Source organism: Sphaeramia orbicularis, chromosome 1 (genome assembly GCF_902148855.1).
Source record: "Sphaeramia orbicularis chromosome 1, fSphaOr1.1, whole genome shotgun sequence".
Taxonomy (NCBI): Eukaryota; Metazoa; Chordata; class Actinopteri; order Kurtiformes; family Apogonidae; genus Sphaeramia; species Sphaeramia orbicularis.
Window position 1 is genome coordinate 46029305 of NC_043957.1, and position 55431 is coordinate 46084735.

The window sequence follows — 55431 nt, forward strand, 5'->3', positions numbered from 1 at the left end:
ATAAATCCACAGTGATCTGTAAATTGTGCACATGTTTAAATGATAAACTGAGAATAATGTTAAAATTGTTATTTTTCTTAAGACATTTCAGGTTGTTCATGTAATTCAGATTTTTAAGGAAACTTTGTAGATGTGAATATTTTCATGTTGTCATTTTACTTTTTTCACTGTTTTTATTTTACTGGCCCACTTGAGTTCATATTGGACTGAAAAGGAGCTCGACACCCCAAAATCGTGCTTTACTTTGAAGGTGAACTCCGACCGGAAGTACCATTGCAGGAGTCTTCAGTCTTCCACAATTTGGTCAAATCTTCACTTTTGCAGGCATCGCCATGGCTTCCTCTGTGCTCGTCAAGGTAATACCCTGAAGTTTAATGTCCATAATGTCGTACTTACAAGAGTAGAGTCGTAGTCACAGTAGTATTTGCTAAATGACTATAAAAGTAAACGAATAATGAAGTGAGCAGCTTGAATAGAGATCTTAAGTGGGTCAGATGAGTAAAATACTATAATAACCCATAAATAATGACAATTGCTCATTTTTCCTCTTTGTTCTAAGTTAAACAAAAGTAAAATTTTATGAAAATGTTTTTACATTAAACAATTTTTGTTAAAAATGTGAATAATCTGAATAAATAAGCACAACCTGAGATGTCTCAAAGGAAGTACAATTTTAACAATATTCTGTATGTTACTAAATGTTTGGTGTCTATAAATCCACAGTGATCTGTAAATTGTGCACATGTTTAAATGATAAACTGAGAATAATGTTAAAATTGTTATTTTTCTTAAGACATTTCAGGTTGTTCATGTAATTCAGATTTTTAAGGAAACTTTGTAGATGTGAATATTTTCATGTTGTCATTTTACTTTTTTCACTGTTTTTATTTTACTGGCCCACTTGAGTTCATATTGGAGTGAAAATGAGCTCGACACCCCAAAATCGTGCTTTTACTTTGAAGGTGACTCCGACCGGAAGTACCATTGCAGGAGTCTTCAGTCTTCCACAATTTGGTCAAATCTTCACTTTTGCAGGCATCGCCATGGCTTCCTCTGTGCTCGTCAAGGTAATACCCTGAAGTTTAATGTCCATAATGTCGTACTTACAAGAGTAGAGTCGTAGTCACAGTAGTATTTGCTAAATGACTATAAAAGTAAACGAATAATGAAATGAGCAGCTTGAATAGACCTGGCAGTTAACGGGTAAAGCTGTTAGCTGTTAGCATCATGTTGGACTGGTTAACTGTGCTGCAGAGGCTCTTACATGTGTGTGCAGCTGCAGGGTGTGAGTCATATGAGCTTAGATGTGAACCAGAGCAGGAAGTACCAGAAAGCTGCAGCAGTTGGCTTTAGCACCACGTGGCCTGCTATAATGCACCCACCGTGAGCACCCCCCCCCCCGTTTCAAAAAAACAAAAAAAAAAAACAAAACAAAAACAGACACATAATAAGACTAAAGAACGGAAACTACTCACTAAACAAACAAGCTCTGCACTTTAAAACTATTTCACTGTAATTCTCCAAGCAGCTGCACTAAAGGCCCAAGCATACAGATCTCTAAAGAGGAGGCAGTTTCTCATGGACTGGGTTTAATAATTTTCTATCTCACCAAGTACACACTTACAGCAAAGTTTTCACAGTAATTCTAGTGATATTCAGACATGCTTGCCCGATGGTCTGAAGAAATCTCTTATGACGTGTTGAAGTGAACTGTTCTAACTGTAATGACAATATAAACTTGTCATTTTGCAGACAGAAAATTGTCAGTGTTATATGGACATGTCCTAACAGTGTACAGGGTGGGGAAGCAAAATTTACAATGAACATTTAGTTGTTTTTTCTCAGCAGGCACTGCGTCAATTGTTTTGAAACCAAATATATATTGATGTCATAATCATACCTAACACTATTATCCATACCTTTTCAGAAACTTTTGCCCATATGAGTAATCAGGAAAGCAAATGTCAAAGAGTGTGTGATTTGCTGAATGCACTCGTCACACCAAAGGACATTTCAAAAATAGTTGGAGTGTCCATAAAGACTGTTTATAATGTAAAGAAGAGAATGACTATGAGCAAAACTATTACGAGAAAGTCTGGAAGATACTATTAAAGAAGAATGGGAGAAGTTGTCACCCGAATATTTGAGGACCACTTGCGCAAGTTTCAGGAAGCGTGTGAGGGCAGTTATTGAGAAAGAAGGAGGACACATAGAATAAAAACATTTTCTATTATGTCAATTTTCTTGTGGCAAATAAATTCTCATGACTTTCAATAAACTAATTGGTCATACACTGTCTTTCAATCCTTGCCTCAAAATATTGTAAATTTTGCTTCCCCACCCTGTATAATAGAGGGTACGCACGTGACGTCACCGCGGTTCCGCCCACTGAGTGGCAGAAAGAGGGAGATGAGTAGCGGCTTTGGCTTGAATACTGCGAAAACTTTAGAACAATCTAAAAAATGGGGAAGGGCTGTTGTGTCATTAATTGCACAAATAGGTTTAAAAAGCACTCGGAGCTATCGTTTTAGCGGCGACTTAAAGCCAAAGACAGAAGAAGCAGATGGATCGCTGCAATTCGTAGAAATAACTGGAATCCAGGCAACGAAACCTGGATTTGTGGTTGACATTTCGTGTCAGGTAACGTTAATTTATGCTGTATTCTTGCGTAAAGTCATACCTTAAATTACATATCATTTTGGCTAACGTTACTTCTTAGTAAAGCTCTTAATGTTAGCATCTGTCATTTAGTTCTATATTTCATAACTGAAACGTTTTTGTCTTCAGTTGTGTGATTCTGAACCTTGTGTTCTACATAATTTGTAAACTAGCTTAAACTGAGGCTAACCTAGTTTTCCAAATAAGGGGGTACTCTAGCACAAAGCTGTTGTAGCTGTGTTGGATCAAGAATGTGATGTTAACTCTACTTAAATATCCACAGTACCAGTAGATCATCCACTCACTTGGGTCAATACTAAAGGTCAAACTCCAGTAAATCAGTAGTGAACTGTGAGCACTACTGCTGGGCCTTTACCTTGGCAATCACCGCCAAGAAAATACGTCTGCACTGACAGAAAACCTCCAAAACAATAGTATGTTGAACTGAAAGCACTCACCAGCTGTAATCCTCTAATTAACGATGATGAGGATGTCAACAACTCTTTGTCTTTTGTATGCTTTCAGCCTTTGCATTGGGTATTTTCCCAGCGTTGAAATCAGGTTCATATAAATGTCAGGATAGGTGATTTCCGGCCACATATCAATGTTCGTAGACCACTTGTTGTTTGGTAGCTTGTATGGATCTGTGTCAAGTCCAATTGTCTTTAATTTCATGTTATATTCCACATTTTTCCCAGTCCTGCTGTAGTTACTGCTATGCTCTGCCATGTTGAGCCGGTTTGTTTTTGCCACTCAGTCTGACTTAGAGGGGCGTGGCCCAGAGGGGAAGTGACGTATGTGCATTCCCTCTATATTAGTAATGTGACATTCACGAATGAATCAAATCTTTTGAATGGCTCTTTGAAATGAACGATGGGAACCAAGTCTTTGTAAAGAGCCGTTCATTTAAATTTTTTTTTTTTTTTTAAGGAGGGAGTGTCCGATTGCCCGTCAATTTACCAACATATTTGTTCTTGTTCTGAGAATTGCACTGTAGTTCAGGTATTTAAGTAATTGCAGTGATAAATCACCGTTGTGTTTTGTGCAATTTTTTCCGTATGTTTACACACATTTATTGTTCTTGTTTTGAGGAGAATAAAATGTTATTTCATAAGAAAATGTTTTATTTCTTTTTCATTTTTAGGCTACGGACTAGTCCACATAATGTACCGTGATGTTTTTGGTCAAATTCCAGCATTTGCCTAATGTCACCTCTCATGTCATGTATTTAGCCCACACATTTGAACTAACTATTCTTTTTTATGGTAAGGTAATATTTACTGCCTCGCCAATTAAACACTTTTAAAATGTAATGTCAATCATCACATGTAGCCTGTTTAGTCATTAAAACATTGGTGTTTCAAAATAATGCAAAAAACATGAAAGAGCCAGTCTTTTGAACGGCTCTTTTCAGTGAACGGCTCCTGATTGAACAGCTCCCTTCAAAGAGCCAAAAGTCCAAATCACTATATAATATCATTGCCCATGAAGTTGTAATGATTCTGTTTTTAGACACATCCCTCTTTTTATTGTTATTTTTACACAGCAGTAATGACCTTTGACCTGGTGTAATGATTACATACTGAGTCCCAGTTGCACTATATTAATTCAGAATGAATCACATTGTGATAGTGGTTTCAAATCAACTTGTTCATTGTTTAAGAACGGCCAAACTCTGTGAACCGCTCCAGTCGGCTTTTAGACCCAATCATTCAACCGAAACAGCCTTGGAGTCATGTTCGGTCTTATTATTGTTAGACCTGAGCACTGCTTTTGTTACTGTGGATCATCGCATTCTGTTGGACAGACCAGAGGCCCTTTTTGGCATCTCAGCTGAGGTCCCTAGGTGGTTAGACTCATACTTGGCAGAGAGATCTCAGTGTTCTATTTAATAACACCGTCTCTGAGTCATCTGTGGTCAGGCATGGGGTCCCACAGGGCTCTGTTTTAGGCCCATTGTTGTTTTCATTGTTCCTGGCACCACTTGGTCTAATTCTCCGTTCCTTTGACCTGAACTTTCATAGTTTATATATATATATATATATATATATATATATATATATATATATATGTATATATATATATACATACACACACACACACACACACACACACACATTATTTTGCAGTTTTCAGTTATGTAAAAATGCAACAACAAAGGCTCAGATGTGTGTAATAACTAATTAATTAACTAGCCAGTCCCTACGTAAAGACAGAGAGCCAGAGGACACTCACTGGTATTCAGATATAATCCTTAGTCCAATCTAACTTCCTCCAGGTATGTGGGCAACAGAGTCCAAGCACTTAGAGTGTTCACAGAACATTTCCTCAAAGACCTGAGTTTTTCCAGCTGTATCAATGACATATCATTGACCCACATTTGAAAAGAAGGAGGAGGAAGCACATTTCCTGCTCCTAAACTCAGCAAAGACACAAATGCTTGTTATCTGACCAGCAAGGCAGAGTCATCTATCCGACACTGTTACTCTTTCTCTGGATGATTGTGTCATTCATTGCAGAGACAGAGCTAAGAATTTTGGTGTTCTTTTTTTATAAGACACCCTTATTTGATCTCCATATCTAAGAGGTCACCAAAGTTGAATTTTTTCGTCTAAGGAACAATGGTAAACTCAGACCTGCCTTGTCCTTTAAGGATGCTGAGACTCTAAAACACTGTTTTGTTACATTGCGTTTAGATTATTGTAATGCCCTTCTCTCTGGTTTGCTAAGGAAGCACACACATCTGCAAATGGTCCAGAATGCAGCAGCTCGCCTCCTGATTGGACCAAGTAAATATGAACATATTACTCTGTTGCTTCCCATTCATGTCAGAACAGACTTCAGGGTGCTCCTCCTGACCTACAAAATAGTCAATGGCACAGGACCACTGTACTCATCAAACTTGGTGAAATTGCATGTGCCAGCACGTTCACTGTGTTCCCAGGACTCTGATCTTTTGTGTGTTCCCAAGTTCTGAAAAAACACCCTTAGTGAGCGGGCTTTTACTTTTCGTGCACCAACTCTGTGGAACAGTTTGCCCCTTGCCATCAGACAGGCATGTTCTGTTGAGGTATTTAAAGCAAAGCAAAAGACCCACTTGTTTACTGCTGTGTATGAGATCTGAGTTGTGTTGTTTTAGTCTTATGATGTTACTCTGATCTTAAACTGCTCTTAATTGCTTTTCCTGGAATTGCTTTTATTTATTTTATTGAATTTGTTTTTACTGTCCTCTTTTATTGTTGTTGTGTTGTAAAGCACTTTGATTGAAAGCACCTTATAAATAAAATGTATTATTATTATTGTCACAATCATTAAAAATATTTTATTCCAACTTTATGAAATATAGTGTGGATATTACTAAAGCATTGATAAGCAAGCTTCATATGACTTGCTGTAATGTTATTAATTTTACACAAATTACTTGATTTGTGTTTGTCAAGTGAAAGGTTCATTCTTGACATGAATATTTAAAGGCTGAGACGAGAGGAGGTTCTATTTATTTGTGTTTTTCAAGGTTTCGTTTATGTATTATGATGCAGATTGGAATAATTGGTGGTTCGGGGCTTGATGATCCTGATATCTTGGAGGGACGGACTGAGCGCTACGTAGACACACCATATGGAAAAGTGAGTTCCTTCAGTTTTTGGTCTCAAAATGTTTGTCGGATAAGCTCCTTTGGAATCCATTTTGCATGTAATTAATGCATTGTGGTGGTGTTCTAACATTTTGTGACTTTTTGTGTTATTTTCCAACAGCCGTCAGATGCACTGATACTGGGGAAGATCAAGAATGTTGAATGTGTTCTCCTAGCAAGGTAACAAGATGGATCAGCTCATCCAGTAGGCGTTTGGGGCAGGGGTTTAGGATGTCTAAGCTGTGTGTATTTCACAACACCACACAGTCAGGTCCATAAGTATTTGGACAGCGATACAATTGTTGTCATGTTGCCTCTATACACCATCACAGTGGATCTGAAATGATGGGATTGAAGTGTTGACTTAGCATGGATTTAACAATGATATTGCATCAATCATGAAGAAATTACAACCATTTTAAACAGAGGCCATTTCTCAATACGCATTCTTGTCTGTTCTTCCATTCTCGCGTTCTCATAAAACGTCATCAGTCGCGGCCCTAGTGCTGTTCCAATTGCAAGTTCGCATAAACCAAGAACGCATGGAATACCCGGATGTTGTTCTTGTCTGCTAGCTTAAACCAAGGATGCACTGGTTGGTGACTCGTGTAGACTTGGCTGGCATAATATCCCAAGATGCACTTCATACTACTCTCGAATGCTACGGCGGCTTCTGATAACCTAATTCAGACATGTTTTTTGACTAGATGACCTTAACAAAATGATATGATATAAGGTTAGAACACGAGTGAGAGGCAGAATAGCAAGAAATACGTCTTTATTATCATGATATGGGATTCAACGAAATGTATTACAGTTTAGAAAAATATACACAATGTATAAATGACATGTACATACAAGTACAAATGTACTGAAATCAAATCAAGTGACATTGTGATGATTTGAGGGAAATACATTAGGGAGCAGATGACAGAAATACAGCACAGACAGGGAGGAAAGTTGTTGAAAGTACCTTGCTGTTCCAATTACAGATAGACTTGTGTTCTAAGGAAGTCCCTTCTCTGGGACTGTTCTTACCAAGACCGTACCCACCGAGTTCACAAAATTGTACTCTGCATTCTTGATATTGAGAAATGGCTATAGTCTGTCCTTTTTCAGAGGCTCAAAATTAACTGGATTGTTGATTTTTTTTTCCCACCAATTAAATAAGTCGCCAATCATCATTACCTAAACTGTCTTCTATGTTCCTTTTGGTGTTGCTGAGCTCACCAGTAGATTCTTTCTTTTTGAGAATGTGCCAAATTGTTGGTTTTGCCACTCCTAGACTTTTTGCTCTCTCTGTGGTTGGTTTATTTAATATTTCGTCCAAATGACAGCCTCATTCACGTTGACCTCTCTTTAGGTTTCATATCGACAAGTGCACTGAACAGCTACCAAATGCAAATTCAACATTTGCAATCAACTCAAGACCTTTTATCTGCTTCGTTTGTCATAGAATAACCAGGGACTGGAGGGACTTAAAATGGTTGTAATTCCTAAACGGTAATGTGATTTTTTTTTTTTTTTTGTTAAACTCCTTGAAGTAAAGCTAAAACTCCACACTTTTAACCACACTTCGATTGTTTAATTTCAGGTCCACTGTGGTAGTGTACAGAGGTGAATTTACAGAATTCATGGCACTGTCCAAATACTTATGGACCTGACTGTATAGACCCAAGAAAATCATTATGTATGTGTATTTGTAACCTAAACAGAATAACTTAGTCGGTTAATAGCAGCAGTACTGTTGTCTGTGCATTTCACACCGCTTCCCTGTTCACCTATGCTTGTTAATTCCCAAACAGTGCTTTGAAAATAAATGAAACAAACAATAGTGAGTGAATTAACTAAAGATAACAGAAATGGGAAGCATCGTTATTAGTCAGCAGTGTTGTGCAAGTTACTTCCAAACTGTAATGCATTACAGATTACTTGTTACTTTTATTTAAATATAATTCCTTACCTTACACTATTACTGTCTCACAATTGTAATGTGTTACGTACAGACTCTCCACATAAATGGCGTGTGCGCAGTAGAACCCAACGTTAGCTTACCTTGTCATTGCTGATCACAGGGATCATGCTAACTAACTATTGTAAAGCAGGGTTAGGGTTAGTAATGAGCATACGACCATGTGGACAATGTACTGTCTTCTGCCGTCTTCACCCACTGGCTGAACACCAACAGGAAATAGAACTTTCCTGCCGTATTTTTGAGTCCTTAAGGTCTCACGGTCTTGCTGTTTTTTTTTTTTTTCTTTTTGTTTGCTTGTTTTTTCATTTGAGCAATTAAATTATGGCCGAAAAGTGTGTTGTAAATGCTGAACATGTACCGAGTAAAATATTACCGAAAACTGATTGACACTACTGCGTTACAGCAAAAAGTAATCAGTGACTGTAATGCATTACTTTTGTAACACACTACTCCTAACACTGTTAGCCAGTTAATCAATTGGTCACATTTCTCATTGACCAAACTCTTTATCTGAAAGTTTGCATTTTAAGCAGCACAACTGGAGAGAACAGAAACAGAGAAAAGAGTGTAGTGGCATTTCATTTAATATAGTTTAAAGGGGTCATATTTTGCTAAACCCACTTTTATTAGTCTTTGGTACATTTATTTGTGTATTCGGACCCTAATAGTTCGAAAAGTTTGAATTTGAACCCTCTAGGTGCTGCAAAGCTATCTTTATATTCATTACGGCAAAAATCAAGTGATTTTTTACAATCCGTTTCAATTCCGTTTTAATTTGTTACGTTTTATAACTAGTTACGTCACAATATTTGCTCATATAAGGTCAAGACTTCGGACGAATATTTCTCTGAGTACGACATAATTGTTTGTCAGCAGCAGCGGTTGTCGTCCATACTGAAAATATGTCCAAACTTTGAGCCGATTCCTTAAAATGTTCAGTTTTTGGATGTATTAACAAACACAAGTTGCTAAACAGGACAGAGCAGCACAGTCAACAACCTGGAGGGGGTGGGGTGTGAAGTGGCTCATTTGCATTTAAAGCTATACCGTATGATGTGGCATTTTTACACTTTTCTTTTGTCATCTTAAAATGCTCCTAATAAGCGTGTGTTAAACTAAAATGTAAAAGAAATCCACCAGGTATTGAAACTCAAAAATATTTAATTCTGGTATATTTCTGATAAAAGTCTGACCAATCATTTTATTCGGTCCGAATAAAATAATTGGCCGAACCTGGCTGAGCCTCCTGTCAATCATCCATTACGGCCGTCCAGCATCCGATCCATTATCGCCGTATCCACATCCTATACGGGTACCTCTGAATCTGACGCATCACTCGCGCTGCTCTTCCTGTCACTGACCACAGTCTTTCTAGGATGTGTATGGATAGAACTCAAATGCACATGTGGAAGGGAATAAACGGATTTATGAACAGAAACAACAACTAAGGAGAACAAACGGGAGTCTGATGAATGAAGGATGGAGATAAAAGTCCGGAAGTCAGCTGTACTGGACTGAACAGGTCTGCATAAAGCTCAGCTTTTATGACGGTGGGACTCATACAGGTACATGTACATAGCGTCACACAGTGTAGGATTATGTAGGATGATAAATATATGGACTATGAAACCTCAAATGTCCACGGAAAAATTTGCGGAGGCCACGCGTTCACAGTGCGCGCGCCCGTCGCCTGGGCATCTCATCTCCGTGGTGCAGTGAAGACACTGACCCAGTCCTGCACAGACCACACCCTTAAATACAGAGTCTACTGATGGAACAGGGGCCGCGGGCCGCGGCAGGTGGATGATGCATCTGATTACTGAGGGAGGGGTCCGCGGACACACCGAAGTGGACCGGACCTGCCCCTCTGCTTCCTCCGCGCGCATCAGGTGAGAGGAGGCGAGCATCAGGGCTCAGGCAAGGGGAAGTGGGCGGGGCTTTGGAGGGAGGCGGGTTGTTCATGTTCAAACTTTTACTAAGTGCTGTGAGAAATGCCACATCGGTAGGTATAGCTTTAAAGGGCCAGCGCTCAAAACGACCTTTCTGGTGTCATTACTCAGAAACAGGGTTGAAGATGGACCTGTGGAGTTGAATTAATGAAGAATTCAGACCCAAGCATAGCATTTACGGTTTATGTAGACCACAGGGAAATGTTTTAAAATACATAATTCCATTTAAAAAAGCAAAATATCCCTCCTTTGAAGGCTTTTATAAAAGATGAAATGGTCACTTTCATGGTCCAATGTGGAACATTGGTGTGTATAATGTATTATAATTATCCTCATAAGCCATGTGTTTTAACTCAATATCTATGTCAGCTTTATTAAAGAATTAAAAAAAAATAATGCTGACGTCCATCACATATTTGTGCCCAGGGGTTTGTAAGGTGGTTTAGATTGGCCTTCTGTGATATTCCTTTTACATTAGCACCATCTAGTGGATAAAAGCTTGCATGTGTCAAACCTTCGAGTCAAGCAACAGGCATTCTTGGAATCAGAAAATGGTTTCCCCTGAAATATTTCAATCCCGCTTTTGTTATAAATTGTTGTTGCACATTTTTGTCTGTGTCCGTTTCCTGTTTTTAGACATGGCAGACAACACACTATAATGCCGTCCAATGTCAACTACCAGGCCAACATCTGGGCGATGAAAGAAGAGGGCTGCACACATCTGCTGGTGACCACAGCCTGTGGATCACTGCGGGAGGAGATTCAGCCAGGAGACATCGTCATCATTGATCAGTTCATCGACCGGTAAGTAGAATCTGACCCCATCAGAAGATAAAAGTTCAGTTTTTCTCAGTACAAACTAATTTAGCCGACGTATCCGCCAGCAGATTAAAATGATTAAAAACACATGTGGAGCTGCAATCTGTAAATGTGATGGGAACGTCTAATCATCAGGGGTATTATATAATGAAATATGTTGGATTAATAACTCACGAAATATGTAACAAAAATTAGAGAAGTAACACACGCCTAGCTGTATTTCCTGGTTGGTGTTAAAAATAGCTGCCCGCAACAAACAAGGAACTTATTGTAGGAGTATAAAGCATCCGTTTTTTTCCGGCTGTTGTCAGATCTTGGTGAATTTTTCCAACGCACCAGGGCCTTTCATCACATTTAAGAAAATCAGAGATATTTCATTTTAGCAGTAGATAGTGGAAGACGAACCACTGGAAAAGGCTCACAGTCTTCTATTTCCGATGACCCCGTTTAACACGTGCACATCCGACCAGTCACAAGGGTGTGATCTAAAAACAGGCCAAAGCTGCAAACCTCTGTTGAACTTTATATTATTTTCACATTGTTTATTTTATTTTAATGATCTGATGTGACACACATTCTTCTTGTTCTTCTCTTTGTGAACAGAGTAAATACAGTAAAGCATTATTTGTGTCATAATCCATTGCATAGTGCATATTTTAAGTGATGTCAGGGATCGAACATAATTTCTGGTGCATTTTCTGATTCATTTGTCAACATTAATGTAGATTAAAAAGACAAAAAAAATCCATGCTGTCTGTTTCATGTGTCCCTTTGTGGCCTGCTCCAGGGGCTCTATTATAGACTAAAATTGTATTATTTTTATTATTATTATTTTTTATTTATTTATTTATTTATTATTATGTGCAATAAGTTGTGCAATAATGCTCTGTTCTTGGAATAACAATGCAATACTTATTCAATATCTATTCAGTCAAATGTGTGATTTTTTTAATAGACTTTCATAGATATACACACTGTTAATATTGCTAATATTCATAGGTATACATACTGTTAATATTGTAAATATTGTGCCTATTCATATTTTATTCTAGTTTTACATCTATTCTTATTTTACTTAAGTTGACATTTATATTCTAGTATTTTATTGTAATTTTATATTTTCTTTATTATTATTTACAGCATGTTTTTTTTGTTTGTTTTGTTTTTATTCATATCGCTTCACTGACTGGAGTGGCACTCCTAATTTCATTGAACACACAATGACAAAGCCTTTTCTATTTGATGCTATTCTATTCTATTCCGTTGTGTGTGTGTGTGTGTGTGTGTGTGTGTGTGTGTGTATTTCCCCCTGCAGCTGCTTTTTTACATTAATTGGAGTGGAAATGATCATCCAAAGTACATTTTGATATATTTCAGATTGATCTACACTGTTGTCCCTAAAGATGGAGTAAATTTTATAATATAATAAAATATAATATATTTTTTTAATCTGTTCTTCTGAAAAAAAATTGTGGCAATTTGATTTATTCTTTATTGATGTATATAAGTACTGATATCTATCTATATTTGTTATATGATATATAACAAATATGTGTTTGTTAATTTTGCTGGTTTGTGATTTCTGTTTATTTTTTTTATTTTTTTTTTAAATTTTTTTTTGGTAATTGTGTTTAGATTGGTGTATGTCACATTTAAAGTAGTGTCAAGCCCTTCAAACACACACATACACACACACACCTGAACGAGCAAACAAATAAATAAACTGAAAACAAAACCTTCCCAAAAGTTTTAGATGTAAAACTAACAGGGTGAATCATCTCACCTCTCATACCAAACCATCTGTATTAGCTGTAAAACCTGGTTGTAATACCTTTATTATCTAGTCTGGTCTTGGTCATGATTCAGTCTGAACTACTCACAGTCTTTGTCTTAATACACTCTGGTTTCAGTCATGATCTAACACGAATGAAATGTGTGTATCAAAGAGTTAGTTTTACCCCTGAAATAATCGTCGGAACGTCTACTGAACAACAATTCAGGCGTTTTCCCACACATCTCGGTGGCAGGATTCACGTTACTCTGTGACAAAATATTGAGCATTTGACTTGTCGCGTTTGTGAAAAGTATCGTGTTCAGTGGGAAACATTATTAACACGGCCTTGATATTTTGCCGTTGCTCTTCAAGTGTCTCAGCCGGCCTCGGGCAGAGAGAACTGAAAGGAACGTCATTGTGACATTCCACCTCAGGCTGCAGTTATCACCTCCCTGATGACACTGCAGCCAGAGCACCAATTTACTACACAGATATTTTTGTCAACAGCCAGTGTTCCTTCCTGTCTGTCTCACTTTTCATTCAGTGTATCTGTTTTCTTCAGATGTGACGAGTTCAGCTTCATTAATCATTCAGTGAGATGGTAGTAACTCATCTTTTCTTGCTTTGAGTGCACATTATAGGATTTATATTTTAGTTTTTACTCTGTATATTAACTGCTCTGTTTCAGTATCAATATTGAATTTAATTTGGGGTTGACAACAGATTGACCCGGTTGATGGATTGCTAAATTTGTAGAAATGTATCTTCTAAGAAATACCTGCAACATACACTATATGGACAAAAGTACTGGGACATGTTGAATTCAGATGTTTCTTGTCTAATGGGGGTCTGGGATACAAAATAATAACAATAAATGTCATATTATAGTTTTATATTATGATAAATATCATTGTATTGCATTGCTTAGTTTTGTTTAAATGGTTATCTTTGCTTCCAAAATGCCTCAGGGATGGTTTTTACTTAATTTCTCTCAACATTGATTTTGTTTTGTTTTTTTTTTTATCCATGACTGTGATTTTAAATGTTCTACCTCTAAATTTGTAGAAAGTTTTCTGTGCTCTAATTGTAAATAATAATTTTGTACCACAACTAATCATCTACTTTCTTCACATCTCACTTAGGAAAAAAAATCTGTCATTAAACTTTATGGAAATATTGATGTTTATAAACTATGTGGACAAAAATATTGGGACACATCATGACTACAGCTTTAAGATGTCCTTTTTATACTGAATTGAGATAAACATCAATATTTCCTTAAAGTTTAATGGGAGATTTTTCTTCCTAAGTGAGCTGTAAAGAAAGTAGATGGTTAGTCATGGAAGAAATTTTTTATTTACAGTCAGAGCATGAAAAATATTTTAGAAATTTGGAAGAAGAACATTTAAAATCATAGTTATGGATAAAAGAAAACAAAATAAATCAGTGTTGAGAGAAATTAAGAAAAAGCTATCTTTGAGGCATTTTGGAAGAAAACCGAACAATTTTAAACAAAACTAACCAATGCACTGATATTTATTACAATATAAAACTATATGATGACATTTGTCATTATTGTTTTGTATCCCAGACCCCTGTTAGAACAGAAACAGTACTTTTGTCCATGTAGTGTAAGTCTGTTCCTAAGTACTCTTATATGTTTGTGTTTAAAACCAGAAACCCGTGTCCTGTCATTTATTTCTATGAAGCAGACCATATAAAACACAGGTGGCAAACATGTGGCCCGTGGGCTTAAACCAGCCCACCAGAGGGACCAATCCGGCCCGTGGGTGAATTTGTGAAACACAAAAATTACACTGAAGATATTAACAATCAAGGATGTTCAAAGCATTTTTGTTTAGGGTGCCACATACAAAGTTTGTTTTTGTTTCAGTGTTAAAAAGTAAAATTACATAAAAATCTTTACATTTACAAATTATCTTTTTAGAAACAATGTGAATAACCTGAACAAATATGATCAACCTGGAATGCCTTAAGAAAAGTCAGTGTAATTTTAACAATATTCTGCCTGTTACTAAATGTTTAGTGTATTTGTAGATCCACTGTGATCTCTAAGTTGTAATGCATACTGTTATTTCCGGTCTGTAAGTCGCTACTTTTTTCCCACATGCTGCGAACCCATGGCTCAAACATGATGCGCCTAATTTATGTTTTGCTGGCAAACGATCGATTTGGCTGTTGAAGAAGGAAATAGAGCTGCTGCACGTAAGCTTGGCATCAAGGAATCGATAGTGAGACGTTGGAGATGGGATGGGCGTGGCTTATAGTCAGGTGCGGCCAATAGTCCGGAAAGTACGGTATGCGGAAAGGAGAAGCTGTGGCATAATAATGGTAAAATTGCACTTATTTGTCTTAAGAAATGTCAGTTTTTTCATGGCTGTTGATGTTATTCACATTTTTTAAAGGACAGTTTGTAGATGTAGACATTTTTATAATGTAATTTTACATTTTTCACTCAAAACATACAGAAAGCGTTGGAGTTGACATCATTTATACGTTATTATTTTACTGGTCCGAGGCTGAATGTGGCCCCTGACACCTCTGACATAAAAACAACTTTCTCATGTCTCTGTTGCCCACATTGCATCAACTTTGAATTCTTGGTTACTAGTTCTGTTTCTGCTGTATTGACTTTAGAAAACCTGTGCAGTGGAGCATACTTTCTCACCTATTTCTGACCTCAAGGCATATACATATATCCTTTATGCATAACATGCATGTATCTCAACCCCGTGGGAGTGTTATGCACTGAGCTGAATGTGCAAATTCCATCCAATAACTCAATATGTGCAGAGAGATGTGCAGTCTAAATAGGATGGCTTATTTGTACACAGCTGGTTAGAGATAAGTAGTGTTTCCCTGTGTTCATGTGCAGGAGCGCATCACGTTGCCTGTGGCTTTGTTTGTCCGTGCTGCTCGAGTCGATGAATAGGCCAACTACCAAATCAAGCACAGACAGACCAGTTCTGTTTATTAGAAATGAGGAAGTTGCTTGTATGGACTTGTTCAGACTTGTCCAACAGCATGTGACAACAGGTTTGCAAAGGCTTCATGTTACTGATGCCACAAATGTTATGTCACCGCCTCTGCTTGCTTGTTTTCCCGGACTCCACTAAACCAAACACTTTGTTGCTATATACAGTATGAAATGTTGCAAAGGCCTGAGAAGGAATTGCTCCCTACTAAGGGTGCACAGCCCTCTGCTTTGACCTTTCATTCAGATTCATTCTCACTTTCACTCTGTTCTAGTTCATTCTGAATGAGCGTTTTCTTCATCCTGAACAAGAGACATCAAGTTTACTCAAGCTATGTTATTTGTTTAAGAATATTCATATAATGTTAATGTTTAACAATGATACAATTGCAACAATATCATAGTAGGATAGTAATAACAATATTTTTTTCTGCTTTATTAGTGTATGGGTAGTGTACATATTCAATTTCCTGTTGTACATATGCAAATCTTGTATTTTTTCTGCTTTATTAGTGTATTCTATTTATATTATTTATTGCTTTTATCTCTTCACAGTTACTTTCCTTTTTTTTTTCTTTTTTTTTTTTTTCAATATCCCCAAAATCGAATTTCAGGGATGTAATGGTTTTACCCCAACTGCCGGCAGATATCCTTTGTGTGAATGCAATAACTAGGACAGAGTTGGTTGGATTTCTTCTCCCTTGACAACCAACATAGGGGACCCCTAGTGGAAGAACCCTGTCGAAGTCAGCTTCTCTCTGAGTATTATAAGTCATCCAAATGGGGGCGGTTTCATTGACAAGCAGTTTTTTGGACATAAATCAAGCAATTATAGGCTGATTGACATAAAATTTGGTTCATATTGATCGTCTTACAAACATTCATTTTCTCGCTACCATGCAGAGTTCATATGGTGTCATTTTCATTCACTAGGTGGAGTTTTGTGGGGAAAAATTGGTTGTCTGACCATTATTCTGCCACTATCAAGTTGACATAGCTTAAATTGAGTTTATATCAATTGTCTAACAATTATAGTGGATAGATTATATATAGCAGAGGATTTGGGGGATTTCGGGGATATACCCTTGCTGTCGGCCCCTGACAGTGTAGCTAAGCCTTGTTTTATTTTTTTAATTTTGACATTTTTGCTAGTGTTTTTTCAAGAGTGTTTTTGTAATTTCCCTTGTGGATCAATAAAGTTTGTCTAAGTTTAACCTGACCTGTTTTTACATTTTGAATTATTTAACTCCATCAAGTTAAATATTACAGGGACATTAATGACCCTCAAAGACCTAAACAGCTGCCAACCAAAAGCATTTACTGATGTAAAGTGTTTAATAACTTTTGATCCGCTAATCCTATCAATACATTTGATAATTCGCGTAAAATGCCGTTTCTCAGCTTGTCAGCAGCATCACATATGTCCCATATGGATGTTCAGAGGATCTGTAGTGAACATGGAAACACTGTCATGTTCTGCCACACTGATTCACCAATAAAACCCATGTGGTTTGACAAATGACAGTGGTTGTAGATGCCTGTTTAATGATATATTTTTCTGAAAAAGTCACTTTTTCCTCAGTTTTTTCTGTTTTCATATAATGACCTTTCTATTTACTCTGAGCTTTTATCAACATCTACATGATCTGTGAGTTAAATATTGGAAAATATATGCTTTTCACTGAAAAATGCAGAGAATGACGTATTAAATGGTGATAAATCTGTTAGTAAAGGATGTAGCTAAAAATCCATTTGGAGGTCACCACAAAAAAAAAATGCTAGGTTAAAGCCCCTACTAATTGTCCAGAGCATGTAATATTTGCTTAATAAAGAATAAATAAATATTATTCCAGACTGTTGGTACTTAGGCAGGGTGGAATTAAGTTGGAAACCAGTCATGACCGTAATCTACCCATCCCGTGAAAACGAAAGAGGGTTGGGCACTTAAATGTTTGTTGTTGATCAGGACATGCATATTTTGAATGCGTGGATACTCACTGGGTTTCTTGTAAAAACAAAAAGAAAGTAAAGTTATATGCTGAGTCAGTGTTACCAAGAGCTACTTTTTTAATTATGTAACTACATGATGATGAGTATCTGTCCATAACTTAACCTTCTTAACTAGAATCAAAGATCATTATTTCCAGGTTAAACTGAGATAACAGTGAGGGACAGTGTAATCCAGTTTTAAACTTCCTCCTGAGAGCAGAGGCGGGGGCGCAGAGTACTGATTTTATCTGCAGACCCCTGGATCGGTGTGAATAGATTACTGACAACAATTAAACTACATAAACCATTCTTAGCTAAAGTATGATTACCCTGTGAAATTCCTAAAATGCCATTTAGATGAATAGTTGTGACACAGGCTGTTTGACTTTTGCGTTCCTTGGCTTGTGTTTAGTTCTTCTATTCGTGATGATTTTCCCTTCAACAGGTTTTAAAAGGCCACCATTTTCCTTCTGTGGTCTGACTGGTTCTTTTTCTTTTCTTTTTTCTTTCACTTTCACTTTTGTTGTCGTCCATCAGGAACAGATAAAGTGGAAAACTAGGAATTTGTTAATATGTTTTTCTCAGATTTGAGATACACAAACCAAATCGTGCTAAGTCATGATTCATTTATTATGTTAATACACTGTTAGTATTGTAAATGTTATCTATTCATATTTTATGGCTATTTATTATTCTGCTTTTAGTTTACTTTTGTTAAATTTTATATTCTATTTTCTTATTTTACTTGTAGTTTTCTTTTGTTAATTTTATAATTGCTCTATTCTTGTTTTCTGGCGTATTTTTATTTTATTCATATTGTTTGCACTGACTGGAGTAGCACTCCTAATTTCATTGTACACACAGTGATGATGAAGGCTATTCTATTCTATTCTATTCTATTCTATTCTATTCTATTCTGCATTGAACGGTGGCTTATAATGGCTCTTTTATGGTCACATTATCAGTTAATGTACTGCTTGCTTTTGTCAGGACAACAAAGAGAGCTCAGACTTTGTACGATGGGCGTCACACCAGTCCTCCAGGAGTGTGTCACATCCCCATGGCTGAACCTTTCTGCAACAGAACCAGAGAAGTGAGTCCAGAAATGTGTGAATCTACAGTATCTCAATTATTCACTGTAGCATGAAAGTATTTTCTTATTACTCTTGTTGTCAAAAATGAGTTTTGTTTTGGGGAAAAACATTTGACTTAGTAGATCCACACAGCCTAAGGGGAGGTGTGAGGTGGTGTTTCATTCTTATTATTATACCCCCACCATATACACTGAACAAAAAATATAAATGTCCCATGTACAGTATTTGTGTAATGTGAAACACATGGCCCAATGAGCTCATGATGTCTCATATAATTGTAAAACAATATTAATTCTCTTGAATTGTGAAAAAACTTAATGTCCATCTCTGCCAGTGAGCACTTGTTCAGTGATCCAGTGATTCCACCCAGAACACAGGTGTGTCATGTCCAGACGCTGCTCAAACAGCGTTAACAGTCCTCAGACACTCCTTATCCTGGGCACAATAAAAGGACACCTCAAAATGTCACATTTCATCAGATGTCACTATGACAACAGATGTAAATCATGAAGGTACATGTCATTGACATACTTGATGCAGACATGATGTCTTTGAAGAGGAGTGGAATAACGTTCCACAGGCCACAGTTGACAACCTTATCAACTTGATGAGAAAACGATGTGTCGCTCTACTTGAAGCCAATGGTGGACACATTAGATACTGAGTGGTGATTTCTATCAGCTGGCCTCCACAGTGTCCACATGAATGTCCCTGAATGCCAGACACCACTATCATGTTCGAACACACAGTAATCTGTACCACATTGATCAACAAAATAAACTGTGTGATTTAATATATTGTGCAACACCTAATGATATAAAAAATGTAAAGTGTCACATGGGGCGTTTGTATTTTTGCTCAGTGTAGATATACCAGGAATTCTATCTGTCCTTCCATCTGTCCGAGGCTTTTGTCCCATTATTCGTACACTATTCAGCTGATTCTTTTCAAATTGAACACGTTCTTAAACACTAGGGGCCTGATTTACTAAGATCGCAAATAATGGGTGCAAATTTGCTTGCTCGCACTAAAAAATGTGTGTGCTATTGATTTGCATGTCACAGGTGATCAACTAAGATTACCTGCGCAAATGACAACAGGTGCAAAGTCTTGGAGACCGTCCTATTTACATGAGGATTTTGCGTGCGCTACTGGTTGTTGTCATGGAGACAGTATGCTGTACAAACTGCTCTGGGATACACCAGCACTAACGGCAACAGTGCGCTTGAATGATCCAGACGCAAGCAAATGTAACGTTATGAGGAGTTTTATCATCGCAGGTATTGCATGACTCCTCCTTATGACTGGCCCCAAATCATCCCCTAGTTCACCTAGAAGTTGTAAAATGGCATTGTGGGTAGTCCATAGGTCTCAATTATTTTTTCCGTCTTTCTTTTTTTTTAATAGACTCTCTGTCATTCCAAAAATGCTGACGAATGGAACAGATTGGGGCCCAATCCCAATTCACCCCTTAGTCCGCCCCCGTACCCCTACCCCTTGGCCCTTGCACTTGACACTACCCCTTGAAACGGAGATACAAGAAGTAAGGGTTGAAACATTCCCCTATAAAATGGGACAACCCTTTGAGACCTGTTACATCATCAGCAGTCATCGATACCACTATTAACAGATCTGAAAACTTTGCTTCTGAAAGAATTCACCATGCCGTCAGTAGCTGTAACCATCTCTGTTCCATGGGCTTTGGTCATCTTTTTGCGACTATCAACTATAAAATGCAGAAATGTGATCTGTAACACATTGAAACGGCATTAAACGGTCGATCAAATGATTGTTGTTAATGAGGAAATATGTACATTTGTGTGTTTCTTCATCACACTGCTGCACTTTTTGGCTGTGTTTACCTCCATCTTGCCAATGATTTGAACTGAATTATGGGACATTTCTCCTACCCCTCCGTTCATACTGTGGTCCTGGAAAATCTCCGTTTCAAGGGCTATACAGCCCTCCGCCTTAGCCTTTCCCCTTCATCTATTTGAGAATCGGGACAACACTACCCCTTCACGTGTACGTGCAAAACACAGGGGTAGGGGTAAGGGGGAGGGGCCAAGGGGTGAATTGGGATTCAGCCTTGTTCTCTTCGTTGCCTTTGGTTGTTGCCGCGTCCTCGCCACAACAACTGCAGCCCATTTTGTGTGAAGCTATGCCAGTTAAAACCTGCCTTTCAGTTACGCTAAATGTGGACGCAAAATCAGCCACCACAATCAGTTTTGGGTTTGGTAAATCACATTCTGCATGCTAAATAAATATTTGCATCTACTCTGCCCAATAATTTTGTGCATTCTGGCAAAAACGCCAGTATTGCATATTCATCAAGACAAACATGCTAAATTGGTTGCAGAAGCTATTTTTGCCCATTTGAGAGATGCAAACCTTGGTGTGTCCTGTTAGCAGATAAGCTTCAATGTGTTTTTGTGTGCGCAGTCAAGTTTGCATATGTTTTTACACATGCAAACCTTTAGTAAATCAGGCCTTAGGAGAGGTGTGCACAGTTTGATGGCTGAACATCATTTTTAAATTTTTTTTTATTTTACAAATTTTTGAAAAGATTGAATGTTAAGACTCAAAATGAATCCCTGGGTAGGCAGGGTATCAGTGAGCCACTTAGGTTTTTTTTAGGTTTCAGGTCCACTTAGTTTTTCACTTGTTCATTTACTACTACTTTACTCCATGACATAATCAGTCTTTTTACTCATGTGGACAGTCCCCGTCGCTCTGGTTGCTTTCACGGACAGAGTAAATGTGTCTCTGTCCCGGTGCAGGTTTTGGTGGAGGTGGCCCGCAGCCTGGGGGTCAAGTGCCACGTCAGAGGGGCCATGGTGTCGATCGAAGGGCCCCGCTTTTCCTCACGAGCAGAGAGCCTGATGTTCCGTCAGTGGGGCGCTGATGTCATCAATATGACCACGGTGCCAGAGGTGGTGCTCGCCAAGGAGGCCGGCTTGTGCTACGCCAGTATTGCCATGGCAACAGACTACGACTGTTGGAAGGAGCATGAAGAGGCGGTGAGTAGCAGGCTGGGGGTCCTAATGAATCATCTCATTGCTTTGGGGTCTGAGGACTGGCGATGCATTGTGGGTAACATCACATCCTGACTCATGTGTTTTTCTTTTTAAAGGCAAGTAAATGATAACGATACGGTGCGATTGTTTTTATTTTAAATGTTAGACCTTTATGTCTACCGTACACTTGTCTACCACCACCCATAGCAATAACATTTTTCTGGCCTTATTCTACAATTTTTTTTGCTGTTTATATTCTGTTTGGTACAGCTGGTGGCAAATTTATGCAGACATTTACACAATTTTCTGAAGTTTTCACCATTTTCTGAATCTGATGTGACATACTTGTGCAAGCGCATCATGCTAAAAAAAAGTAAAAGTTCAGGTGTGAATACAAATACAGTATGTTCTCTCATAAGGCCTATTGCGTCATAGAGTTTGTCAGAATATTATGGAAAAACTGCAAATCTTACAGGGTTGTCAATTGCAGGTCTGCATCAAGTTTCATTTTGAAGTTTGTGTTTTGTTTTTTTGGTCTTTTTTTGTTTTTGTGTGTAGCTCTTAACTACAAAGTTAAAAAAAACATACTGGTAAAAGTAAAATGTAACTGGGTGGGGACGCTAAACTTTAATAGTTTAACCGCGAGAGGATCAAAACAGAGCAGAGTAAACTCATACATTCACGACTAAACCACTGTGTATTCAGCATCATCAACCTACACACTCCCATTTGATTTATAATAGTTTCCTACTGCCTGTTTAGTACTGGAAAGAGTGCATCTATCAGTTTTCTATCGGGCCTAGAAACTTTTGATGAAATTGGTTAGATTTCGCTGGGAGGATGGAAAAACGACAGAGTTAAGGCAGCTTTGACTGAGCGTTTTGAACATTATCTCATGAATGATCTAGATAACAGGAACGTACCAACTCCATCAAGTCTTATGATTTCATTTTAACAGTGATGTTTGTGATTGATTGGTGTTCATAATTCATTGATGTATAGCTGGTGTTAGTCATCAGTAGATTCCAACTCATCTGGCAACTTTGAGCAATTCGGAAACCCCTTAGAAAAATGATTATCTTCCCTCTTCCGTTTTTACCTCATCGGCTGATGGGCCCTGAGCTATTGTGAAGGTACTGTGTCTGGCGTTTTGTCGTCGTCTTCATTAGCACTGTCTTCAAACACCTTCTCCGTTGAAACTACTGGCCGGATTCATTTAAAATTTTAGATGTAGCTTCCTTGGGACAATGTCTAAAAAGTTTGTTCACAGTTTTTTTTTTTTTTTTTGAAATTTAGATTTTTTAATTTTTACGGATTTTTGAAATATTAAAATTTTGCCTTTTCTTACAATGGTCCATATTTTGATGGATTATAACATGGAAATAGTTCTAGACATCACTATAGTTACTATTGAGCAGTGATAGGAAGTCATATATGGACTTTCATTTAGTTAGTTGAGTTATCCTCCAGTGAAAGTGCGACCCGCTTCTATTGGGAGATTGAGCTCCTGCATCAAGACCACAAGGACTCTGTTGTGGCAGAACCTGACAACCTCACAAACTCAACTTGTTCTTGATGCTTGATAGAACATGCCAGTTAGGTACAGGGCCATTGGTTGTATTTTTTGTAGAATTTTATCTGAACCAAGGATGCAAGGATTGAAGATGATATTTGCTGTAAATTTACCTCTTTATAAATACCTCTTTGTACTTTATCTGTTATGACTTGAGCATGCAGTACTGGAGTACAAGTACTTTAAGTAGTCGTATGTAGGATTGTGGCCAAAAATGGTACTGCAGTCACATTCAAAATACTGTAGAGCGTGGTATCCCCTCCCCCTCCCCCCACACTAGGGGTTGCCAGATCCAGCATGAGTGTCTACTACAAGGAGCGACAATGGCAAGCGACTAGTCCTACACCCGGGCTCTTACCGGCTGGTGAGACCGCAGGCCCGAGCTCCAGGAGACCATGGGAGAGCTGGCGTCGGTCCTCAAATCCTTCTCTGCTTTCAGCTGTCTCCATGTTTCAAAAGCATCTCCTATACATATCCTTGTTTTGTTTCTCACTTTGTAACAACATATTTGGGAATAATGAGAGGCCTTTTAGGTTTAGTAACGTCAGACATTTGTGATGAGAAATGTTCCAGCTGCAGCTCAAGGGGAACTGGTATCCTGGATGCTGAAACGCTACTGACTTCGTGATTGGGAGATCGGTGATGGGTGGAGCATCAGACCAAAACACAAACTGACAACATAAACATTACTTGTGGGCTGACACTTAGCTTTTCAAATGTGAATATTCTGGCTGGACTACTATTGTCAGTGATATCAGTATTTGAAATGAACATGATTCCTTAATGTCTGGTGACATTCAGGGCCTTGGAACATAATTCTTACATATAGCTCCTTTAAGTTGGTAAATCATAGAAACTCTTAAATCAGTATTTTTCAACCCTGGGGTCGGGATCCCATGTAGGGTCGCCTGTAATTCAAATGAGGTCACCTGAAATTTCTAGTAATTGATAAAAAAAAACAAAACAAAAAAAACAAAACAAAACTAAAACTTACTAATAAAAAATAGATGGTGAGTTGACAGAGACAATCCCAATACATAAAAGACATGACAAACTCTGAAGCTGAAACTGAAGCACTGTGGTACTGTTTATCTTTCAAATGTTTATTGGTGCCAGTTTCAGACACTGCAGCTCTTTCATAATTCATAGTTTGAGTTCTTGTTTGCTCAGTATTAATTGTCAGCCTTGTAAATCCAAGCTGGACTGACTGTACATATCCTGACCAAGGAATAAAATCCTCACTTTGTGCAATAATCTACACCTGGCTTTTCTGCCTCCATCTTTAATAATATACATTATATAGACTAAATGTCGTCTAAAATTAACGTTTATTTGCAACATAGTGTAGCAAACTATTACATGATCAAAAACAAATAAATTTTGGACAAAAAAAGTCTCTGTTTTGAATGTCTGGGGTTGCCAGAAATTTGTGATGTTAAAATGGGGTCACGAGCCAAAAAAAGTTGGAAACCACTGTGTTAAGTTATGACAAAGGCTTTTGTTAATATATTAAAGGGTACTTGTAGTGAATTTCGCCCTGCGACGAACTGGCGACTTGTCCAGGGTGTACCCCGCCTTCGCCCCTATGTAGCTGGGATAGGCTCCAGGCGACCCCCGTGACCCTAGTGAGGATAAAGCGGGTTCAGAAAATGAATGAATGAATGTAGTGAATTTCCATTGCTAGCTATCTCAAAATGTCACGTATAATACCAGCTGTTCCATCCAGTAACTTACGCTATAGCCCGTTGCCAAGTACGTGCGAGTACTAAGTCACTGCTCTGTCAGTCAGTCATGGTCAGCGACATGTTGCCTCCTTCACAGGCTGTTCCAGCACCGGTAGTGACAAAAGCTCATTTTATTGTCCGATTACCTGGGCTGTGATGGGCTGGTCACTGACCCCATGCAGCAGACACCAGTCTAAGATGACACATTACAGGCCAGCGCTGGGTCGTGTCTCTAGGACAATGGCGGAGTGCTAATCCTATCGCTGCACAAGCGCCTGTTTTCCACTTAATCTACCTCACTGACTGCTGTTTGGTCACTTGTACTCTGTCAACCATAATCAACGACAGGTACGTCACTTCCGGCCGGCAGTGGCTGCTCCCCATAGGCTCTGCCCACACGCATAATTCACATAATAAAAAGGTCCAGTGTGATGCATTTATGGCGATTTTTTTTTTTTTTTTTTTTTAACTGAATTTGTGCCTCTCTTGCTTAGAAATAATACACGAAGGACAATTAATATCATAAGCATGACCAGTACAGGTTCACTTTGAGTTCTCTAGAGGTTTCAACCATCTGTGCGTCGTACACACACAAACCGCAGAGTGTCTGTGCTCTTATGTCTTCCGGGCGACGTCCTATCTATCAGACACTCATAATGCAGTCGATACACTGCGTGGGTGAGATTTTGGCTTTTTTGTCACTGATCCAGCCCAACTCACAACTCCACTTCCGAGTTCCTGCAGCTGACCTCTTCCCCCTCCTGTTGCAGAACGCTCGCCACATCCTTCCGCCCCCGCTCTCTTCTCCCTCCCAGCCGCATACAACCTCCTGGCCTCCCACTCTTCTTATCCTCCCACCCCCCACCCCCCCTCCTCTCCCCAGTAGCTTTGCCTTGCCAGCCTCCGGTGGAAGCCCTGCCAGAGGAGGTTGAGTCACTCTGAGTCATCAGCTTCGCCGTCTTCATCCTGGCAAACACCACAAAAACATTAACCCAGTTACTGAGTCTGACATGAAAACACAGAACTCATGGAAAGGGTTAATGAAGGTCAGGGGAGGTAAACACAAGCACAGGCTGGACATAATTCTGTAAGTGACTATACTGTACACAACACATTTGGCAAAGTAACAATTATCTACTTGATAATATCATGTAATTGTGCACATGAATATTGCTTTTTTGTGCAGCTGCTGTAAATAAATAAGCACTAATGTGATTTACACCTTCCTTTTAAAGGGGTCCTATTTTCCAAAACCGACTTTTATTAGTCTTTATATTTGTGTCTTTATATTTGTGTATTTGGACCTTAATAGTTCAAAAAGTTTGAATTTGAACCCTCCAGGTGCTGTAAACCTATCTTTATATTCATTTTGGCAAAAATCAAGTGGATTTCTACAACCCGTTTTAATTCCTGTTTAATTTGTTACGTCTGTAACTACACTGAACAAAAATATAAACGCACCACTTTTGTTTTTGCTCCCATTTTTCATGAGCTGAACTCAAAGATCTAAAACTTTTTCTATGAACACAAAAGGCCTTTTTCTCTCAAATATTGTTCATAAATTTGTCTAAATCTGTGTTAGTGAGCACTTCTCCTTTGTCCTTTGCTGAGATAATCCATCCACCTCACAGGTGTGGCAGATCAAGATGCTGATTAGACAGCAGGATTATTGCACAGGTGTGACTTAGGCTGGCCACAATAAAAGGCCACTCTAAAATGTGCAGTTTTACTGTATTGGGTGGTCCAGGGGGGGTCAGAAAACCAGTCAGTATTTGGTGTGACCACCATTTTCCTCGCACAGTCTTCTTCATGAATCCTCTGAAACAGCTTTGGAGATGGCTTATGGTAGAGAAATGAACATTCAATTCACAGGCAGAAGCTCTGGTGGACATTCCTGAAGTCAGCATGCCAATTGCATATTCCCTCAAAACTTGTGACATCTGTGGTATTGTGCTGTGTGATAAAACTGCACATTTTGGAGTGGCCTTTTATTGTGGCCAGCCTAAGGCACACCTGTGCAAAAATCATGCTGTCTAATCAGCATCTTGATATGCCACACCTGTGAGGTGGATGGATTATCTCAGCAAAGAAGAAGTGTTCACTAACACAAATTTTGACAGATTTGTGAACAATATTTGAGAGAAATAAACCTTGTGTGTACACAGAAAAAGTTTTAGATCTTTGAGTTCAGCTCATGACAAATGGGAGCAAAAACAAAAGTGGTGCGTTTATATTTTTGTTCAGTGTAGTTACTTCACAATGTTTGTACGTACGGGGTGGGGAAGCAAAATTTACAATGAACATTTAGTTGTTTTTTCTCAGCAGGCACTACGTCAATTGTTTTGAAACCAAACATATATTGATGTCATAATCATACCTAACATTATTATCCATACCTTTTCAGAAACTTTTGCCCATATGAGTAATCAGGAAAGCAAACGTCAAAGAGTGTGTGATTTGCTGAATGCACTCATCACACCAAAGGAGATTTCAAAAATAGTTGGAGTGTCCATAAAGACTGTTTATAATGTACAGAAGAGAATGACAATGAGCAAAACTATTACGAGAAAGTCTGGAAGTGGAGGAAGCAACAAAAAACATACCAGAGCTTTTATTAAAGCTCTCAAATCCAAAATCCTAAAGGATCCAATCAAATCCATGAGAAAAATGGCAATTGAACTTGAGGTAGACAACAAGACCGTTAGAAATGCAGTAAAATATGGTTTGAAGATTTAAATTCTCATGACTTTCAATAAACTAACTGGTCATACACTGTCTTTCAATCCGTACCTCAAAATATTGTAAATTTTGCTTCCCCACCCTGTATAAGGTCAAGATTTTCGACGAACATTTCTCCGAGTACGCCATTATAGTTTATCAGCAGCAGCAGTTGTAGTCCATACTGAAAATATGTCCAAACTTTGAGCTGATTACCTAAACTGTTTATCTGCTGGTTGAACGGGACAGAGCAGCATAGCCAACAACCTGGAGGGGGTGGGGCGTGAAGTGGCTCCTTTGCATTTAAAGGGCCAGCGCTCAAAACGACCTTTCTGGTGTCATTACTCAGAAATAGGGTTGAAGATGGACCTGTGGAGTTGAATTAATGAAGAATTCAGACCCAAACCACAGGGAAATGTTTTAAAATGCGTAATTCCATTTAAAAAAGCTAAATATCACTCCTCTAATATGATTGTAATTCTAAAATGATATCGCCATGTGGCAGAATACTAACACTGGTATACAGAGGCTGATAGATGAAATAAGAAACATCTCTTCACCTCAGCGCTTATGTGAAATGTGGCTCATTTGTTTATGGAGTTTAATCTGAAGTAACATTATGACGGGAAAGTCACACAGTAGTACAAGGTGTATATTGTTCATAGGTTTAAGGAGAGCTAAAGGGGTTGAGTTTTTACAGTAAAGGTTTGTGTGACTGCAAGAAAAACAAAACAAAAAAAAGTATTCTAAATATAGTGTACACTTAAAACTGACACTGGGGTTCTTTTTTTTCCTTTGGGTAGGTGTTTGGGTCATAAAGTGTGACCAAATAGAGAGACTAGTATGGGTTTACTTTATGTCCTTCCCTGCTTCACTTCTCGTCAGCTTCTTACTTACTTTTTTTCACAGTCATGCAGGGGCAGATTTAGAGATGGCTTTGTACTATCAGTTATATTTATCATTTGTTGAACACGTAATGTACTGCATTCACACTTGTAATCACAGTAAGCGCAGAGTTGTTTTTCCTTCGTGCTGTTAGAGTTTTGATTGATCGTAAATCTTATGAATCATTTACTATGCAGGTATTACACCGACTAGTGCAGCTTTATGTCTTTGATAACCCCCATATAATCTCTTTAAACTGAAACTTCCAAAGTCATCTGATGTTCATTCCTTCGCAATAACAGCTCGAACTTTCACAGGATATTGTCTACCTTCTGTTGATGCGTTCTTGTACAATTCTGCACAACATGGGTGGCAAACATGCCAAAACCGGCCCTCCAAGGATTCCAATCCGGCTCACGGCATGACTTTGCGAAGTGCAAATATTACACTGAAGATATTAGCAGTCAAGGGGGTCAAACTCATTTTAGTTCCAAACTCCAAAATTCGAACAATATTCTGCCTGTCACTAAATGTTTTCTGTATTTATAGATTCACTGTGATCTGTAAGTTGTAATGCACATGTGAAAATGATAAGTTGAGGCATCATATTGTTAAAATTGAACTTATTTTTCTTAAGAAATTTCAGGTTTTTCAGGTTATTCACAATTTTTGTGAAAGAATAGTTTGCGCATTTAAACATTTTCAGAAATTCTACATTTTTTGCACTAAAACATAGAGAAAGGTTTGGAGTTGTCATTATATTATAGGTTATCATGCTATTATTTTGATTATAAGATTATGATTAATACAAATGTGGCAGTTATGTTTTATTATGCAATGATATATCCTTATATTAACCCTTTCATGCAATTATGAGAACCTTGGTCACAATATTTGTGTGTTTTTATTGCTCTTTAGGCATGAAAAAACCATGCGATTTAGTTTTTTTTTTTTTTTTTAAGGAGTTACAAAACTGTCCACTCAGCCGGACCCCATGCATTTAATTTTTCAAGCAAAGAAACATGTTTTTAAAACCTAATATCAGAAAGTGATATGGAAAAGTATGCAATAAAAACATTTTTAATGCTGCTAATCAGATGTTTTCCCACATTTTAACATACTCTAATACTAGTTATTATTCATTTCATGAAGATAATATGCAAAAAAAAAACTTATTTTGTTTGTTGATTTACACTAAAACATGCGTCACTGCAGATTAGGTTTATCAAGAACAGCATAGTTACAGTAATGGTATGAAATGCCCTGTATGGGATGATGTATAGTGTCCACTGTGTTGGCTGATATGGAACTAAAACAATAAAACTCATGAATATACAAGAGAACAGCTGTAGAATAGCTGTCCACTGGAGTGACCTCTGTGCATGAAAGGGTTAATTACTGTAATATTGCTTGGGCCAGCACCCTTAAAACTAAACTGGAGTCTATTGTTCATCTTCAGAAGCGAGCTTTGACAATAATATTCTGTGCAGATCGTAGACACCCCTCTCAGCCCCTGTTTGCTGAAGCGGGTGTGCTTAATGTTTACCAAGTTAATCATTTCCAAATTGGGCAATTTGTTTATAGCTCTGTTAAAGAGCTACTACCTCAACATTTCAATAATATTGACACTGAAATCCACAAGTATTCAACTGGCAGTATCCGTCTTATTAGAGCGCCCTTTGCTCGTAGCAGTCAGGCTCAGTTCAGTGTTCTGTACAGACAACCCAAAATATGGAGTAATCGGCCAAACTCTTCTTACGGAGCTTCCTCAAATTCAGTTTAAAAAAGCTGTGAAAACTCTGCTCCTGAGTGATTGTAATTTTCCAATACATTTCTAAGCTCGGTGTATTGTGGAATTATATTTCTTGAAAATGTACTTTTGTGCAACTTGCAAATATGTTTTTTTTAAAAATATTTTTAATTGCAGTTGTAAATAATCATTGAACTCTGTAGGGTTGACACTTGTTAAACCCTTTGAGGGTTTTTGGTAACCGTCCATCGTAATTTTTAACCAACATAAATAAATAAATAAATAAATAAATAAAAATGTACTGGTCTAGCCCACTCGAATGAAAATGAGTTTGACACCCCTGCTGTACAACATACATACACCTTTAGCAACACTAAAGACAGATGACAAGACACATTTGTGGTCAATAAAAAGTCATAATAAGACTTAAAGGAAGTGAAACGTGCATGGCTCTAACACACCAGCTGTGTTTCTTCCTGTGCCGTAGGTCTGTGTTGACAATGTGCTGAAGACGATGAAGGAAAACGCCAACAAAGCAAGCAGTATCCTACTCACTGCAATACCCCAGATTAGTCAGATGGACTGGAATCAAACAATAACATCTTTGAAAGTAAGTTGTCAGCATTGTAATGATTCATTTCCATCTGTTAGCTCATTGGAGAAGTTGTGAAAGAAAGTCTGTTCACCTTCAGGAGTGATATCTCATTTATTTTAAAGCCTTCAGCCACATGGAACCACCTCCTTAACGCTATAAACCGAATAATGAAACCATCTGGAGCGTGGCATCTCTAAAAACGGCCGCATGTTGAGAACGTTATTCTCACCACAGCGGCCATGTTGTGTTTACAAAGCCAGTGCACTGTTGTTTGAGAGCGTTAAGTAAACGGTGATGGTTATCTTCACCTGCAGACCGTCAGGGTTTAATTGACTTTTATTTTGCAGCTTATCACAAAAAAAAGAAGATTTAACCTGAAATTAATGTTTAAAAAGTCTTGGAAAATAAAAACACCACCATAGATGTTGCAATATCTGTGATTCCTTCAGTAATATATTTAATTAAATTGATTATACTTGAATTTATTTCCTCATTTTCAATTTCTATAGTTAATATTGATATTGTTTTTGCATTATTAAAGTATGTTCTCCTTTTAAGTTGTTTCAGAGGTTAAATTTCTATGCACTTACATTACTTTTTATCTAACAATAGAAAAGACTATTAAAAGCTATTTGTTATTATTTTTTATTGTAATTTTATTATTTCTGTGTTACATCAATCCCTAAAATCCTTCTTTTTTTTTTTTGCTTCTTTTTCCAGTCAATGGCCCAGTCTTCAGTAATGTTACCGAAACATTAAATGACAACTTGTTTTGACAAAAGGAGTCACCACCAACGCCGACAGACTTTGGATTTGTCATCAATGAAAAAGAAAGACGAAAGTGCCTCTCATCGGATTCTAACTTCACATCCAGTTTCAATATTTTTCTCTCACACACACAGAATACTTACAGAACGACCTTTTTCTCTGGAAAAATGAAGAGCAGATGAACAAAAAATGTAAAACCTGTCTTTGTGGATTAATAGTTTTTAGCTTGTGAAATAAGACTTTCTATAAGCTGTGAATGTTTTTCTTTAAAGCACCTTTAAAGATGTTTATGAATGATATGTGTCACATTAAGACTGGTACTGCCTTCTAACTGATGTCTTTAGCAAAAGTCATTTCTTATGTAAAGTACACAAACTAAACACAGTTTCAGCAATTTTACTTTGTCATTTCAAGTGGTGTTTTTTTTTTTTTTTTTAATTTTTTTGTTTGTTTCACTTTCACTTACGTCAACCTGTTTACCATGATACTATTTACCATAAACGATTTACTAACATTTTATTGTGGTTCATAAAAGCACACCAGTGTTAGATGTTTTAATATAGTGTAAAGTTTACCCTCATCCATTGAAGTTGGCATTTTGTAATATTTTTGGGCCTTCTCTACTACAATTAACAGATTAGATTGATGTTAGTTGCATTTGCTGCTCATGAATTTATTGAGAATAAAAGAAAAATATTTGGTATCCTATTTGTGGACTGTCAACAATATGAAAACCATATTGAACATAATAAAGACTGCTTTAAAATATAACACCTACTTGTATAGATTTTTTTTTTTTTTTTTGGAAATTTCAAGGGACTAAGGAGAAAGTTGTTAGTAAAATGTATCTTTAAAAAAATGTGGACCAGTGAAATAAATGTATTGGAATGATCATATAACTGGTATTGTGTGTAATGTTTGCAGAGGGAGGAAGTTTGGTTGAATTTATTTAGGGTTTGTGCCGTTGCATAGGCTTACACATGGCTGAAATGAAACCAGTTTCCCATTATGATGTTCTAACAAGTTTACAGACTGAAAACTCCATTTCAAAAAATAAAAAACTGCACTTTACTAACATTAAGATCTAGTTTTAAAGCTACTAAGTCTGCTCCTATGAAAAAAAATCTACTTTATAGTCTTATTACAGTTTGATACTTTTTATCTGTTGTGCATTTTGGAAAAAATATATGCAAATACAAATTTTCATGACTGTGCAGTTTTAAGGCGGATGTAGGAGTTGGTGTTTTTTTTTTTTTTTTTTTTTTCAAACATTGCGAGATGGTGCGTTTGAGGACACGACTGAGGGGCATTGACAGTGGTATGATATAGTATGCGCTCACAGTGTTAATTATTATTTTGCATGTTTTTATTTTAATTTCTAAGCGGTTTGGAAAATGACAAAATCTTAATTTCTTATTTTATAGGCGCCGTTGATGTTGAGTGAGCGCATTTATTTATTTTTGCGAATATACACTAACAATAGTTTTACAGAAACCTTAATTTTCATATTAAAGACGTAGATGTATCCAGCAGTTTCTATTAAACCTCTTTTTGTTCTTTATATCCGCTTAGACAATGCACATAATTAAAAAAAAACAGTAAATATATGTAAGAAACTTTCCTCTATATATCCTCACATTTATGAAAGAATATTTGTCCTTTATCCGTCAGGGGAAAAAAAAACAAAAACAGTAGGATTCAACAAAAAGTTCCGCAAAAATGCACGGTTTGATATTCTCCAACATCCAACTGAATCCACACTTCAAATACATTTCGGCTTATCATTTTTTTTTATTCTCATGTACCAGACACTTACTTAAATTTATTGCTTTTACTTTGGTTCCAAACTTCAGAATTAAAATTAATCTATATATATTAAAGTGCAAAATCTATCCCAAATCTGAATATCACTTATAGACAGGAAATGTAGCCCCTTATGCTTCTGGAATAGTGCATTCATAAGAAACATACTTGAACGACTTTTGAGTTATTTTGGTTTAAAGAAATTATTACATTAAAAAATTGGCAGTTTCAGGTTATGGCAAAAAAAAAAAAAAAAAGAGCTGCATTATCCTACCTTAAACAGCCTCAAGCAGATATAGAAAAATACCAAAGAGCAAGTAAAATATCCCAAAGGAATATTTTAGGCACAAAAATAAAAAAAAACTTTTTCTAACCAAAAACAAACAGTGATATGTCGATCTAATAACATTTAAGGTAAATCATCTAATCTGTCATAGGCATATTTTCATTCTTGATTTTTTTCAAATAATTATGATAGCAATTCAGCAAAACCAGACAAATAAATAACCATACAAATGGGAAAAATAACCTACTTAACGCATGTATGCTGCAGGCCCCGTCAGGCCCCATTCAGCATAGTTCCAACTCAACACAAGCAGCATGGGAGAAAAAAAAAAAAAAAAAAATCACTGACAGTGTATTTCACAGAGACTCCAGAAAAGCCACCACATCTGCGTGACCATTGTCTTTGGCCACATCCACAGGCCGACAGTTTGTATTGTCCGTGGCCTCCGGGTCGGCCGTGTACTCCACCAGCAGACGCACCGTGTCCAAGAAGCCCGTCCTGGCCGCGTCGTGCAGCGGTGTGGACCCGGTGCGTGGGTCCGCCACGTTGGGATCCGCTCCGTGCTTCAGTAACACCTGAGCCACCGATGAACTCCCCATCATCATCACCTTCAGGGAAATATATAGCCCCGAGTTAGAGCCCGTCACAGTGGAAGATATTTAAAAAAAAAAAAAAAAAGAGTCACTTGAACTTTGGCTTTATTTCAACTCTAACACAATGAACGGAGCCTTATCATTTTTACTACACATGTTTTATCAGCTGTAAAATAATTGACTTTTAATACTTTTGAGTGGAAACAGAGGAATGACCACCTCCTGGTACTGTTCTAAGTCTGATCAATTTTTATTCTAACAACGCAACTCAAAACTGATACCAAATACCAAAGTGACTTGCACACCCGCAGGCTTTATAAATATAGTTTCTATTCATTCAGCTCAAAGGGAATCATAAATGAAACTATACTATTAACTTGGCTATAGAAAACTCTGTTAAATCATAGGTAGACTAATAACAACAAACCATAACCATTCACATTATAAATACAGCTTTTAGGACGAATCTATCTGAACAGGCCTGAAAAAATAAAATTAAACTATATAGGAGTTGGATTTACTGATATATAGCCATATGATTTAGTTTTTGTTTCGGAGGATTGTTTTATATATTATTATTATTATTTATCACCCATTACTACCTCTACAATAACTATAACTGTAAATGTAAGCCTCATATATAGTCGTGGAAAAAATTATTAGACCATCAAAAGTCATCAAAAACAATGGTTATGCAATCAAGTACTAACTCTTATGTGTATCATGTGACTAAAACAGATAGAAAAGAAAACATGGAATTCCTAAAAGCACTGTTTTTGTCAGTACAATGCCATAGATACTGATGTAAGAACTGAAACGATTTTGGTTATTATTTAACAAAAGAACATGGAAAATGACTTGATGCTTATGAGATATTTTTTGTTGTTATCATTATATTTGTCCAAAGAAATGTACCTTTAGTTGTACCAGGCATTAAAATGAACATGAAATTGAAGAAAACAAAGGGGTGGTCTAATAACTGTATAACTCCTGTTTACATTACACTATCTACACTTTTTCTATTTAGATCTTTTGTTAATAAGTGTCCTGTTTTTATACGAATGCTGCTCTTATGTGTATCATGTGACTAAAACAGATAGAAAAGAAAACATGGAATTCCTAAAACCACTGTTTTTGTCAGTACAATGCTATAGATACTAATGTAAGAACTGAAATGATTTTGGTTTTTATAAAAAAAAAAACATGGAAAATGACAAGATATCATCTCTGAAATTAAACTCTTATGAGCTATTTTTTGTTGTTATCATTATATTAGTCCAAAACAAATGTACCTTTAGTTGTACCAGGCATTAAAATGAACATGAAATTGAAGAAAACAAGGTGGTGGTCTAATAACTGTATAACTCCTGTTTACATTACACTGTCTACACTTTTTCTATTTAGATCTTTTTTAATAAGTGCCCTGTTTTTATACGAATGCTGCTCTTATGTGTATCATGTGACTAAAACAGACAGAAAAGAAAACATGGAATTCCTAAAAGCACTGTTTTTGTCAGTACAATGCCCTGGATACTGATGTAAGAACTGAAATGATTTTGGCTATTATTTAAAAAAAGAACATGGAAAATGACTAGATATCAGCTCTGAAATTAAACTCTTATGAGCTATTTTTTTTTTTTTTTGTTTTCATTATATTTGTCCAAAGAAATGTACCTTTAGTTGTACCAGGCATTAAAATGAACATGAAATTGAAGAAAACAAGGTGGTGGTCTAATAACTGTATAACTCCTGTTTACATTACACTATCTACACTTTTTCTATTTAGATCTTTTTTTAATAAGTGCCTTGTTTTTATACGTATGCTGCTCATATGTGCCGGAAACAAATAAAGTTTTCTGAATCTGAATTATAGATTTTGGGTGACGCATTTAAGAGGAATATTGTACTTTAACCCACACTCAAAACAATACAAGTACAAGTACGCAACTACTAACCTCATTCAATTTCCCATCAGCATATGACTGTGTGAGGCCTTTCTGACTTTCAATTTTATTTGGTCAGATTATAAATTAACTAAAACAACGACCTTCGTAAGAACTCGGCTTATTTTTCTCGGGTAAAAAAAAAAACTGGACTAAATTTGTCGTGCCCGTGTGCGCGTCCACGTATCCTGACTGCGCACACACACACACACGCCGTCACTTCTGCGTTATTAAAAACAAAGCTGTGGGGATTTTTCCGACTCTTAAATGCAGTGTTTGGTGTCCGTCCGTGGGACAGAAAAGGCGCATCTGTGGAACCGACCTGCACAGCGGTCCGTCCGAAGCGGTTCAGCCCGTTAACCTGCGCCCCGGTCTGGAGCAGAGACTCCACGCGTGCCGTGTCCCCGTTGGCTGCCGCCGTGGTTAGGTCATCCTCCAGAGGCATGGTGTCCTAAAATGATAAATCGCCGTGACAGGTATCCAGCTGAAGATGCCTACGTGAGGAACAAAACTCGGCTCAGAAACACGCCATGGAGCGCGCGGTAGATGTCCACGGTCGGTCGTCGGTGTGTGTGTATATGTGTGTGTATATGTGTATATGTGTGTGTGTGGGTGTGTTCAGCGGTCCCCGGCTCGTTGTTGTGTCCGGGGCTCCGGTTGTGTGTCAGGGATAGCCGATCCGTGCATGTCCGTCCGCCGGTCTGTGATGTGTGTATGTCTGGGCTTGCCTCTGTTTTGAATGGATGACGTCTTTCCTTGCTGCAGTGGTACGTCCGTGCGCATGCGCAACATCGACTAGTTTTGACAGCTGACACGCGCTGCTCTCAGTCTTGTTTCTCCGTGTTGCTCTTGGAAGTGAAGTTGAAAAATGTGCATCTCCAGACAAATACGAGAATAAAATACAAGAAGCAAAAACGGTTGATGTGCAAAGTTACAAAGGGAAGGATAACTACACAATTCATTTAACCCTTTCATGCATAGTGGTCACAGGCAATGCACATACGTCACTTCCCCCTTGGGCCACGCCCCTCTAAGTCAGACCGAGTGGCAAAAACAAACCGGCTCAACATGGCGGAGCATAGCAGTAACTACTGCGAAACCAGGAAAAATGTGGAATATAACATGAAATTAAAGACAATTGGACTCGACATGGATCCATACAAGCTACCAAACAACATGCGGAAGTGGTCTATGAACATTGATATGTGGCCGGAAATCACCTATCCTGACATTTATATGAACCTGATTTCAACGCCGGGAAAATACCCAATGCAAAGGCTGAAAGCATACAAAAGCTGAAGAGTTGTTGACATCCTTGTCATCGTTAATTAGAGGACTACAGCTGGTGAGTGCTTTAATTCAACATACTATTGTTTTGGAGGTTTTATGTCAGTGAAGATGTATTTTCTTGGCGGTGATTGCCAAGGTAAAGGCCCAGCAGTAGTGCTCACAGTTCACTACTGATTTACTGGAGTTGAGCCCTTAGTATTGACCCAAGTGAATGGATGATCTACTGGTACTGTGGATATTTAAGTAGAGTTAACATCAAATACTTGATACAACACAGCTACAACAGCTTTGTGCTAGAGTACCCCCTTATTTGGAAAACTAGGTTAGCCTCAGTTTAAGCTAGTTTACAAATTATGTAGAACACAAGGTTCAGAATCACACAATTGAAGACAAAAACTTTTCAGTTATGAAATATAGAACTAAATGACAGATGCTAACATTAAGAGCTTTACTAAGAAGTAACGTTAGCCAAAATGATATATAATTTAAGGTATGATTTTACACAAGAATACAGCATAAATTAACGTTACCTGACACAAATCCAGGTTTTCGTTGCCTGGATTCCAGTTATTTCTACGAATTGCAGCGATCCATCTGCTTCTTCTGTCTTTGGCTTTAGGTCGCCGCTAAAACGATAGCTCCGAGTGCTTTTTAAACCTATTTGTGCAATCAATGACACAACAGCTCTTCCCCATTTTTTAGATTGTTCTAAAGTTTTCGCAGTATTCAAGCCAAAGCCGCTACTCATCTCCCTCTTTTTGCCACTCAGTGGGCAGAACCGCGGTGACGTCTGCTAGCGGTGACGTCACGTGCATACCCTCTATTCTACAGCTGTTCTCTTATATATTCTTGGGTTTTGTTGTTTTATTTGCATATCAGCCAACACAGTGGAGGCATGTGCATCATCCTATATACCAGGAGTGTCAAACTCATATTAGTTTAGAGGCCACATACAGCCCCAAATGACCTGAAGTGGGCCAGATGATTAAAATAATAATATAAGAATACACAAATAATATCAATTTCAAAATTTGTACGTCTAACATCTATGTTTTAGAGTGGTAAAAAGTAAAATTTTATTATCAAAATGTTTACATCTACAAACTGTCCTTTAAAAAAAATGTGAAAAACATGAACAACCATGAACAGAATGAAATTTATTAAGAAAATAAAGTGCAATTTTAACAATTTGTGCCATTATTTGGCTTCAGCTTCTCATTTTCACATGTTCATTACAACTTACAGATCACAGTGGATCTACAAATACACAAAATAGAATATTGGTACAACTACACTTAATTCTATTAAGACATATCAGATTGTTCATATTTTTTCAGGTTCACATTTTTTGTAAAAGGTTAGTCTGTAAATATAAAATTTTTTGTGTAATTTAACTTTTTTGCAATAAAAAAAAGAGGAAAATTTGTGGTATTCATTATTTAGAGTTTATTATGATAGTATTTCCCCTGTAAGTCGCTTTGGAAAAAAGCGTCTGCCAAATGCGTAAACATAAACATAAACATAGTATTTTACTGGTCTGACCCACTTTAGAATGAATTAACCTGTAATTATTTTAACATCTTTGATTGTGAATTTCTTCAGTGTAAGTTTTGTATTTCACCAATTCATCCCATGGGCCGGATTGGACCCTTTGGCGGGCTGGATTTGGCCCCGGGCCGTATGTTTGACACCCCTGCTATATACTGTAATTCATACAATTACTGCAACTTTGTTGTGCTTGATAAACCTGATCTGCAGCAACATGTTTTGGAGTAAATCAATTGGTAACTGTCATTAGACTCTAATTAACAGTTTTCTTACTCTAAAAGTTTTTTTTTTTTTTGGCACATTATCTTCATAAAGTGAGTAATATCTAGTATTAGAGCATGTTAAAATGTGAGAAAACATTAGATTAGGTGCATGAAAAATATTTTTATTTCATAGTTTTCACACAGTATATCACTTTCCGATGATGGGTTTTAAATACATGTTTCTTTGCTTCAAAAATTAAATGCATGGTGTCCACCTGAGTGGACATTTTTGTAACACCATGAAAAAAAGGTCCATAAAAAAATTTCAATCACATTGTTTTTTTCATGCCTAAAGAGGAATAAAAGCACTCAGGAAAAAAAATCTCGACTAAGGTTCTCATAATTCATGCATGAAAGGGTTAATTTTAGTCTATTAGGACATCACTTAACCCAGTGTTTTTCAACCTTGGGGTCTGGACCCCATGTAGGGTTGTCTGGAATTCAAATGGGGTCGCCTGAAATTTCTAGTAATTGATAACAAAAAACAAAAAAAACACACAACAACTTTCCAATAAAAATATATGGTGAGTTGAGAGAGACAATCCCAATACATAAAATGCATGACAAACTGTGAAGCTGAAACTGAAGCACTGTGGTACTGTTTATTGTTCAAATGTTCATTGTGGTCAGTTTCAGATGCTGCAGCTCTTTCATAATTCATAGTTTGAGTTCTTGTTTGTTCAGTATTAATTGTCAGCCTTGTAAATCCAAGCTGGACTGACTGTACATATCCTGACCAAGGAAAATAAAATTCTCACTTTGCGCAGTAATCTACACCTGGCTTTTCTGCCTCCGTCCAAAATGATATACATTATATAGACTAAATGTCATCTAAATTTAACCTTTATTTGCAACATAGTATCACAAACTACTACATGATCAAAAACAAATAAATTTTAGCAATAAAAAAGGCTCCTTTTGAATATCTGGGGTCACCAGAAATTTGTGATTTCTGATGATTTCTGTTAAAATGGGGTCACGAGCCAAAAAAGGCTGGGAACCACTGACTGCTATGAAGACCCAAACATCACCATCTACCAAAATAATCTGATATAAAATGTTTAATTCCTGTTGATCCACTTATCCATCCAGCAACTAATCCATCCAGCTGTTCTACAGATGTTCTCTTGTATATTCATGGGTTTTGTTGTTTTAGTTGCATATCAGCCAACACAGTGGGTGCTTATGCACCATCTCATCACATGCATTTCATACCATTACTATAACTTTATGTTCTTGATAAACCGGATCTGCAGTAACATGACTGAGTGTAAATCAATTGCTAATTGTTATTAGAATTGTTATTAGACTGAAATTAACAGTTTTCTTAAACAAAAGGTTTTTTTTTTTTATTATCTCCATGAAGTGAGTAAGAACTCGTATTAGAGTATGATAAAAGGTGAGAAAACATCAAATTAGCTGCATCAAAAATGCTTTTGTTTCATAGTTTTCACACAGTTTATCACTTTCTGATATTGCATTTTAAATACATGTTTCTTTGCTTCAAAAATTAAACACACAGAGTCCAAATGAGTGGATGTTTTTGTACCTCCACCAAAAATAGGTTAATTTAAAAAAAAATTAAATCTCATTGTGTTTTTTTTTCATGCCTAAAGAGGAATAAAAACACTCAGGAAAAAAATCTTGACTAAGATTCTCATAATTCATGCATCAAAGGGTTAAATTTAACGTTATAGTGGTTTTCCAAAAAAGTAGCTTCTTTTAAGTCGTTATTGAGGGGTGCATGAGTTGTAAATATTGAGGAGGATATATCTGCTACATTCCCACAAAATCTACAACATGGCCACAAGTTTTTAAGTTTTTAAAATTTATTTATTTTTATTTAACACAGAAACCACTTGAACAGGCCTGTAATATGCAATACAACATAAGAGTCATTATGCTTCCTTTACACACAACATGAGTCGCCGTGTCATTTAGATAAACACCTTCAAACACTCAGTTGGTGTTAAATTGGTTGATGCTTATTACCAACTTAAACTAGACAAAAACACTGGTAAACAAAACTATTTTGGGAACACAGTTGGTGTGTGTGTGTGTGTGTGTATGTGTGTGTAAATATGTAACAGTTTTTGCAAGACTGCAAACATGTAAAAAAAAAAGAAAATGTGACACATCTGTTCTGGGTTATCTGTGACAATCTGGACTAATCAAGAATAAAAAAATAGGTCAGTTTTTGCTGAGCTGACGAAAACACATCTTTAATAGGGTGATGTTTCTGACAGCTGATTTGTGTTAACAGAGAAGTGGACCTTATGCATCATCTCAATTGAGGCCTTTCATAATATGACTGGAATTTATGATGGCAGAGACAGCAGACACTGTGTGTGAAACAACAGCTGCTGTATGAGTCGCGTATTTAACGTCCAACAAAGTCATTTATTGGTGTGTAATTAACAGTGATTATGAGTCATAGTTTGAGGGCGATGCCTCTTCACTGTATGTCCTCCTTGACAACTAAACAAAAATATGGAATGTCATTTGTCTGTCTTACAAGGAATTACACATGGCCACGTAGCAGGAGTGGCAGAGAAGCACTGTGTCCAAGGCACGTGTTAGGAATGCAAGCTATTGTTAATCTGTCTATGAATGTGTATACTGTGTATACTAGCGTGTTTAACCCATAAAGACCCAAACAGCCACAAGACGACCAAAACCATCTACTAACATAAACAGTTTAATATCTGTTGTTAATCCTTTCAATCCATGTCAATAATTGGTGTAAAATACAGTTATTCATCTTTTTATGGTCATCAGATATGGCCCATTTGGATGTGCAGAGGCTCTGTAGTTACTGTGGAAACACCGTCATCTTCTACAACATTGATTCACCAGTAAAACCCATGGAGTTTGACAAATGGTAGTGGATGGAGACACTTGGATTATGTTCAGTTAATAATATCTTTGCTGAAAAAGTCACATTTATTTCAGTTTCCTCTGTTTTTGATATAATAACTGTTAATTTTAATCTGAACTTTAATGAAGATCCACATGATTAGTAAATTAAATATAGAAAAATACCTGATGTTCACTAAAAAAACACAGAATTCATAGGCACACCCAGGTGCATGATGGTCTACCTTGGTGCTGTCTATTTATACCCAGGTGCCCACAGTGTAAACTAACAAAACAAAAAGATGCTAAACACTAAAGAATGAAAGTAATAACCATGAAAATAAATAAATAAATAAATAAATAAATAAATATATTTATATAAGTAAATAAAAGGTAAATTAACTTTGAACAAAAAACTAAATAGATACATTGTTCCTATATTTACCCTTTCTTAAGTGATTTATCACCATTGATTGTAATATTATCTTCCTCATTTTTCATTTTTTCATTGTAAATCATATATTTTTCTATATTTAATTTACTGATCATGTACATGTTGATTAAAGCTCCGAGTAAAGGTAAGTGTTATTATATCAAAAACAGAGACAACTCAAGAAAAAGTGACTTTTTTGGGAAAGATTTCAATACCTGGACATATAAACCAAGTGTGTCCATCCACTGTCACTGATCCAACTCCATGGGTTTTACTGGTAAATCAGTGTTGTAGAAGATGACGGTGTTTCCACCTTCATTACAGAGCCTCTGCATGTCCAAATGGGTCATATCTGATGACCATGAAAAGATGACAAACTGCATTTTGCACTAATTATTTACATGTATTAATAGAATTAGTGGATCAACTGGTGTTAAACAGTTTAGATCAGTAGATGGTTTTGGTCGCGAGTGGAGGTTTGGGTCTTTGTGGGTTAAAGTAGTTGTTAATACCTACACAGAAATATAGAACAAACTTATTCATGTCATTTAGTTAAAAAGTTACAGGTCACTGAACAACAACTTTACACTGATGTGACTGCTTGATCTGACCCACCAGTTTATTGTTGTGTATACACAGGCTACAACACATGAATCTGTGTTGAGAATAACAGAGGCTTCAGCGTGACAGGATCCACGGTCTATGGCTATAAATTTGCTGTGGTGTTTGACTTTCAAGATGATTAAATATTAAGATGATGATTATTCAGCAGGTCTGTGGGCAGATGAACAGTTCCTGATTTTATTCCTTGTATGATGCGTGCTGCACAGTCAGCACACATAATGAAAAGTCTGGTTAAATCTCTTTGGTTAAATCAGCTGCTTGATCGCTCATCATTCAGTTTAATTTGAACTGTACACTACAGTGCTAAAGTATTAGACTACCTCTAGTTTTCTTGTCTTTGCAGGGCTGATACATATTTATTTGTCATTCTCTTTACTTCACATATAACAAGATACAGGAAATATATGCAGAGCCTTAAAAGACACATAAAAAACGGAACCCAAACATCCACCAGCGACCAAAACCATCTACCGTTGTAAAATGTTTAATACCTGTTGATCCACTAATCCTATCAATACATGTAAATAATTGGTGTATAATGCAGTTTGTCATCTTTTCATGGTCATCAGATATGACCCATTTGGTAAAGAACACTGTTGGAGATGCTTTGTTTATGTTCAGTTAATTATATATTTTACTGAGAATGTCACTTTTTCTTCAGTTTTCTCTGTTTTTGATATAATAACCCTCAACTTTAATCTGAGCTTTTATGAACATCTACATGATCGGTGAATTAAATTTAGAAAAATGTCAGATTTTCAATGAAAAGATGCAAAATACAGAAGATAATATTAAAATAAATGATGATAAATCACTTAAGAAAAGTTAAATAGAGACAAAAAATCATTTGGGAACTGCCACAAAGGTAGCACTGGGTCTTTATGGGTTAAAGTCACTATTTAGTGTGACCTCTGACCCCATGATAAGAAGCAACGCAAACAAATAGAAGCATCTGACATATGTTGAATGAAACCTGGTATAAAATATCAGAGAATTAATGCAATAAATCTCAAATTGTCAGAACAATACAGCTAAAGGTACGGCTAAAGGGAGGTCACACTAAATACTCCCACTTTAGTTTATTGATGCCGTTTTTTCCTTGAAACAGTTTTTCCTGCTGTATATACTTCACATATATCCAGATTGGATCTTAATACTGTGTATGTGTGCTCATTAGAACTTTAATAAAACAGCAAACATAAAGTCGGCCTAAGAGTTTTGCATAGTACTGTATTTATCATGCAAAATAAAGTTATCCCTATTATTTGTTTCAGTATCCTCCAGAAATGTAAAATTTATGTAAAATATGTACACAGCAAAAAAAAAAGGCCTGTACAAAAATAAGAAAATTAAACTCATTATTGGGCTAAAATGTCTTATCTAATTATCTGCCAGTGCAGTAAGAAAATTGTACATATCAAGTTCTCTTAAAATAATAAGTGTGTCCGTCATACTCATCCCCCCAACAATGTAGCTTTTGTTGTTAATATTGCTTAAAGGGGTCATATTTTGCTAAACCCACTTTTATTAGTCTTTGGTTCATTTATTTGTGTATTTGGACCCTAATAGTTCAAAAAGTTTGAATTTGAACCCTCCAGGTGCTGCAAAGCTATCTTTATATTCATTTGGGAAAAAACTGAGTGGATTTCTACTTCCTGTTTTAATTCCTGCTTAATTTGTTACGTCTATAATTAGTTACGTTACGACATTTGCACATATAAGGTCAAGACTTTTGACGAACATTTCTCCAAGTAGGACATAATTGTTTGTCAGCAGCAGCGGTTGTAGTAAAAACAGAAAATATGTCCAAACTTTGAGCCGATTACCTAAAATGTTCAGTTATTGGATGAACAGGACAGAACAGCACAGCCAATAATTTGGAGGGGGTGGGGCATGAAGTGGCTCATTTGCATTTAAAGGGCCAGCGCTCACAACGACCTTTCCGGTGTCATTACTCAGAAATAGGGTTGAATATGAACCTGTGGAGTTGAATTAATGAAGAATTCAGACCCAAACATAGCATTTCCAGTTTATGTAGACCACAGAGAAATGTTTTAAAATGCTTAATTCCATTTAAAAAAAAAAAAAGAAAGAAAGAAAGCAAATCATCACTCCTTTAAAATTAGTTCTAACATCTAAAAGAGGTAGCTCAAGATGAAGATTTTTGAACAAGTCGAATAATCTGACCAAGATTAAGTCTCAAGTCCATAAATCTAAAAAATGGTCTTTTCTAGATAAATATTCCAAATTCAAAGCCTGTGTACGTATGTATATATTAGGGCTGGGCAAGTTAACGCGTTATTGCCGCGTTAACGCATTCATTAAATAACGCCGACAATTTTTTGTATCTCACGTTAATGCCATTTTATTATTCTTCTGCCTTTCAAGCAAGTCTTAGTTGATTTATACATACGGACTCTTATTTTGAAACTCATGCTTTTATTTTGGCGGTCCACATGCCGGTGCTGTGTGTACGTGCTGGCTGAGAGGAGAAAAGAGCGAACTTTACAAGTAATGCTGAATCAAACTGTGTGTAACTCCTGCAGAACCAACGCCTGTATGTATCAATCATTCTGTTGTTTGCTAAATAATTTCACATGCAAACCTGCCGTTAGAAACATGTTTATGAAGTTATTTTGGATGTGTTTATTACAATGTGTTATTAACATGTTTAAGCTAATTCGTTTATGCTAGCAGTCAGAGATGGGTTACTAATTCTTTATGCAGACTCATGCTAAGTTTATGTAAATTCATTGGTTGTGTTTAGGTATAATATGCCAGCCTTTGAACTAACCTTTACTTATTTATGATGTGAATGTTGTATTAGCAGTTATTTTATCTCAGTGCTAACTTGAATGGGAAAATCCATAGACACGCTAATGATTAGCATTTACAGCTTAATTTAAGATTAACAACGTCTTTTTATCCAACAACAAAGGTTCACATCAGAGATATTTTAAACTATTCATTCTTACAACAACTGAACATAAAATACTCACAGGCAAACGTTTTTGGGGCTGTACAAACAGAGTGAAAGAAGTGTGTCTGTTAGTTCCTTCTTATGTCCGAACTGACTACGGTAACACCGAAAGGACAAAATGTACGTTAGTGCAACTTATTCTGACCACTTCAGGGCCCCTTTTGCTTGCTTTGAACAACTGAACGTCACATATTAATGGGCTTATTAGTATTAGTACTTATTAGTGGGCTTAAGACTCCTGTCAATCACTCACAACTGTAAATACACTGGTGGGGACATAAACATGTGTAAAAGTAGTGGGTTTTTACATGGACATTTTCATTTTAAATGTCTTCAGATGGTGGGGTTGAGAAGGACACAGTTGTTTGGAAGCACTGACATGTGCAATTATTTTTTATCACCAGAGTACTTCCAGTCTGAAATATCACTGAAAGGCAATACACACTGTTAATGCCCCCCCCCCCCCCCCCCCAAAACAACTATGCGATTAATCGCAGAAAGCCACGCGATTAATCGCAATTAAAAATTTTAATCACTGCCCAGCACTAGTGTATATGTATGTGTGCTTACATGTACATATATTCATGGGATATCTATATCTATATTTATATCTATGTCTATGTCTATATCTATATATATACACACACACATACATACATACATGCATATATATATATATATATATATACACACACACACACACACACACACACATATCATGACACATTTCATAAGTATGTGTGCATGCATTTGTATTTGGGTATATGTATATGTGTGTGTATGCACGTATAAATATATATATCCTCCTGAGACCCAGGAAAGTGAGAATTTTAGCTTTTTTACATTAAATAATTGTCTTGATTGGAAACTGCATAATGCAACTGTTTTTTTTTTTTTCCAGATACATTTTCAAAATATTATTTATTTATTTTTTGTGGAATGTCCTTTGCAATGGACAGCATTTTTAAAGTAAAACTGTGAAATTTTTCTCCCCTACAAAGGACAAAAATACATTACTGGGTCTCAGGAGGTTAAGTATGTATGTTAAGTATGTTCTCACAAACTCTTACATCTGTTCAGGATGATAGGTGGCTTGCTTTGTGATTTTTTTTGTTTTGTTTTTTGTATGTGTGTTTTGTATATGTTCTGTTCTGTATAAAAACAATTCCTATTTAGATATCTTTTTGCACTACTGCTGTAAAAAATTCAATAAAAAATAACTGAAAAAAAACCCCAAAAAACAAATTCAAGTCAGTTTATCTAAGTCAGATATTCCTTTTTTGCAGTGTAATGTGAAGTTGATTTATTTTTTTTATAACATGAGACCAGTGAATATAGTATCAAAACCGTTACTGTATCAACAGTCCTGCTGACTTTGTGTAATAAGTGGACTAAAATTCAACTGTAATAACAGAATGGTGTATATCAACAGTGTTAATTGTGAGTCTAAATATGTAAATGTGAGCAGACCTGTGTGGAATGTGTGTTGATCTCAGGGGTTTGTCGCCTACAGCGGTGGAGATTGAGTGTTGACTGTGGGTGGAGGTGTGTTGGTTTGGAAGTCCCCTGTTTGTGTGTGTGTGCGCATGTGTGTCTTCAGCTGTGAGAAAAAGGGCATCGTGAATGATTACAGACATTATGGCTTATGTCTTTTATGTTCTGTTTAAAGTATGGAAGAGTAAACAGTTCACAATTTTACACTGTGACCTAAGAAAGGACTTTGTAGGGGACAGTTAGAGCTTGCTTTTAATAACAACCGAGGCCATCATCAAACATGTCGGTTTTCTTTGTAGGGCTTTGCCTACATGACATCTGTGCATTCGGAGCGTTCCTTTGGTCAGAAAAAAAATGCTTCAGGAAGAGAGTCGTCTTTTTGATTCTAAATTTAGCCGCTTAGTTTGAGGCGAAGTGGTCAATAGTGATGTGGCGTTCAATGTCATCTGTCAGAATGATGCTGTTTAAGAAGAATCGTCCCTGAGGACTAGTGTAACAGACATTTTCTCACCATGTTGACGTTGTGGTTTCAGAAAGTAAATAAATTAAACTCTGACCCTGATTTGGTAGGTCAGGTCTTTTTACAAAATGCTATCATTCATGCATTAGTCTGTACCAAAGAGTGCTCTGCATACTGATGTAGCTGTGCAATCCAAACCACTGCCTTCAACAGCCAAGGAGGGGAATACCTACTTTTTTGTCCCGCCGAATGAAATCATCTCCTGCTGACTGTTACGAGAAATCCCCCTTTCATTGCTGGTTTAAAATAGTTTGACTGTTCACTTCTTTGCTACTAACGAACATAGTCAGCAAAATCCATGGAGTTTTATAAATGACAGTGGATTTTGATGCTTGTTTTTACAATCAATTATTGATATGTTTGCTGAAAAAGTCACCTTTTCTTCTGTTTTCTCGGTTTCTGGTATAATATTCCTCAACCTTTTTTTACACACCATGATTTTCTCTCATATTGAATACTGTATAACTTCCTGGTCACTTGCTGCTGGCACATCACTCAAACCCATAGAATCACTTTTTAAAATAGCCATAAAAATATTTGATAAAAAAAAAAAAAACATTTAATTTTCACCACTGCATTGTTTTAGATGAATATAAATTTCTTAATTTTAATAATTTTGTGAATTTTAAAAATGCTTGCCTGATATATAAAGTCTTGCATGGACTTGCCCCTCCTCCGTTGACAGATTTTATCAAATCCCGCTCTGTCAGTGGGATGGTCACCAGGGCCACAGCTCGAGGAGACTATGAGGTGCCACGCAGGCGCTCTACTTTTGGACAAACTGCTCTTTCAGTCACTGGGACTAAATATTGGAACAGTTTACCGCTCAACATGAGAGACTCACGATCATATGCCTCCTTCAAATCACAACTTAAACATTGGATGAAGGAAAACCAAGCCTGTGACCATCAGTAGATCATCCTCACTGTGTTGTTCTGTGTGTTTTTAGGATTTTTTGCATTTCTGTCTACTGTCTTTCTATGATGTCTTTTACAATATTTTGCCTTTTTGTCAACTGTCTTTCTTGTCACCTGCCTAGGGACTACGGATGGAAATTAGCACTGCTGCTACAATCTGGCATATTTACAGCTGCAGTTATTGTAGATGTGCATTAATATGCACTGTCCCTATTAAATAAATAAAATAAATAAATAACCTTAACCTATAAAGACCCTTCGCTACTTTTGTGGCAGTTCCCAAATGATTTTTTTCTCTGTTTTAAACTTTTCTTAAGTGATTTATCACCATTTATTCTAATGGTATGGTCATTATTTTGCATTCTTAAGTGAAAATCTGGTATTTTTCTATATTTAATTCACTGATCATGATTGATGTCCATCAAAGCTCAAAATTTAGGGGTATTATATGAAAAGCAGAGAAAATGGAGGAAAAAGTGACTTTTTCAGTCAAATACATCATTAACCCTCCGGTATCCAGGTACGCCTTTTAGGCACACTTTGCACTTCGTCTTAAAAAACTTAATATTATTTTTCACAACTTAAATAAGGTTAGAATTCAAAAGTTGTTCTTTTTTGCATGATCTTTAACATTCTGGCCACCCACTAAAATTTGCACGTTGTAAACAAAAGAAAATTACAAGCCTAGCATCTGTCTCCGAAGCGTGCCTAAAACGCACTATTTCTTCCATTTGATATCTATGATTAGGGCTGACCTTGATTTACAAAAATAAAATCAAATTAGAGCAGAAAAATAAATCAATATATAATATTCAATAGTTTGATTTATAGGTGTGCATTTTACGCACACTTGATGACAGATGCTAGTATTTTTGAACATTTGACCTAGCACCAAAAATAATAATGCAAATTAACCAGTGTTGGAGTTAATCATTGACATATGCCAGGATGCAAAAATCAAATAATATGTGATCCACTTTTTATGTAGTATATTGAAAAAAATACATTTTTTGTGTTTTTTGCATCCAAAAAAAATGGTTTGTTTACATTACAAACACGGCATTTAAAGGGTGAAAAAATTTGACAATTATTGAGTATTTGGTATTTTTATTTATAGCTGAAGTTGATGAAATAGAAAAAAGTGTAAAAGAACTAAAAACAAACTGTATGAAATTTTTTTGACATTATTCCACAAGTGTGCCAAAAAGGCACACTTGGTGCTTAGTAAGGGCCTTGCTGGACGGGATACCGGAGGGTTAACTGAACATAAAAACAAGTGTGTCCATGGCTTTGTTCCTGTATATTGTTCATTATTTTATCAAAATTATGACCAAAGTATATTTGTTATTGCTATATTTACTTTTTATATATAATAAATAATTTGTGAAGGATTTGTGAATTTTTTATTCAGTATTTAAGTCGTCCATTAAATGTTGGCTATTAGACCTGTGACTACTTAATTGAGTGTTTTTGCTCTTTTCCATAAAGTAATCAATATTTTGCTATAAAAACTGGCAGAGTTGTAGATAAACATGTTATCTAAAATAGCAATGTCCATTTAGAACAATAATGAACAGGAACAGCATGTTATCTACTTTTGTGTAAACCCTAAAAAGTAGACGTACTTTTTCAGCGGCTACGTGACTGAGCATGTTTTTTGTAATTTGAATAAAGCTAACTCGGGCAAATTATCACAAATTATCATACAGACCATTTTAACCCATAAAGACCCAGTGCTATTTTAATTTGTCTTTATATTTATTTACCCTTTCTTAAATGATTTATCACCATTGATTTTAATATTATCTTCCATATTTTTCATTTTTTTCAGTGTAAATAATTTATTTTCCTATATTTACTTTACTGATCATGTAAATGTTCATTAAAGCTCTGAGTAAAGGTAAGGGTTATTATATCAAAAACAGAGACAACTCAAGAAAAAGTGACTTTTTCAGAAAAGATATCAATAATTGGACATATAAACCAAGTGTGTCCATCCACTGTTATTGATCCAACTCCATGGGTTTTACTGGTGACTTAATGTTGTAGAAGATGACATTGTTTCCATGGTAACTATGGAGCCTCTGAACATCCAAATGGGTCATATGTGATGACCATGAAAAGATGGACAAACTGAATTTTACACCAATTATTTACATGTATTGATGGAATTAGTGGATCGACTGTTATTTAACTTTTTGTATCAGTAAAGGATTTAGGTCGCCAGTGGGTGTTTGGGTTTTTATGGGTTAATCTGAGCTTTTATGAACATCCACATGATCAGTAAATTAATTACACTGCTCTACAATTTCTTAGAAAATATCTGGTACAGACATGAAATGTGTTAAATCTTATATACTTTAATAAGATGAATCAGAAAACAAATTATAGAAGTACTAGTTAGTTCATGTTTTCAATATATATGATGGAGTGTTATTATACATATATGTTGGTTTATGTACATTTATACAGTGGATTTATAAATTGTAAAGTGCAGACACTGTTTTAAGGCAGATCTGGTAGCTCTGAGACAAACATTCCTTTTAAATAAAACCCATTCTCTCATGACTTCTCAGAATTTCACATTTTGGCCCAAGACTGTAGCTTAGAAATGACAACCAACTACCACTTTTGACTTAATTTTCTTTATTAGTGACTCAAACTACTTTTATTCTGGAAGCATTTTACTTGATTGATTGATTGGTTGATTGATTGATATCTTTATTTCAATCCTGTAAATGACAATTTAACAACAGAAATGCAAATAAATTATAATCAAGAGAATGAGAACAAAACAAAACTGTAACTTAAAACTGCAACATCTTAAGCCTCAAAATTTACATGAGCAAAAAGGAGTAAATGTATCTAATCCTACCCCTTCAAACATTTCCATGCTTACTGAAAACTACACTGTGCCAAATTTATCAGCAATTTTGAAACATATACATTTAGTTACTCATCCATATTACAACACATTCACCATACCCTGCAAAACTGATGTCCAAATAACAAGCAAACACCTTGTGGAGTTTATTTACTTCCGCCAAGGAGGTTATGTTTTTGCCAGGGTTTGTTTGTCTGTTTGTTTGTTTGTTTGTTTGTCTGTCCGTTAGTGTGCAACATAACTCAAAAAGTTATGGACAGATTTGGATGAAATTTTCAGGGTTTGTTGGAAATGGGATAAGGAAGAAATTATTAAATTTTGGTGGTGATCGGGGGTGGGGGGGCCCACGGGGGGGGCCACTGATCAGCCTTGGCGGAGGTCTGCGCTCTCTGAGTGCTTCTAGTTATCACTGCACTTCTGGAAAATAATTTCTTTATGCCTCTTCTTAAAACGAAATCCTACTGGAAATTTGTTTTAGTTCTGCATTCAATCTGTTCCACAGTTTAACTCCCCTAACAGTGATACAGAAGCTTTTCAATGTTGTACGCATGCTTCTGACCTTTAGATTTAAATTTTCCCTTAAATTATAACCCCCCCTTACTTTCATAAAACATTTTTTGAATGTTTTTTGGTAGCAATTTATTCCTTGCTTTGTATAATAAATGAGCTGTTTTGTGTTCCACCAAGTCAAAAAACTTACTTGTAGACCAATGATATAGAAAAATACATGACTTCCACTGAAAAAACTGTAAAATGCAGAGGACAATATTATAATAAATGGTGATAAATCCCTTATGAACAGTTAAACATAGAGAAAAAAATATTTTGGAACTGCCACATAAGTAACACTGGGTCTTTATGGGTTAATTCTTGAAGAGCTGCTTTGTTGTTAGTATACATTATATTAACTCTTAATCAGCACTGAGCATTGTAAAGAGGAGTTGATAATATTGTTTATCTTGTTGTTGCTGTTTTTTTGCTGTGGTTTTTTTTTTTCTCTATCTTTTTCGTGTTAAATGGATTTATAGGTTTGTTGTATACTTTTTTTTGTATTGTGTCTGTGTGGTCCCTTATGTCTAGGTACATGTTTGTGAAAATTTGTAATTTAAAATAATAATAATGAAAAAAAAAATTCTTGAAGAGCTGCTTTGTTGTTAGTATACATTATATTAACTCTTAATCAGCCCTGAGCATTGTAAGGAGGAGTTAATAATATTGTTTATCTTGTTGTTGTTGTTTTTTTTCTCTCTTTTTTGTGTTTAGTGTGTTTGTAGGCTTGTTGTGTGTATATATATATATATATATATTTATAATATACACACACACACCTACACACACACACACACACACACTACTATATATAGACACAATAATACACACACACACATATCTATATCGATATATATATATATCTATATCTATATCTCTCTCTCTCTCTCTCTCTCTCTATATATATATATATATATATATATATATATATATTTATATTTATGTAGAGAGAGAGAGAGAGAGTATTGTGTCTGTGTGGTTCCTTATGTCCAGGTACATGTTTGTGAAAATTTATAATTTAAAATAAAAAATAAAAAAAAATCTTGAACAGCTGCTTTGTTGTTAGTATACATTATATTAACTCTTAATCAGCCCTGAGTAAAGAGGAGTTGATAATATTGTTTATCTTGTTGTTGTTTTTTTGTTGTGTTTTTTTCTCTCTTTTTTGTGTTTAGTGGGTTTTTAGGTTTGTTGAATTTTTATTTTTATTTTTTGTATTGTGTCTGTGTGGTTCCTTATGTCTAGGTATATGTTTGTGTAAATGTATAATTTAAAAATAATAATGATAAATTAATAATAATTCTTGAACAGCTGCTGTGGGTGTGCACTAATATTTAGAGTTAAAACAAATGGAATGATCAACAAAAAAGCACACACAACAAATTTCACACATTTAGACACCGTTACACTCGTAAATCTCATGAGTAGAGCTTTTTGTTAGTTTTTCATTGTGTGTTGTAACGTGTTGCACAAAAACTAATCGCAGTTTTTTGTAATGGAATGTTGCTACCCGTACGGTTATTCTCATTACACTTGTACCGCTCATTTTTAGAAGTGCAGCAGTACCAGACTCTGCTAATCCTTCCACTGCAACATGCATTTTTTTCCTCCCCTCTATTTACTCTTTGTCTGTCACTTCCACATCAAAGTGTCTCCATATGGGTACAGAAGAAGGTCATTTTTGTCAAGTACATTTAGCTGTAACAGTATAAAGTAGCCGAAGTAGAATAAAGTCAACATTGCAAACTCTTCAGAATAGCTTTGTCGGAATAAATGTCATAATTTGTGCAGAAATCGTATGACGCATGCCAATAGCTTTCATGTAACACACTAGTGTCTGCCACCGCCCAGTGGTTTCAGCAGCAATTATACATAAGACGTGGTATTTCACTGCTTACACACTCTCATGTTTTAATCCGTCTCAAACATTTCACTCGTTGTTAAAATTTTTATGTGAAGTATTTTCAGATTTCTAGACAAAGATTAAACCGCACAACATTTCAGTGTAGTCTCTAATGATGTGACTCATGCATCAGGAGACCTTCCAACCGGTCCAGACCTTCCTTATTTACACTATACCTATCTGAACCTCTCATTACATCAAAAACACATCACACACTCTGACCAAAGGGTAAACACACACAATTCATTGTACTGATAAAGACTTTGTTATGATGGCATTTTTGCTTTGAAAACCTCAGCCAGACAGAGGGAGGGTTTTTGGTTTATCCCAGAGGTTACTTTTTAATACCTTTACAATCTATCCATTCATTCAGATGTAATGTTTAAGATTCTTTACTTTTGACTCATCTCACCCATCGGCCAAAAATAATGTCTTTTTTGATTACGGTAAATTCTTTCTCAAACAATGTCTTTTTACATTGAATTCAGTTCTATGTAATTTTAAAATCTGGAAAAACTGTTTAACTTCGATACAGGTTTGGTGAAACGAAAAGTGCCTGGTTTTCTTTTTAGTTCCATGTCAGTGTCTATTACAGAAATCTCCTTGTTCAGAGATCATGGTGTTCATC

The 55431-nt window shown here is 36.3% G+C and overlaps 2 protein-coding genes across 3 annotated transcripts; one reads left to right on the forward strand and one right to left on the reverse strand.

Moving 5' to 3' along the window:
• Positions 1 to 234: 234 nt before the first annotated feature.
• On the forward strand, positions 235 to 32709 carry mtap (methylthioadenosine phosphorylase). 2 transcript variants are annotated; one of them, XM_030146886.1, is made up of 8 exons: positions 235 to 356; positions 6198 to 6284; positions 6414 to 6472; positions 10853 to 11020; positions 18784 to 18886; positions 21668 to 21907; positions 31042 to 31164; positions 31870 to 32709. In XM_030146886.1, exons 1-8 carry the CDS (start codon positions 333 to 335, stop codon positions 31906 to 31908), a joined length of 843 nt encoding a protein of 280 aa, XP_030002746.1. In that variant the 5' UTR covers positions 235 to 332; the 3' UTR covers positions 31909 to 32709. The 2 variants fall into 2 exon arrangements, with proteins under 2 accessions (XP_030002746.1, XP_030002738.1); XM_030146878.1 differs by lacking the exon at positions 235 to 356 and adding an exon at positions 909 to 1067.
• An 856-nt stretch (positions 32710 to 33565) lies between these two features.
• cdkn2a/b (cyclin-dependent kinase inhibitor 2A/B (p15, inhibits CDK4)) lies at positions 33566 to 37264 on the reverse strand. The gene is made up of 2 exons (XM_030138581.1): positions 36865 to 37264; positions 33566 to 34614 (listed from the first exon to the last, which is right to left on the reverse strand). Exons 1-2 carry the CDS (start codon positions 36985 to 36987, stop codon positions 34363 to 34365), a joined length of 375 nt encoding a protein of 124 aa, XP_029994441.1. The 5' UTR covers positions 36988 to 37264; the 3' UTR covers positions 33566 to 34362.
• Between the last annotated feature and the right edge of the window lie 18167 nt (positions 37265 to 55431).

Bases quoted from the DNA above. Each gene is read 5' to 3' on its own strand.
- mtap (XM_030146878.1), top strand. From the start codon at position 924: ATGAGCTCGACACCCCAAAATCGTGCTTTTACTTTGAAGGTGACTCCG. The intron at 11,021-18,783 runs GTAAGTAGAATC...TGCTTTTGTCAG, and splicing joins ATTGATCAGTTCATCGACCG to GACAACAAAGAGAGCTCAGA. The intron at 31,165-31,869 runs GTAAGTTGTCAG...TTCTTTTTCCAG, and splicing joins AAACAATAACATCTTTGAAA to TCAATGGCCCAGTCTTCAGT.
- cdkn2a/b (XM_030138581.1), bottom strand. From the start codon at position 36,987: ATGCCTCTGGAGGATGACCTAACCACGGCGGCAGCCAACGGGGACACG. The intron at 34,615-36,864 runs GTCGGTTCCACA...ATTTCCCTGAAG, and splicing joins TCGGACGGACCGCTGTGCAG to GTGATGATGATGGGGAGTTC.